This window comes from Chelonoidis abingdonii, chromosome 7 (genome assembly GCF_003597395.2).
Source record: "Chelonoidis abingdonii isolate Lonesome George chromosome 7, CheloAbing_2.0, whole genome shotgun sequence".
Lineage (NCBI taxonomy): Eukaryota > Metazoa > Chordata > Testudines > Testudinidae > Chelonoidis > Chelonoidis abingdonii.
Genome location: NC_133775.1, coordinates 90,671,051 through 90,743,139, shown reverse-complemented (window position 1 = coordinate 90,743,139; position 72,089 = coordinate 90,671,051).

Genomic DNA, 72,089 nt, shown 5'->3' with positions numbered 1-72,089 from the left:
AGACAGTTGTGCACGGTTGCTGTGATCTGTTAAAGGTCTGCTATGCTCCACCTCAGAGATGGCTGCATTTCTATAGGATGTGAACCAATGTATTCACAGAAAAAGATGCAATTCCTACCCCAAGGAGAGTACAATCTAAATAGTGTACAGCTTCATTAGTGGCTTTCTTAATGGTGTTCCTTTAGCTTGCTCCCTACATGACAGCCTTTCAACTGGCTAATGCAAACCAGTAAAATTGGTAAAGTGCATAGGTATCTTGCAGTGAAGGGTATTATTGAAATATAACACTGTAGTGCTCAGTATGGTGGAGCCTGGCTCTTTGATTTTGCAGTACCTAATACAGTACAGGTATCCGCTACCATAATACAACTATTACCAAGAATTAAATATATAAACGTCGGAAAATAGCTTTATAATTGTCTCTTTCTACCACCTACTGGACATAATGGGAAATTGCAGGACAGTGCTGTTAGATGCACTTTATTGCCCTCTGTAGACATTTCCTAGAAAAAAGCTCACTTTATGAGTAAGATTAAGATTTTGTCATGGTTCTTTTTAGTATAAGGAACATGAAAGGTTGCAGGCAATAAAGAAAAATTCACGGAATGAGGGTGGGCTGCTGATGAGAGGATAACTGAAGCCAAAGGGAGTGGGGAAGAGAGCCCAAGCCTCACTGTGGGAGTCCAGCACTCACCAGCCTCGGGCTCTGGGACTCCCCACTGCCCATGGCAGCTGAGAGCCCCAGTTCTTCTCCCACCCGTGGTGGCTGAGGGCTCCAGGCCTCCCTGCCACCTGTGGTGGCTGAGCACTCAGGGCTCCCCTGCCTCCTGTGGCAGCTCAGAGCTTCAGGGCCCCCCACTGGCTGGCAGCCCTGGCCCCATTGGCCCAGGGCTGAAGCAGAAAATATCACGGAGGTCTCTGAAAGTCATGGAATCTGAGTTCCATGACCTTTGTGACATAATTTTATCCATGTCATTTATTACTAACAAAGATCTATTTTTGCTGGAGGCTGGAAGTTTTCCTATTCTTTGAGGTTCAATGACCATCACTGTATTGAAAAAGACTCTAGTGACAATTAATTGCAAAGAGACACTCCTTGTAGGTAAAGGGATAACTGTCTCTGTTGTACCCAGGTCTCATCCCAGCTGGTGGCAGAGGAAATCTCAGGATCTGTGGCTGCATTCTGGCCCATATTGAAATCCTTCAGTGTGTTTCTGGTTCCTATAAGCATTTCTGGCATTGCAACAATATGAGAGAGAGCAAGGTCCCTAGGATGCCTGGTCTGGAGTAGCTCATTGTAGGACATGCCCTTTGTGCTGCAGCTGCTGGCTGGCTTGTTAGTAGCTTTGCACTTCCAGTTTGTTGTTCTTCACTCAACAATGGTGACCACTGAAATAAGAATGTGTGTGTGTGTGTGTGGGTGAGGTAATACTTTTTTTAGACTAACTTCTGCTGATGAGAGACAAACTTTGAAGCTTACATAGAGGTAGGGTGACCATACATCCCGTTTTGGCTGGGACAGTCCCTTTTTTAAGCCCTCTCCTGGCTGTCCTGACTTTTTTGACAAAAGTGGCATTTGTCCTCTTTGCTGTTGCCAACTTGATCAGGAATGTGTGTGTGATGCCAGCCCTGTGTACCAGGGGGAGGACGATGACAGGGGAATAGGCAGGGTTCATGTGAGCAGCGACACTAGCCCCAGCCTTTAGGAAATATGGTCACCCCATCTAGTATGTGCATTGCTGCTCACTCAAGCCCTGCCTGGCCCCTGTGCCAGACAAACCCCATGTAGTGTCATGTTTTTCCCTTTGGGAAATATGATCACCCTACATAGAGCTCTTCTTCAGGTCTTTGAAATGTGTCACAGCTAAATACATGGTGGAACAGATTGTTTAGGGTAAGTAGTTAACACGTATTTCAAGGGACCATTCAAGGTGAAGTGGCTAAATACACCTCTCCAGTCATAGGGCGGAAAGGAGAAAAGAAAGCAGCAGCGGGTGGGAGGGGAAGTGGGTTAGAACATAAGAACGGCCATACTGGGTCAGACCAAAGGTCCATGCAGGTGCCCCCAGAGGGAATGAACAGAACAGGTAATCATCAAGTGATCCATCTCCTGTTGCCCATTCCTAGCTTCTGGCAAACACAGGCTAGGGACAACATCCCTGCCGGTCCTGGCTAATAGCCATTGATGGACCTATCCTCCATGAATTTATCTAGTTCTTTTTTGAACTCTGTTATAGCCTTGGCCTTCACAATATCCTCTGGCAATGAGTTCCACAGGTTGACTGTGCATTGTGTGAAAAAATACTTCCTTTTGTTTTGTGGCACCTTATAGATTAACAGACATCTGCTAGTCTATAAGGTGACACAGGACTTTTTGCTGCTTTTACAGATCCAGACTAACACGGCTACCCCTCTGATACTTCCTTTTGGTTGTTTTAAACCTGCCACTTATTAGTTACATTTGGTGGCCCCTAGTTCTTCTGTTATGAGGAGTAAATAACACTTCCTTATTTACTTTCTCCACGTCAGTCATGATTTTATAGAACTCTATCATATCCCCCCTTTGTTGTCTCTTTTCCAAGCTGAAAAGTCCCAGTCTTATTAATCTCTCCTCATTCAGCAGCTGTTCCATATCCCTAATATTTTTTGTTGCCCTTTTCTGAACCTTTTTCAAGTCCAATATATCTTTTTTGAGATGAGACGACCACATCTGCACACAGTATTCAAGATGTGGGCCTACCATGGATTTACATAGAGGCAATATGATATTTTCTGTCTTATTATCTATCCCTTTCTTAATGATTCCCAACATTCTGTTAGTTTTTTTGACTGCTGCTGCAAACTGAGTGGATGTTTTCAGAGAACTATCCACAATGACTCCAGGTTCTCTTTTCTGAGTGGTAACAGCTAATTTAGACCCCATCATTTTATATGTCTAATTGGGATTATGTTTCCCAGTGTGCATTACTTTGCATTTATCAACACTGACTTTGACCCACAGGTGGCGACTTCCCCTCTTTCCTGTGGGTGCTTGATCTCCCATCTGTCCCCGCCCCCACTCCACCCCTTCCAGGAGGCCTCGCCCCTTCCCTGGCCCCATTCCAACCCCTTCCCCAAAGTCCCTGCCCCAACTCTGCCCCCTCCCTGCCAATATTCCAACTCCTTCCCCAAATCCCTGTCCCAGCCCCACTTCTTCCCTGCCTCCTCCCCTGAGCGCACCACATTTCCTCTTCTCCCACCCGCTCCTGGAGCGTTCTAACCCTGCCAAACAGCTGTTTGGTGGCGGCTGGGCAGGAAGCCCTGGGAGGTAGGCAGAGTAACAGAGATGCAGCATACTCAGGGGGGAAGGAGGTGGTGGGGCGGCAGGGGGTGAGGGGAGCTTGGCTGCCAGTGGGTGCAGAGCACCCACTAATTTTTCCCTGTGAGTGCTCCAGCCCCAGAGCACCCACGGAGTTGGCCCCTATGATTTCATCTGCCATTTTGTTGCCTGGTCACGCAGTTGTGAGAGATCCTTTTGCAGCTCTTCACAGTCTGCCTGGAATTTAACTATCATGAGTAGTTTTGTATCATCTGCAAATTTTGCCACCTCACTGTTTACCTCTTTTTCCAGATGATTTCTTAATACGCTATATAGGACTGGACTCAGTATAGACCCTGGGGGAGACCACTATTTACCTCTTTCCATTCTGAAAATTGACCATTTATTCCTACCCTTTGTTTCCTATCTTTTAACCAGTTATCAATCCATGAGAGAACCTTCTCTCTTACCCCATGACTACTTACTTTGCTTAAGATCTTTTGGTGAGGGACCTTGTCAAAGGTTTTCTGAAAATCTAAATGTATTATGCCCACTGGATCCTCCTGTCCATATGCTTGTTGATCCCCTCAGAAAATCCTAGTAGATTGGTGAGGCATGATTTCCCTTTACAAAAATCATGTTGACTCTTCCCCAACAAATTGTGTTCATATATGTGTCTGACAATTTTGATTTTTATTAGAAGTCAGACTTACCTGCCTGTAATTGCCGGGGTCTCCTCTGGAATACTTTTTAAAAATTGGTATCACATTAGCTATCCTCCAGTCATTTGGTACAGAAGCTGATTTAAATGATAGGTTACAGACGACAGTTAGTAGTCCTGTAATTTCACATTTGAGTTCCTTTAGAACTCTTGAGTGAATACCATCTGGTGCTGGTGACTTATTGCTGTTTATTTTATCAATTTGTTCCAATCCTCCTCTAATGAGACCTCAGTCTGGGACAGTTCCTCAGATTTGTCACCTAAAAAGAATGGCTCAGGTTTGGGAATCTCCCTCACATCCTCAACCATGAAGACAGATGAAAAGAATCCATTTAGTTTCTCCACAATGGCCTCATCATCCTTGAGTGCTCCTTTATCATCTCAGTCCTCTGGTGGCCCCACTGGTTGTTTAGCAGGCTTCCTGCTTCTGATGTACTTAAAAATTTTGTTGCTATTACTTTTTGAGTCTTTGGTTAGCTGTTCTTCAAATTCTTTTTTGGCCTTTCTGATTATATTTTTATACTTCATTTGCCAGAGTTTATGCTCCTTTCTATTTTCCTCATTAGGATTTAACTTCCAATTTTTAAAGGATGCCTTTTTGCCTCTCACTGCTTCTTTTACTTTGTTGTTTAGCCATGGTGGCTCTTTTTTGGTGCTCTTACTATGTTTTTTAATTTGGGGTATACTTTTAAGTTGAGCCTCTATTATGGTGTCGTTAAAAAGTTTCCATGCAGCCTGCAGAGATTTTACTTTTGGCGCTGTACTGTTTAATTTCTGTTTAACCAACCTCCTCATTTTTGTGTAAGTTCCCCTTTCTGAAATTAAGTGCTACAGTGTTAAATTTAATTATATTATGGGCACTATTACCAAGCGCTCCAGCTATATTCACCTCTGAGACCTGATCCTGTGCTCACTTAGGACTAAATGAAGAATTGCCTCTCCTTTTGTGGGTTCCCGGAATAGCTACTCCAAGAAGTAGTCATTTAAGATGTCAAGAAACTTTGGCGTGGTCTACACTGAGGGAGGGGAGGGGGAGATCAATCTAAGATACGCTACTTCATCTATGAGAATAGCTGAAGTCAATGTATCTTAGATTGACTTACCTCGCGTCCTCGCAGCGCTGGATCGACGGCCGCCGCTCCCCCTTTGACTCCACTTCCATCTCTTGCCCTGGTGGAGTTCCAGAGTCAACGGGGAGCACATTCAGGGATCGATATATCGTGTCTAAATGAGACGCAATACATCGATCCTCGACAGATAGATCACTACCCGCTGATCCGGGGGGTATGTAGGCATACCCTTTATCTCTGCATCCCTTCCTCAGGTGATATGTACCCAGTCAATATGGGGATAGTTGCAATCCCCCATTATAATTGAGTTTTTTATTTTAATAGCCTCTCTAATCTTCCTGAGCATTTCACAGTCACTATCACCATCCTGGTCAGGTGGTCTGTAATATATCCCTACTGCTATAGTCTTATTATTCAAGCATGGAATTAATATTCATAGAGATTCTGTGGTACAGTTTGGTTCATTTAAGATTTTTACTTCATTTGATTCTACACTTTCTTTCACATATATGCCACTCCCCCACCAGCACACTCTGTTCTGTCCTTTCGATATATTTTGTACCCTGGTATTACTGTGTCCCATTGATTATCCTTATTCCACCAAGTTTCTGTGATGCCTATTATATCAATATCCTCATTTAATACAAGGCACTCAAGTTCACCTATCTTATTATTTAGGGTTGTTCTGGGGGTTACAAATTGTTATAATAAATCATAAATCCAATGTGTCTCTTTTCAGTTCAGGAATTTTAGTGTCATGCAAAGTTATGAATTTAAGCTAGACCCAGGTTCATCTTTTGAAAGTGTGCAAGTTTCCTTTGAAGACAAGGATTGAGATGAGTGATGTTCTGGAGCAGCCTTGCAGGGGAGCAGTGGAGGCAAAAAAAAAAACCTAACTGGCTTCAAGACTGAACTTGTAAGTTTATGGAGGGGATGGTATGATAAGACTGCTTACACAGTGATATGTAGCTGATCTGTGCCTGCTAGCAGCAAATATCTCCAATGGCTGGTGATGGGACACTAGATGGGTGGGGGGCGGGAGTTCTGAGTTACTACAGAGAATTCTTTCTCAGGTGTTTAGCTGGTGGGTCTTGCACACTTGCTCAGGGTCTAATTTATCACCATATTTGGGGTTGGAATTTTCCGGAGTCAGATTGGCAGAGAGACCCTTTCCTCTGCAGCATGAGGCATGGGTCACTTGCAGGTTTAAACTAATGGGAATGGTGGATTCTCTGTAACTTGAAGTCTTTATGATTTGAGGACTTCAGTAATTCAGCCAGAGGTTGGATTCTATTCTAAGAGTGGGGGTGAGGTTCTGTGGCTTGCTAGATGATCATGATGGTCCCTTCTGACCTTAAAGTTTGTGAGAGGTCAAATATGGCATGATCACATTGTGAAAAGTATTTTCCCCTGGGTTTTTGTCTTTTATCATTTCCTGTGTGAGTTCATTCGAGAGCTTAATGATTGTCTAGTTTCACCGAGGCATTTGTTGCTCTAGATGAGGTACACCACGTGTTGTAATAGGCATGTGTAAGACCAATGGATCTTGAAAGTGTGTGTGTGTCTGTGTAAGAATACACCTTAAACCCTTTCTAAGAAACATAAACTACACCAAAAAAGGCCGTCTTATCCTAGAATAAGAATGTACACACACGGGGTTGAACCTCTATGTCTGTATCAATTTAAATTCACTTAGTTTATAATGAAAAAAGCTTTTCTGTGTGGACAATGCCTAATATGCTCAAGCTAAATGATTTGTGAGGTAAATCTTCCCTTCTAGTGGCTGTATGAATAATATTTTGTTATCATATTTGCCAAATGGAACCACTGAATAGTAATTAGAAAATATTGGTTTCTTAGCCAGACTGTAAGGGACTCAAGGCAAGGGCCATCTTTTCGTATGGATTTGTACAGCACCACTCACAATGAGTTCAATATCTGATTAGGGTCTTTAGGTACACTACTGTAACACAGACAATCCATAATAATACCAGGCTATCCAAGTACAATAATCATTAGCACTTCCATAGCACTTTTCATTTTTAAATATATTTTTCTCAGCGTTAAATGATTAATTAATCCTCACAACACACTTGTGAGGTAGGTATGTAACAGGGCAATGGGATCAGAAAATGTGGAGCTTTTGCAATGTTCTTTTGCTTGTGTGTGTGCGTAGCTACTAAGTGGCTGGAAATGCTTATGCAAGGGCAGGAGCTGAGCAGATCATGTGACAATACCCCCAGATACAGGTCCGGCCCCGCGCACCTGCTAGTGTAAGATGCTATTGAGGACATGACTCCTTCTGGCATGGAGACGGAGGACATTACTCTGTTGGCTTAGGGCAGGTATAGAGGTGTGCAACGGGCATGTTCCATCTCTCATTGAAGGCTGAAGGATCAACTGTGAGCACTATGGGTACTGAGTGACCCACCTGGTTTTCCCCTGACCTGCACCCCTTTGCTTCATGATAAAGATTGCCTGTTCCCAGACTGCTGCTCACTCTTTGAGACAGAGCCCATATCTTCTTCCTATGTGTGTTTGTGCAACAGTTAGGACAACAGAGTCCCAATCCTGACTAGCACTGCTGCAATAGAAACAATGATTAATATTAATCAAGCAGGGTCTGACTCAAAAGCTGTGCTGTGCCCACCTTCTAGCTGGCTCAGCTGGGAAAGTAGTGGGCTGCACAGTACAGCCCTCATAGCTGGCTGCCTGAATGCAGCAGATGTGGTGCCCCTTGAGCTGGGGTGTATTTGGTATGGGGATCTAGAAGCTTGTTATCTGAGGATGCTGGTTGCAGTCCAGCCTGAATAAATATGTACTGAAGTTATTATTGTTTAACAGCTATTTGGGGTGACACTAATAAACAGCACTTTGCATGTTCAAAATATTAGCTTATGCATCCTCACAGCACCTGTGTGCAGTAGGTCAGCATTTTCTGCATATTACAGATGGAGAAACGGAGGCACAAAGGGGCCAAAGGACCAGATCCTCAAAGATATTGAGGCTCCAAACTTTCATTGATTTCAGTGAAAGTGAAGAACCTCAATACCTTTGAGGACCTGGGCCAAAGTGACTTGACTAAGGTCACACAATGAATCACTGTCAAAACTGTAACTAGAACTCAGGTCTCCTGAGCCCTGGCCTCTGCTCTAATTACTGATCACACTGCACTCAAATAATGCTGTTCCCAGAGATACCAGCTGATGCTCAGCAAACATACTGACAGAGATCAGAGTGAGTGGAATGTGTTGCCTCCTGAGATGAACAGATGATTGAATCACCCTTTCTGTGTCACATTGTCTTCATTTCTATCACCTGCCCCTCTGAGCAGACATGATGTCAGGCTCCTTTCACCAAAGCACAGCCAAGACTGCTCCCATTGTCAGCGAATCGCCTGCTGAATGCACAGAGTGACACTGCTTGGCCTGGCTCTTGTTCTTTGCCCTCCTGGGGACAGGAGGGCAGCTACTCATGCAAAAACAAGAGACGATTTAGACAGAGGGATGCTGCTCTTATCTGATTAGAGTTCCTTGGTTGTGCGCCAGAGGTCTTATTCCTGGCTGAGTCTCACACAATGAGAGGTTTAAGTCATCACAAATACTGTGTATGCCAACCATGTGGCTCTAGGGCTATTTCCTTGGCTTTTGAGTTGATTTTTTATAGCAATCAGGTTCTAACTTGCTACCACTAAATACATGCAGTTATTCCACCTGCTTAGGCGGACCTAACTTGCCTGTTGTTAAAGGGAAGAGAAAACTTCTGTATCTATTACTCACCTGCCTCAAGACTGGCACTAACATACTCCAAATATCTGCTGAGAACCAACAGAGCATGCAAGCTCACTCCCTTTAAGAAAGCCTGTGAAGAGGGTGCCCTTTCAGAGAACAGTGACAGCCTGGTCTAGGCAGGTACTGAACACTCAGTTCAAATCCTGGCTCTAATACTAACTTGCTGCAGGGACTTTTGTGAGTCACTCAATTTCCCTAGCTATAAAATGGGATAAATGCCACCTACCTACCTCACGAGGGTTGTGAGGATTAATCAATTAACATTTGTATATTGCTTTGGAAATATGTAGTATTGGTTAAAAAAGTATAAAAAATATAAAAAAACCCTGCTACAATAATGGCCCCTAAATCCTGTGCTAAAATGATTATAAACTGCAGTGTCTGGGACCAGTACAATCAAATAATTCAGAATGCTTTACAAGGCCACTGGAGAAATGAGGCTTGTAGTATTGAACTCACCTAAAGGAGGAGATAAAAAGTGCATTAGCAGATAGATAAAGAGTACCCAGCTGTCACAGTCACTCCTCCGCTCACACTCACCCTATAGCTGGACATCATCCTTCCTCAGTCGGGCTCTCCACATGATGATGGGGATGTGTGAGTATCTCTGCAGTGGAACTTCTGTTACTGTCCCTGGGTACTTATGGATTTCCCTAGTTCTGAACAGTAACACCCTAGATTTGTACATCGTGTAACTTTTGTTGTTGTTGTACACTCTATGGGGCAAAAACAATGAGGAGTCTGCTGGCACCTTAAAGACTAACAGATTTATTTGCGGGTAAAAATCCCGCTTCTTTAGATGCGGGGAGGGGAGGAGCATGCTAGTATGGAGGTATCTCTAGATTCTTAATACTAAATAGCCAGACCAGATCTTTGGCATAATTGACTTCCACAGAGCAGAAATTCACATAGATTCTTTGCAAACCTTATTCAAGGAGCTCCGGTGAGTTCACAAGGGCTCACAACAGCTTTTAGAGCTTATGCACCTTCATGCTTCACAGCACAAGGCAACAATAAATTGTGGGATTTGGGAGAAATCCCCCCCCTAGTTGTTCAATAATTTCCTGTTGCAATTTTCTTGCACCTTCTTCTAAGCAGCTAGTTCTGGCCACAGTTGGAGACAGGATATCCCCTATATGGACTACTGGTCTGGACTAGTATGGCTGTTCTTTTGTTGAAGTCAATGGAATTACATACAGGAATGAATGATTTTACTAGAGGGTTTTTAAAGCCAACAGACCTCTGAGAGGTTCTCCCTGTTGTCCTCTGTGCAGAAGTTTGTTAATAGAGTCTGTAGGCCACAAACGGTGGCACTGCCCTGCGACTAAGCATAGATGCTAATAATTGGAAGAATATTAACAAGGCAAAAGAATGGTTTTTTTTTTAATGGGACTATGCCTTTTTAAAGCTTTATGATAGAGATGGAAGGTCTGAAGGCTATTTAAAATATTTTTTTACTTGATGTTTACACAGAGATATCAGTAATGTCCATACTAGCCTCACCTGGTGACTTTTTGGAGGTCTCAAAGCATGTGTATTTGAACACTCGCATTTTAATTGAAGAGGCAGGAGGAAGTGTTAAATCTTTAACAAATACTTTTTTCTTTAAAATGTTTATTGGTCATTGATATTAAATAGGTATTAATAAAAAAACAAAAGCCCTGGTTCTGGGCCAGTCCTGGCTCCCTATGGCATCTCAGCAGCTATAGAAGGGGTAAAGCTGGCCTTGGGGAATATCCTGGGTTTAGGAAGCTTCCCCCTGTGGCAGAACAGCCCTATACCACTCCTCTCTAGGGCTGTTCTGGGGGAGCCCAGGATTGAGTGCCCTAGTCTAGACTTCTAGGGAGTTTCTAGATCCAGGTACTTGCCCCCAATCCCAGACTGTGCTTCCCTAGCCGTTCTCCTTGAGAATCTGACTGCAAATCCAGCCTCCTTTCAATTGCTCTGCTTTCACTCTCTTGGTTTACGTGCTCCCATAATTTCTCTAGATCTCCAGGCACTGTGGCATCTGTCAGGGCGGCCAGGACCTAAATTTATAGTTCATGCAGGGCAAACAAAAAGCAGACCTTCACCCTCCTGCTTCTTTTAAACCTTCCAGGCCTCTTTGTCCATCAGAAAGAAGGAAGCAAACAGGAAGGGCAGGAGGCAGATATTACCCCTCTTTGCAGGTCACATTCAGCCAAGGGCCCTGGGAGAGCAGGGTCCCCACGGAGATGCATAGAAGCAGATGGACTTTTTGAGGAAGACAGAGTGCACGGAGGAGGGGTGAAGGTGGGGGAGTAGATACATGGCTGGAAATCTGCTAGCGCCCTTTCTGCCCAGGGTAATGAAGCTCCAGCCTGGCCGTGGGTAGCACTACTGCCTCCAGGCCAGGCTAGTACCCCCGTGTGAAGCCGGAGGCTCTCGCAGGGACAGCTGGATCCTAGGACACGCTGCGCTCCTCCTCCTCGGTGCCCTGGGGCATTTCGAAATCTGCAGGAGCTACAGCCTGGCCTCTCCCCGGGGTCCCACGCGCGGCCAGCCCGCAGAGCCCCCGGATTGGGGGCGGAGGAACAAGGAATGCTCCTGCCCCCCAGGCTCCCGAGCCAGCCGCGCTGCTCCCACCCCTACCCGCACTCGCGCCCGCGCAGCCTCCGCGGCCGGGCGTCACGCGTGGGCGGGCTGCGCGCCAACGGGGCTCTCCCTGCAGCCCTCCCGCTTGGCAGGTGCACTGCCTAGCCCGGCCTCGCCGATTGGTTTGTCCCGGAGCCAGGTGGGAGGCCGATCCCACGTGTGGGGCTGGCTGCGGGGTTTGAACGCGCGATCTGGCGGGAGAGCCCCAGGCTGCCAAGTGCCAGAGTCCCCGGAGCTCTGCGCCCTGCTTCGTCCAGCGCCTGCAGCCCCTGCGACTCCGAGGGCCGCGCCCCACGGAGGAGCCTGACCGAGAGGAGGGGAGCCGGAGCCATGGGGAACGCCGAGTCTGTCCCTGAAGGGTCCGCAAGCCGCCTCAGCGTCAGCCGGAGCCCGGGCATCAGCTTCCGTGAGTGCAGCGGCAGCGGGGAGCGCGGGTCTCCTCCCGAGTGCCCCGTACTGGCTCTGCGGGCAGCCCCCAGGGCGAGCCGTGCCGGGGTGTCGGTGCTGGGCCCCGGGTGACCGTGGGGTTCGTGCCCTGGGTAGTGAGTAGGGGTCGTGGGCTTTACAGTGTGGTTTGGAGAACGCGTGCATCCCACCCGCGGTGTCAGGGGGTCGCTGCTTTTGCCCAGCCTCTTTTATTAGTGAAATTGAACAAATACTGTTGCATTTGAATGTGGAAATCTGGGACATAGAAATATAGTTGCCCTACCCTCAGGCAGAGTGAAAGGAAAGAACAACAAATTCAGATCGCTCTTCCCATATATATTTCTTAGATTTTTAAAAAATGTTGCAGTGTTTTCCAAAGGATGTTTGTTGATTGACACTCGACAATCCACCACTGAAAGGCCAGTTATGAGACCTGATTCCCCCTCATTAATTACAAAATTCCAGACTTTCCTGTCAGGTTTAAGGGGAGGCTTTCAAGGTATAGTAGTAAATATGGAATGGGTAGGAATGCTTCTGATTTTATTTGGATGAATGTTTTATTTTAAAAATGAAATAAGCTATATAGGGAGTTCAAAACACGTTTTAAAAGGCTGGTATGCTAAAGTAGCTAGACTCTAAGGTGTCATGCACCTGTCAAACTTTATTTCGGCAGGCAGTGGGGGGTCATGTGGCTTGAGTTCCTGATCTATCTTCATGGAGTTGTGTGCATTGTGCTCTGCAGTTATTGCCCAGGAAACTAGAGTTCTGCCTGATCCACCCTCTGAAATTCAAAAGCTCTCTGCCAATCCAAGCTCACTCAGACTGGTAAAGCATAATCTAAGAAGACAAATCAGTTAACAGTGTCCTTGTCATCGGATGCCAGACGATCTCTTAGGATAATAAAAGCACCGCCTGCTTCCTTTTTGCATCCCCCTTGTTTCCATGGTTCTGATAAGTCCAATAGAGAGAAATCTGATTGGCTGGTTTTAAAGGATGCTGGTAATTGAGCTCAGCCAACCACTATAAAATACTAGTGCATCATAACATGAAAAATCCAGTGTGGTAATACAGCCCAGTTTTAGGTAATGCAAATTTAAAAAGTTTCAACAAGGCAGTACTTGTCTTTTATTAACCCATCCTGGGCCTCAGGCCTTGTGTATGCTCCTAGTGCATTTAGAATAACAGAGTTATATGCAGTGTTGCTGTAGCCATGTTGGTCCCAGGATATTAGAGAGACAAGGTGGGTGAGGTAATATCTTTTATTGATCAACTTCTTGCCAACAAAAGTTGGCCCAATAAAAGCTATTACGTCACTCACCTTGTGCCCAGTGTTAGACTGAGACACATGTATAACATCTAGTTTAGGTGAATTTTTAAATAATGCCCAGTTACCAACTTCCCTCTCTTGATATCTTCCCCCTCTCTTTCTCAGAAAAAATTATAACTGTTCTTTTGCTATCAGAAATATGACAACAATGTGATGTAAATAAAATGCATGAGATTCTCCTATGAATGGGCAACATGTGTAATGGCATTTTCTGATTCTGAACTGTAAGACTCCACGATCTGACCTTCCATGCAGGATTGTGCATGAGGGGGAGAAAAGGGCATTTGGATCTTGTAATGAGGAATGTGGTATAAACCACTCGAGAGAAGCTGTTCTGTTCACTTCCCAGATAAAAGGCAGAAATACTGCGCTGGTCTGCTCTCCCTCCCCACATTAGGCAGCACACTGCTAGTGCTGAGTGCCAGCTACTGTAACAGAAAAAGGGGCTTGATCGCAGGAAAAGAGGGAGTCTGGTCATCTCTGCCCCCTCCCTCAAGAAGTGTGCAATATAGCAGGAGATTGCCTCATCAGCCTGAAGCTGCAGTAAGTTGTACTCCATGAGAGAAGTAGTTTAGAGGCTGCGAATATAACCTCTCTGGCTGCCATTCCCCCGGACCAAAAAAAAAGGTGCCGGGGAGGGAAGGTACAAAGAACATGTGGGTTGGATCCCTCTGTCAGGCTGGTTATTGCTATCCCAAACTGTGCTGAGCAAGGTTGAGCATATGGGTGTATTTTATATATATCAAAGGAGGGGACCCACACAGGGTGTTGCTGGCAGTTTGAGGACTAAACGCTAATCAAGTTGCTAACCAGCTAACTGTCTGGACAAATGCTGGCTTTGTTTTTGTTTTCTGTTTTTTTCAGTGGGCTTATGTGTTTTTCTCCTGTGGGCTGATTAGTTACTATTAGGAGCATATGTGTAATTGAAGGTTATTTTACAATTAATGCATAACTGTGCTTCATAATCTCTGTTTTCAGTTAAAAATCCAAGTGTCTAGCCTTTCTGATTGTGAAAATATTATTCAAAACATTAACTGATGCTGTCAAGTCTTTAGACAGCCTAAAAGAAAAGCTCAGAGAGGTGTGACCTGCCCTATTCATCTTTATGGAGTATTAACGCTGATGCCAAACTCTGATAATTTAGATGTCAATGATAACTGCTTCATTCCTGATCATTTTGGCAGAAATAGGTTTGTCATTGTTGGATGTGGTAGCAGGTATTGAGATAGGATGCAGAGGGTTGTAAAAAGTTGGGGAACAAGGAATTCAAATCCCCTTCTCCCCTCAAATGTAAAATCATCTCTGCCTTACCCAGTAAGGGGAGTGGAAAGAAGAAATGAATCCCTTCCCCAAAAAGCCTCAGCTGCATCTTGAGTTTCACTAACCCAAACCAGCCACCACACCTTCCTGAGTGCCAAAAATTTCACTTGTCCCCTACTTCAGTGCTCAAACCACCAATTTTCCTTTTAACAACTTCTGTGGGGCAGTTATGCCTTGTCAGCACAATAATCTGCAACCTGCTGAAAATTTCAAGTTGGGACAGCGTGAAATAAATGGCCTTAACTAGAAAATAAGGAGCATTGTATGGCTCGGACTGGACTTGAGTGGCAGTGATGATTTGCGGGATCCCCGCCACGTAATTCCTGAGATGCTGCAGAATAACATAGGTCTAATGTGCTGCATAGGACATAGGGTCTTGTTTACCAAAGGATTCATGCCTGGGTAGCTGTTTGGCATCCTCATGCTAGGAGAGGTTGCTGTACTGTATTCCTTTGTAGTAGGTTCTGTTTTAGCCTTGTCACACGTGACTAGGTCCACATCTTTCTTTCTGTGCTTGGCGTGTTTGCTGCACATACCTCAGGGATGATCCTGGGCTCTCGTTCTGAGTGTGCACAGTTTGGGGCATGTGCTTTGCCACTGCGTGGGTGCATGCTCCCATGAGTTCCTGGCTTCCAGTCCTGTGCTCTGGCCAATAGATCATGCCAGTCTCTGCTTTAGTTCCTCTTTATAGTCAGTGTGTGTAAATTCTAAGACTGAAAAAGAGAGTTTGTGGATTGTCCACACTCAGAATCAGATCTTATAAACGCTCACGGGGACCACAGTGCTTGCTACAGTTCCATTGACTTCAGTGAGACCAGTTAGTGTTTGCAGGTTTGGGTTCTAAACCAGCCCCTGTGTTTTCTCAGACATGCTTCTGTGATTGTTATGATCTCTCTCTTTTGTTAAACACTATATATTATTGGCTGAACTTTACTGTAGTTGGATATAAGATTTTTTGCCTGCTTTTTTTTTTTTTTAATGCTAAACACAGATATACTAAACAAATCCATTTATTGTCCCCTGACACTTGGCTGGCTTTGAAGACTGATACTTTTTGATTTATGACAACTTTGCCTTTTATTTCAAAGAGAAGCTGCAGGTGGTTTTTGTCCTATGGTTTCTTTTTATTGGCCTGGCCTGGCAGCCCATGGCATCGGTCTGGCCAGCCAGTTGTCAGGGAGATAATATTAGCTGTTGTTTTTATCTCTTTTCATTTAGAAAGCCTTACCTGGTGAAATTGCCTGCTGAGTTTTTTCTTTGTTTTGAAATGAAAAATGTCAATGTTTTGAAGGCTTATGGTTTTTACTTTTTCAGCTCTTCTATGTATGATAATCCTCACTGTAAAGGCTAATCTCCTTCCAGGATATGAGAGAAAATATATAATTTCTTTTATAATAGCAAGTGTGTTGTTGTTACAGCTGCCAGTCACTCTGAGCTGTAAGCTTAAGTAAAATGGTTTGGGTAAAATGAGAACTGATGGAAACTTGTGGCCAAAGCTCAAACTGATCTCAAGCCACTTATGAAACTCGAAACAAGTTTGGGGAGCATTTGCTGGGCTATTTAATTTTCTTTTGCTCCTCTGAATTTTCAGGTTTCAGATGGAACGGGACATAATGACATCTCCGGTGGGGTGGGAAGACAGAGAGAGGGGCTACTTCTGTGGTGTTTCTAGTTTGGTAGAAAGCAGGACATACTGGGATCCTCCTGGAGGCCCCGAGAGTGTGACGTTATAAAATCATTGAGGTGATAGTGGGCAGGACTACTTTGCTACATAACAGAATTGAATTGTCACTGGCAATGTAGAATGATAAATGACAAAATGCAGACAATGCATACAAGTTACTGTCCCATAAATCTTTCTCATGTAAACACACCCAGGACCTGGGACTGGAACCCTAGTTCTTTCCTCCAACAACACAGGCTTCTGCCACTTACTTCTTGATAGGGTGATACAAGTAGAACCCTTACACTCTCCTTGGGCCTGGCCACTGGTGGGACACATCACACTCATTGTTATGCACTGCACCCAGCTGGTATGTTACAGTAGGCTATGTTCAGAAGAACACCAGGGGGCTATTTTTGTAAAATGGAAATGGTCCCAGATTCAACCCAAGGTCCAAAAACTCTCAAAGTCTAGGGAAGTTAGATCTGGATCCAGTCTGTGCAGCTTGGTCTGCTCTCTAGTGCTGTGTTTATTCACAGGCCCCTGTGTCAGTCAGGGCAGGACTGTTCCCCCAACTCCCCCAGTGCCTGGTCTATTGTTATGAGACTGTTAGCAGTGCAGCATTCTTTCCGTAACGTTCTTCAGCAATGAAAGTGCCTGGATGTGTGGTAAGGCAGCATGGGGGAAGCTTTCCTGTGCCTTGTCCCCACTGCCACTCTCCACCCACAGAGACAGCTCTTCTGGTGCCCCACCTCCCTCTATCTCCCCTTTACCACTGCCTTAAAGCCCCACGTCATGGAAAGGGGTAAAGCTAGCACTGAAGAGCTCGCCTGTTTCCTCCCAGTCACAGAATCTTACCAGGTAGGATTTGCAGGAAGGCCTTAACTGAGCTTTTCTCCAAGTCCTGGCTAAGAGAGGATTAGACCACCAGCAGCTTCAGTCACTTCCAAATGGCTTCACGAGCTGAGGCTCCCAACGCTTCCCATGAGTGACTCTTCCACAGTCTTATAAGGTTGCACGGTAGGAAACTTCCCTGTTGTTCAGCCTAATTTTTCTAACCTTCATCTTCTCCCATTATTCACCATCAAAGGCACAACAGCAAACTATCCCGATGTGAAGGAAAGATAGAAAGAATAGTGACAGGACAATTTGGCTACATCAGGAGCTCTTTAATGACATGAAAATCAAAAAAGAATCCTACAAAAAGTGGAAATGTCGATGGATTGCCAAGGAGATGTGCAAAAGAATAGGGACAAAATCAGAGAGGCTAAGATACACAATGAGTTACAGCTAGCAAGGGACATAAAAGGCAATAAGAAGAGGTTCTGTAAATATATGAGAAGCAAGAGAAAGGTGAATGAACGTGTAGACCTTCTACTTAGTGGGCAAGGAGAGCTTATAACTGATGACATCAAGAAGTCTGAGGTGTCAAATGCCTATTTTTCTCCAGTCTTTATTAAAAAGGTTAATGGTGACCGGATACTCAACATAGAAAGAATCGATTGAAGAATATTCAGATGTGTTCAAGTCTGCAAGGCCTTCTGAAATTCACCCTAGGGCAGGGGTTCTCACAGCAAGTTTTTTGGTGGCCTCAGTGCAACCACCAACTCTTGCTGGTGGCTGCGCTAACAATTTTTCCTAAAATACTCAATTACCTTTAGGAAAAACAAATAAATATGCACATATACATGTCCAATCATTGTAAATTATTTATGTAGGGTTTTTTTTTTTTTTTTTTCAGACTCAGTAATAAAAATAATTTACAGTTGTTTCTGTTCTTTACTGGACCTAAACAGAATAGAAACACAAATAAGGTGCTTTGGATGTTCTTGTTTTTTCGTTGTTTCTTTTGCTTTTTTGGTTGCACTTTTTTTTTTCTTCGGTTGCACTTTTTTTTTTTCTTCTAAGACTTGCTAGCTGGTAAGTCTTCTGCTGTGAAAAGTGATATTTGTATGTTTGTTCATATCACTTTTCACAGCAGACTTATTCAGCCTGGGCAAGCCCTGGGACAAATTTAAGTCCTGAATGGGGAGGTGGGCAGGGAGCAGGGCCTAGGGATGATGGCAGAGGTGGTGAGCCTGGGGCCGGAGCCTGGAACCTGAGCCTGCCACCGCGTGGACAGAGCCCAAAGCCCCATGGCCGAAGCCTGCCTGCCTCCCCTACCCCTGGGAAAGTGGGGAATTGACCAACTGCCTGCACCTCCAGAGGTTTTTCTGTCGGGAGGGGGGCAGGGTCCAACCGCCGCTTGTTGCCACCGCTTTGCACATACCCCCCCCTTACACACACACATCACAGCCCAGATGGCTGTGGCTGCAAGGGAAGGCCCTTGTGGACATTTGAGAAACCCTGGGGGGTACTTAAGGGATTAGCTGAAGCAATCTCAGAACCATTAGCAATTATCTTTGAGGTCCCAGAGGACTGGAGAAGGACAAACATTGTTTTCCTTTTTAAAGATAGTTACTAAGAGCACCTGGGGAATTATGGACCAGTCAGCCTAACATCATTACCTGAAAAGACACTGTATCAAATTATTAAACAATCAATTTGTAAGCACCCAGAAGATAATACGATTATAAGGAATAGCCAGCATGGATTTGTCAAGAACAAATCATGCCAAAGCAATCTAATTTTCTTCTTTGACAGGGATACTGGCATAGTTGATAGGGGAAGCGGTAGACATGATGTATCTTGGTTTTAGTAACACCTTTTGACACAGTCCCATATGACATTCTTATGACAAACTAGAGAAATGCAGTCTGGATGAAATTACTATAAGATGTGTGCACATCTGGTTGAAAGACTGTAGTCAGAGAGTAATTATCAATGGTTTGCTGACAGACTGAAATGGTGTATTTAGTCGGGTCCGGCGGGGATCAGTCTGAGGTCTGGTACTAGTTATTGAATGAAAATATTGATTTGGATAATGGAGTGGAGAGTATGGTTATAAAATGTGAGGAAGACACCAAGATGGGAGGGTTGCAAGCACTTTAGAGGACAGGATTGCAATTCAAAACCTTGACAAATTGCAGTATTGGTATGAAATCAATAAGATGAAATTCAGTAAAGGCAAGTGCAAAGTACTATGCTTAGAAAAGAAAAGTCAAATGCACAACTACAAAATGGGGAATAACTGGTAATACTGCAGAAAAGGATCTGGGTGTTATAATGGATTAATTAATGCCTTAGCTGGAGTACTGTGTTCAGTTCTGGGCATCACACTTTTGGAAAGATGTGGACAAATTGCTCTCCTCTGGACTCTCTCCAATAAAAATGATAAAAGGTTTAGAAAACCCGATTTATAAGGAAAAGTTAAGAAACAAAACAAAACTGGGCGTATTAGTCTTGAGAAAAGAAGACTTGAGAAGGGACCCAATAACAATCTTCAGATATGTTAAGGGCTGTTATGAAGAGGACGGTGATCAATTGATCTCCATAGCCACTGAAGGCAGGACAAGAAGTAATAGGCTTATTTTTCAGCAAGGGAGATTTGGGTTAAATATTAGGAGAATCTTTTTAACGGTAAGAGTAGTTAAACTCTGGAATAGGCTTCTCAAGGAGGTTGTGGAATCCCCATGATTGGAGATTTTTAAGAATAGGTTGAACAAACACTTGTCAAGGGAAATTTACTTGGTCCTACCTCAATGCAGAAGGCTGGACTTCATCATCCCTCAAGGTCCCTTGTGGCCCTACATTTCTCTGAGTCTAACCTATTCCTCCTTAACCATTCTACAAAATTCCCCGTGCCCGCCCCCCCCTCTCCCCTGGTACTGCCTACATCCTTCAGCTTCATTCCCATAACTGTAACTTCATTCCCATAACTGTAACTGTAACAATCACCACACTTCTACCTTCCAGAGCTTTCTATTGGAGTGAATGGGGAGGCCTGATCTAGTGTAGACAGACACTTTTTCCCCCTAGCCTGCAGGAGTGAACATTCGCCACTAGAGAGCAGCCTGCAGTTAGAAATTCAATTCTGCTCAGGCCTAACTGTAAAGATACACAGAAGAGTGAAGGCCAGGAAAAAGATGCTGTAAACCCAGTGCTTAAGGAAATGAGCATAATCAAACCTAAGGCAAATAACTACCCAGCAGAAAATCCTCTAATATCAAATTGTCCCTTGTATCTGAGTGGGATATAGTAAAAAGCAGCCACTAAGGACGGGTCATGGTCTAGCAATAAAGCTGAATTCTCATCCCTTGTCCATTTGCTGTGTGTGTGGGCGGGCTGGATATAGTGAAGGCTAGTGAGGGAAGTTGACAGTCTGAAACTGTTGAGCTGTGCAACTAATACAAACACACCATTTGGTTACCTGTTCCTGGACAGCTGAGACTGATATTTAATTGCTCCTTCTTGGCACCTCAGCACCAGACAGGCTGTTGTTTGACTTGTGCCATTGGGCGGAGTAGGAGTGAAGTTCTGGTGCAGGATGCTGACTGACAGAACAAAGAAGTTCAGAGTGAGAACTGGGTGCTTGTCTGTTATCTGTGGTGCCATCTGACTCTGATGGGAGTCCCAGTGTCCGCTTTAACTTCCAGAGCAGAACTTGCAGGAGGCCTCCAAGTCTTGAAGGGTTAATTTCCACTTTTCATTCCAAATCTTTCCTTCAAAGCAACTGAACTAACCCAGTATCTCACCTGCTCTGTGAGTAGCAGTGGACAAAAATCTTGCTGAAAGTCAAGGATGCTTTTGTGTCAGGACATTTCTGAATTACTTCATATTCTGAGTCAAATTCTGTTCGTCTTATGCAGTGGAAGTTTTGCGAGAGTAAGGCCTGGTCTACACTATGCGTTTAAACCGAATTTAGCAGCGTTAAACCGAATTAACCCTGCACCCGTCCACACTACGAAGCCCTTTATATCGATATAAAGGGCTCTTTAAACCAATTTCTGTACTCCTCCCTGACGAAGGGAGTAGCGCTGAAATCGGTATTGCCATGTCAGATTAGGGTTAGTGTGGCCGCAATTCGATGGTATTGGCCTCCGGGTGGTATCCCACAGTGCACCATTGTGACCGCTCTGGAAAGCAATCTGAACTCAGATGCACTGGCCAGGTTGACAGGAAAAGCCCTGCGAACTTTTGAATTTCATTTCCTGTTTCCCAGCATGGAGCTCTGATCAGCATGGGTGGCAGTGCAGTCCCAAATCCAAAAAGAGCTGCAGCATGGACCGTACGGGAGATACTGGATCAGATCGCTGTATGGAGAGACAAATCTGTTCTATCAGAGCTCCATTACAGAAGACAAAATGACAAAGCATTTGAAAAAATCTCCAAGCTATGATACAGAGTCCAAGCACAGTGCTGTGTGACAAGCATAACGGAAAGCCAAATAATCAAATGGATGCGGAGGGAGGGAGGGAGGGGGGACTGAGGACTCCAGCTATACCACAGTCCCCGCAGTCTCTGAAAAGCATTTGCATTCTTGGCTGAGCTACCAATGCCTGAAGGGTCAAAAACATTGTCCGTGGTGGTTCAGGGTATATCTCGTCAATTTAACCCCCCTCCCACCCCGTGAAAGAAAAAGAATTTCTTGCCTTTTTTCAATGTCACTGTATGTCTACTGCATGCTGCTGGTAGACACGGTGCTGCAGCGCTGAACAGCAGCATTCCCTCCCCTTCCTTTCCTGATGGCAGACGGTGCAAAATGGTGGAAAACCGTCCTCATCATCCCGTGAGTGCTCCTGGCTGGCCTCGGTGAGTTCGGCTGGGGGCGCCTGGGTAAAAATGGGAATGACTCCTGGTCATTCCCGGCAGATGGTACAAAATGCTTGGTAACCATCCTCATCATAGCAGCTGGAGGCTGAGCTCCATCAGTCCCTCCCCCCCTTCATTTCTAAAGAAAAGATTCTGTACTCCCTGGACTATCATAGCAGCGGGAGGCTGCCTCCCCCTCATTTTATCTCGCTGAAAAGTCAGTGTTTCTTATTCCTGCATTCTTTATTACTTCATCACACAAATGGGGGGACATTGCAATGGTAGCCCAGGAGGTTTGGGGGAGAACGGAAGCAATGGGTAGGGTTGTTGCAGGGGCAGCCCCTAGAATGGCATGCAGCTCATCATTTCTGCAGGATCTTTGGGGCTCTGACACGGAGCGGCTGTGCTTTTTGCTTCTCTAGTAAACTTGCCCCATATTCTAGGCAGGATTGACAGTATTTTTAGACAAAACATAAAGAAGGGAATGACCTGGGGAGTCATTCCCATTTTTGTCCATGTGCCCCTGGCCGACCTCAGCGAGGCCAGCCAGGAGCACCCATGACAGCAGCAGACGATACAAAAGGATTGCTAACCGTCATCGCCAATTTCCAATGCAAACAGTGCAAAATGACTGATAACCATCATCTCATCACCAATTTACAATGGCAGATGGTGCAGTAGGAATGGTAACCATTTCTGCTACCTTGCAAAGGCAAATGAATGCTGCTGTGTAGCACTGCAGTACTGCCTCTGTCAGCAGCATCCAGTACACATACGGTGATGGTGACAGTGAGAAAAGGCAAAACAGGCTCCATGGTTGCCGTGCTATGGCATCTGCCAGGGCAATTCAGGGGAAAAAGGGCGCGAAATGATTGTCTGCCATTGCTTTCACGGAGGAAGGATTGAGTGACGACATTTACCCAGAATCCCCCGTGACACTGTTTTTGCACCATCATGCACTGGGATCCCAACCCAGAATTCCAGTGGGTGGGGGAGACTGTGGGAACTATGGGATAGCTACAAGATAACTACCCACAGTGCAATGCTCCGGAAATCGACGCTAGCCTCAGTACATGGACGCACACCGCCGAATTAATGTGCTTAGTGTGTCCGCGTGAGCTCAACTTTATACAATCTGTTTTAAAAAAACGGTTTCTGTAAAATCAGAATAATCCCGTAGTGTAGACATACCCTAAGAGGGGCTGGATGTTCCTGCATTGAACCCCGTATGAGCTCTGGACAGGAGGAGTGGGGCTGCTTCTGTTTCACACATGTCCTTTAAATCCATTTCTCCTTTCCAAGAACCTGTGGCTCCTGTAGCCATCTTTATCCAGCTCACTGTTACGTTTTGACTGAACTGTGCAGCCTCTTTCTGATGCTGTCCTTCAACCCCTGGGTGATCTTCTCTGACTCCGCAAACCCTGGTATGTATCCACCCAATCTTCCCTCAGTCCCCTATCCCAATTTTGTCTCTTTTCCCCCTTCCCTTTACTAACCCTACAGACCCCTAATAAATCCTCTTTCCCCAGTATGTGTGGGGTCTTTACGTTGTGTGTGTTTGTCACTGAGGTGCACATGCTGCCAGTGAAGCACTGCAGAGTGAGCACCTTCTTAAATGGCATCTGCTGGCTTGTCCTGCCTCTGATGTGACTGGTTTCTGAGCACCCAGAGCAGCCTGTTTGCGTGTGTGAACGCTGCTTGGAAGCCAGTCCCCCTACCTTGTCATTGGGTGCTTGAGCAACTTTGGATCAGCCAAGTACCCAGCTTTGTGCCCAGCTCTCGTTTGGACCCAGAGACTATTTGTGAATGTCCAAGCTTCTGAAAATTCAGACGGAAGTAACTTAGTCACACAGCAATTCAGGGGCAGAGCCAGGGCTAGCTCTGGGGGAGTTCTTGGCTCTCAGTCCCACATTCCACTAGACCAGGCTACCTCTCAGTAGATGTAAAATGATTTAAAAGGCACTCCACAGTGTGTGCCAAATGGTGCTGAAGCGATCTTGCAGCTCCAAGAATACCAACTCCAAAGACACTGGGCTGAGCTATGGGGCACCAAAGGTACTGCAGAAGGCGACCTTCATGCTGACTCTGCTCTGACATTGACTTGGGAGATAAATCCATGAATGAACTAGCAGTGATTGTGGCGTCTCCTTCAGGGCCCTGGTGCTGTGGAAACAGGAGGATCACACTACCAAAAGATTAATGTTCCACTTTACTCTGTCCTGCGCTGCCCACCTCAAAGGTGGAAACGGATTCTGGGGCTTAGGTGGCACAAACCCCAGCAAAACAGCTGGCCAGGTTTTGCACTGAGAATGGGATTCTGCCAGTGAAGTGGAACCTTGGCTGTTAGTTTGGCTGATTTTTGCTGCTCTATTGCTTTGACTCTCTTTGCTGCCCAGAGATAGGGGACAACAGGCTCAAATTCTGCCCTGTCCTTACCTAGGTCATCTGTCCACATGGTGGCTGGTGCAATAATAACTGGCTGTTTCACGATGTTTAAAAATAATTTTGGCTGGTAACCTGCAACTCCTGACACATTCAGCCGAGGATGCTGAATGGGGTTATTCACCCATGTTGTGTCCTTAATGCCATATGTCTTGTTCCAAGCCAGTCAACCCCAATGCCAAAATGTTATATACAACAATCAGTTCCCACACACAGTGCATATCATGCTTTGTTGGTCTTGTGTGGATCAACACCAGCTCAGTTTGGAGCTAACCTGCCCACATTAGACTCCAGGGGACAATGTCAATAGAGATAAAAATAGATCAGCTCTATTCATGTAAAGCTTGAATAACCCAACCCTGCTTTGAGCCCAATCACTCATTTTATGATGTGTATGTGCTATTTGTTTCTTAAAAGGCTCCTTCACGCATGGAAGTACAATAGATCAGTCTTTAAACTTCCATTCTACTTAAAAGCACTGGGGGACTATAATTTAAACGGTAACACTGAGCATGTTTTTAGAGATGATTGAATGGCATGTTTGAAGAATATTGGGTGGAAAGGAATACTGCATGCGTTTAATGAGGTGAATTGCCTACATTTTGTATCCTTTCCAAATAGATGTGGGACAGCAGGTTTTTAAGTGTGTATGGACTAAGTTTTCTGAACCCTAGATGCTCCAGCTGAATTGTTTCCATATGGGACCTGCTGCATGCGCTTTGGAATATCCTATGCTAATAAGCTACTTATAGCTGCATGGTCAGTACCATTACTTTGTCATGCCCTGACAGTGAGCCTCAGGATACTCTTGGACAAACACTGTCCATCCTGTGAGCTGACACACTTTGTAAAGGGCATTAGGCTTGTGAGACAAAGCACATAATATGCTAACATTTCCTTCCATCACTAGTTCCAGCTTTTCCCCCAGAGGCCTCGCCGTTACTAATGTGTCTTATCCCTGGAGAGGCCATCTCTGTGGGTGTGAGAGCAGCTTGGTTTGATGCTGCCAACAAGAGGGCTTAGTGTGGTGGCTTCTCGGATGTGGACTTGGGGCCTAGTCCAATTCCTAGTCACCCAGTTAACCCATTTTACGTTGGCGAGATAACAAATTCCACTCCCTGATGATGTGGGCTGTGTTTGAAGTGGTCACTTAAGAGTGAAAAGGTGTTTCCTATTACTGACTCTGAGCCAGCTGGCCCCCAAATATTTCTAAACAAAAGATATTTTCAAACTCTTAAAAGTGGGCGTGGGAGGGGGTGGGGACAGAATGGGGTGGTGCTTTACAGTGAAGCAATGCTGAAATTCATCCCCCCCATTGTCTCTATTTCTGGGTCTCTGATCAAATTGAAGCTTGATGCTAAACATGTACAACAGTTCAGCAAGGAAAAGCAAGACAAAGAGGCTATTTAAAGTTGCCGTCTTTTCCAGGGCTTGGCTCAGAGGCTCTGCTACTGTTATGCCATTGTGTCTCTGGAAAACACATACAAGAGGCTAATGAAGTGTAATGTGCACTTGAAAGTACAAATTTAGGACCCATGCAAAGGTCAGATGTGATGTGAATCCAGCAGAGGGAGATGGGAGTTGGGTTTGTGTAAATCCTAGAATGTAAGGAGGATTACTATAATTAGACAATAGGGGAATGTAATATGCAGTTATAATGCCCAGATAGTTGGTTCCAGGGCATCGTATGTGAATCTGAAAATTGGGAGACCTAGGTTCTGTTCTTGACTCTGCCACTGACCTGCTGTCTGAACTTCGGTAAGTTCCTTAAGGTCTCAGTGCCTCAGTTTCCCCCCTCCATAAAACTTGGCTATTCATTCAACGGGCAACTCTGTCCTGGGACGCAGTGACTCTGAAAAAGATTTGGGGGTCATGGTGGCTAATCAGCTGAACATGAGCTCCCAGTATGATGCTGTGGTCAAAAGAACTAATGCAATTCTGAGATGTATGCACGGGGGAATCTTGAGTACAACTAGAGAAGTTATTTTACCTTTGTATTTGACATTGATGCAACCGCTGCTGGAACACTGTATCGGTTGAGGTGCCCACAATTCAAGAAGGATGTTGATAAATTTGTAGAGGGCTCAGAGAAGAGCCATGAGAATGACTAAAGGATTAGAAAACCTGCCTTATAGTGACAGACTCAAGAAACTCAATCTATTTAATTTAACAAAAAAGATTAAAGCTAACTAGTCTATATAGTCTATGTATACTAGTCTTATAGTCTGATTAGTCTATAAGTACTTACACGGGGAAACAAAAATTTCATAGTAGCCTCTTCAGTCTAGCAGAGAAAGGTGTAACTTGATCCAGTGGCTGGAAGTTGAAGCTAGACAAATTCAGATGGAAAATAAAATGTACGTTTTTAATGGTGAGAGTAAATAACCACTGGAGAATTTTTCATCATAGACCATTTTAAAATGAAGATTGGATGTTTTTCTAAAAGAGACATGCTCTGGGAATTATTTGGGGGAAGTTAAATGGCCTGTTATGCAGGAGGTCAGACTAGATGATCACAATGGTCCCTTATGCTTAACTAGCTATATAAAGTGCTTTGAGATTGTGTTTATGGAATGCTTGTATTCCTCAAAGTGTGTGGGTGTATCTCTATCTAATTTATCACATTCAAACAGGCCAAAATATAGCAAAGACACATATGACAGTTTAGGGAATAGGTCTAAGTACAATGTAGGAGTTCTGACAGATTTTATGAATTCTGTGTATAACTCTAACCCTCAGTGTGTATTCAAGTCAGCCATGTGCTGACAGGGATCATGTCACACATAGAACTGGCTAGAAAACAAGAATTCTCTTCTGTGAAAATTTAAGATTTTTGTTGTTTTTTATTCTATGTGGAACGAAAACAAGCCCTTAAAAAAAAATTGTGAAAAAGAGGGGAGATAGAGACTCTCCCACTCCAGCCAGTAGCCTGGTGGCCAGGTCTCTCCCCTGGGATGTGGGAGACATCTGCCAGGTGCGGAGCAGGGACTTGAACCATGTCTGTCACATTTCAGGTGAGAGTCCTAAGCATCCCTCTCTCTCTCTCTCTCTCTCTCTGACCAGAAATGCCATCCTGGACCTTAGAAATTTTCCCAACAAAATTTTATTGAAAGTGACACCTTTCTGTGAAAAGGTCTAGTTTTGACAAACTGGCATTTTCTGACCAAGTTTCATGGAAAAATTCCTGACTAAGCCTAATCATACACATTACATGCCTGATTTTTGCCCTGACAATATCATGGATATGCTAAAGAGATTGGCCAAAGTGAAGGAACTGGTTATTCCAGGTTGTCTTCAGGGAGGGTGGTTGGAGCAGTGAAAATTCAGCACCAGCAGAAAAGAAGAAGTCAGAGAGAGGTGTTAGAAGCTGCTGTTGAAAAGACACATGCTCTCTGAGGTTAGGGGGAACTACTGGATTACTGAACTTGAACAGGCAAGAGAGAGATTGTTGTGGGGCAGACAGAGACAATCTGAAGACTGTGCAGGAGAAGAGAAGTGTCCAGGGACCCTGAAAGGATTGACCAAAACCCAAAGGCTTCTTGGAGCAGTGAGGACGGTGTGAGAGATTTTGCATGCAGATTTTGTTGGTTTTGCATAGATCTGTAAATCTCTAGGATTTAAATGTGTGTTTAAGAAGTTACTTTGCAAGCTTCAGAGTGCCTTGCTTTTAACTGTTGCATGTCCCCAAAGGACCAAAGAGTAAATTAGAGAGAGTTTCCATGAGGGTGGAGGTCTGTGAAGGGATGTGCTTAAACTATTGGGAGGTTTGGAGGGTGGTGGATATTCAGCGCTGGTCTTGGGGACTAGGGACCTGGACTGTGGGGGCCCACTTCTGTGAAGGATCATCAGCCAGGAATTGTGCACTCTTGGAGGCCAGAGCCAGACCTTGGATGCTGCTCACTGGAAAGGCTTAGAAGAGTACAAGATCCAGAGTTGGCTTGGCTTGGGATCCAAATACAGCAGTCTGGGGAGTGTCCAAGTCTGTGACAACACAATGCAACACTCCTCTCCCATCTCCTTTTCAGCTTTATAGTAAAGGACAGTACAAGATTGCCCCACAGCTGCCCTCATAACTCCAAAAAACTTGCTAAGGAAGTGGGTGGGGAGCTTCATGTGTCTAACCTGCAAGTGTCGGGGCTGAGTGGTTTTATCTTCATAACATTCACTACACACTTCTACACAAATAAACAATCCACACCTTATGTTTGTGTCTTCCTCCTGCCCTTGGTGAAGTAGATGAAGGCGTGTGACGCATCTGCTGCCCATGCTGGCATATCTCCTCTGATCAGAGGCACTTGACACTGAACCGCTGCAGGGAGCTCTTCAGTGGCTTGAGCAGCCTTCAGCGGTGTGGCAAATCATGACTCTGATCCTTCTGCGCTGTGGAGCAATGCACCCTTGCTACACCCCAGGAACTAGCTTCAGTGCATGGGATCTCTTTGCTGATGTTTTTACTTCTGTGTAACCAAGGCCGGCTCCAGGCACCAGCGAAGGAAGCAGGTGCCTGGGGCGGCAAATAGAAAGGGGTGGTGCTCCATCCGTCATTGGGGTGGCACTCTGTAGTCTTTGGTGGCAATTTGGTGGTGGATCCTCCACTCAGTCTCTTCCACTTCGGCGGCAGCTCAGTCGGATTTTCCTCTCCCCCCCCGTTTTTTTTCCTTCACTGCTTGGGGTGGCAAAAAAGCGGACCTAGCCCTGCGTGTAACTCTCTCCTTGCTGTACAACCCAGAATATTCATTGCTCTTAAAGTAGGATGTACCAGCATGAGGCTGGTGTGAAGTCTTCATCATAACAATAGATGTACATAGCAACCTTTCCAACAGAGATCTCAAAGCACTTTACAAAGGTGGGTTATATGACCTCCATTCTACAATGGGGGCACTGTAGCATGGGGGTGGGGGACCTGAAGTGCCTTGCCCAAGGTAGTACATGGAATCTATGACAAGGTAGGGTCCAGCTCTGTGTCATGCTTTCACTGGTAGCATTGGAACAGAATGCAGGAGACCTGACCCAGGTCTCTCCTGAAACCTCTGATGTTTGGAGATTTAAAAGTATCCTATACATGGAAAGCTGTATCTGAAATCAGCTGGGGACTTGGCGGATTTGGGCCCCTTGTGTGTCATCAATATCACCAACCCTAAATGTTAAAAAATCACAAGAGAAGCTCACCAAAAATCATGAGATTGAGATTCTGCAAAAATAATAGATTTGGTATTCTTTTTATTTGACTTCTGCTTTTTGAGCCTTTAGGGTGCACTGGGATCATATTTTCTTTTTTAAGAACAAAGACTGAAATCATCACACATCCATTTGACTCCAGGAACTGGGGCTTTAAAGAAAACAATAATTATCATGAGACTCATGACAAAATCATGAGTTGGCCATACTGCATCTCTTATGCAAGGATTTGTCTAGGGGGAATTTTGTCATGTCGTCTAAGAATTGGACATTTCTTTTTCCTCTTGCTGAGTCAGTTTGTATGTCTGCACCCTGTGGGCATGTGAATTTGACTCCAAACCATGGTTTCTCAAACAGGGGTCACCGCTTGTGTAGGAAAAGTCTCGGTGGGCTGGGCCGGTGTGTTTACCTGCTGTGTCCGCAGGTCCACCCAATCGCGGCTCCCACTGGCTGCGGATCGCTGCTCCGGGCCAATGGGAACCGCTGGAAGCAGCGCGGGCACTGGCTGCCACTTCCAGCAGCTCCCATTGGCCCGGAGCAGCGATCCACGACCAGTGGGGCCACGACTGACCAGACCTGCGGACACACACGGGTCCGGCCCACCAAGCGGTGACTCCTGTTTGAGAAACCCTGCTCCAAACAATCCACATGTTTCTCTCTTCTTCCTCCTGTATGAGTCATGCGTGTGCAGTTGTAAACTGCGAAGTCCTCTGCTGAGAACATCCATCTTCCAACTCTCGAACACTTTTTGTCCCAGGGACCACATCTGGGTATGAAATTGTATGATGGGCTATGAATGCTCACAAAATTGGGGATTGTGGTGTGGGAGGAGGTGAGGGCTCCAGCTGGGGGTGCTGGCTCTGTGATGGGGCTGGGCATGAGGCGTTGGGGGTGCAGGAGGGTGCTCCAGGCTGGAACCGAAGGGTTTGGAGAGTGGGAAGTGGATCAGGACTGGGGCAGGGGGTTGGGGCATGGGAGAGGGTTGGGGCACAGGATCCGGGCGGCGCTTAGTTCAAGCAGCTCCTGGAAGCACTGGCATGTCACTCCTACGGCTTCTATGCATAGGCATGACCAGGTGCTTCTGCACGCTGCCTCTTCCACAGGCATGGTCCCTGGAGCTCCCATTGGCCTCGGTTTCCAGCCAATGGGAGCTGTGGGGCTGGCGCTTGGGGCAGGGGCAGGAGCAGTGTGCAGAACCCCCTGGATGCTGCTATGTGTAGGAGCTGGAGAGGGGTTATGCTGCTATTTCCAGGAGCTGCACTGAGCCACGGCAAATGCAGAGCGGGGCAAGCCGCCAACCCTGCTCCCTGGCTGGAGCACTAGAGAGGGGCAAGCCCCACTCCCCGAGGGCCACATTAACATTTCAGAAGGACCAGATGTGGCCCCCAGGCTGTAGTTTGACCACCCCGTTCTAAGGGAAAATGAACTGGAAATGTGAATTGGTGGAGCTGATTGCCTGGAATCTGCAAGCTGCTTCTTTATCCAAATTTTCGTAGTGTTTAATAGACCAATTGCATTTAATAGAAATTGTATTTGTAAGACAATAGCAACAATCAAAGCATTTCCTGCCCTGGGCTGTGACCCTGGGGCTGGCTTGTTGTTCAGCCTCTTGGGAATGATTTGTGTTGTGTTGCAGATGCTACTGGCCTTGTCAATTTTCTGGATTCACTTATCCCTCTTTAGGTGGCATATCGATACACCCCACCCTGGACTGGATCCAGATGAAATGGGCCTTTAATTCAGACACTGATTCTTTCTGCATAGCATTTAGATCATCTTCTTTGAAGAAAGCTAGGTGTTACAGATAGAACAGCAAAATGGTGCTTTACGATGCCTTATGTAGGGCTTGATTCTTCTTACAATTGATTGGTATAACTAGGGAATAATTCCACTGAAATTGACATTCATACTGGTGGTAGGGTTGCCAGCTTTCTAATCGCACAAAATTGAACACACCTGCCCCGTCCTTTCCCCGAGACCTCACCCTCCACTCGCTCTCCCCACCTTCACTCACTTTCACTGGGCTGCGGCAGGGGATTGCGGTGTGGGAAGCGGTGTGGTCTCTGGGAGGGAGTTATCTCGAGCAGCTCCCAGAAGCGGCCAGCATGTCCAGCTCCTAGGTGGAAGGGCCAGGGGCCTCTGTGTGCTGGCCTTCAGCTCCCAATGACTGTGATTCCCGGTCAATGGGAGCTGCAGAGCCTGAGCTGGGGGCAGGGGCAATGTGTGGAGAACATGCTGTCTGAGCTGCGCAGAGCCAGGGCAGGCAAGGAGTCTGCCTTAGCGCCACCGACTAGACTTTGACTGGAACCATCAGAGTCCCTTTTTGACTGGGCATTCCGGTAGAAAACCGGACGCCTGGCAACCCTAACTGATGTAAATACTGCACAAGAGAGAGGAGAATCTGGCCCTCAGATCTAGTGAAGGACTGGGCAGAGATGCTGGCATTCCTTAAAGCCGGTGGAGGTGGCATCTGTGGAAGGAATGAGAGATTGGGACAGCTCCTCTGATAGAGAAACCTATGCAAACTGGCATCTCTAGACTTCTCAGGTGGGTAGGGTGACCAGATGTCCCGATATTTAGGCGTTTGTCCCATGTCCTGACCGATGTTTGGTCGGGACACAGTTTGTCCTGATATTTCGCACTCTGGGTTTTTTTGTTTCTCCCTTGGTGACCCATCCATGTGTTCCGATATTTTCTTCCTCTCATTTGGTCACCCTACAAGTGGAGTATGGTGTGCGAGCCTCTTTAAGGACTTTGAGTGGCGTGTACTTGCAGATAGTGCGTGTTGAGTGGAAATCACTCCTGGGAAGAGGCTGGTAGTAGTTCTCTGCTCCATCCTGTTCTTTGAGCTGCAGAGTTTTTCAGGACCCCGTTGCTCCTCTCTAGTGTTGTCTTGCTACAGATATCTTTTCAGTTGCAAAAGTGGCAGACAGCAGGTAAGACGGAGATGGCGCAGAGCATGTTCGGGGTGAGGGGAGGGAGGAGAAAACAGGGCAGGAAGTTGGGAGGATCAGGGAGAAAGGCAGTAGATGGTGGAAGCAGGGATATAATTCAGTAGATAAGGAGGAGTGGTTTTATAAAAATGCGTCATTATCTTGATATTTCTGGGACTAACCGTTTCTTTTAATGACAGTAAAAAAACTGAAATGGTCCAGACTTGGTCACTCTATGTAAATTATTGGCCTCTGCGTCGATACAGCTGTTAAAGATGGATTAGTTGCCTTTGCTAACACTCTGTCTCCCCTCTCCCCATTACATTTTTACGGTATGTCTAAATATAGAATCAACGTTGAGAAAGTTTGGGAGAAACTGGTTCCAAAAGCTCCCGCTCCCCACCTCTTCTCTCTGAGTGACCCCGGAGCATTCCTCTCAGGTCCCAGCGTCCCTGAGGGAGGGGGCTGCTCAGGCCCTGAGCCAACTTGTTGCTGAATGTCTGTGTCTTAATGATCATCAGATCCAGCCATGGGAAAATCAAATCAACTCTAAAAAATCCCAGACTGAGCTATGAGCTGGCCAAGGATCCAAGGGGGAAAGGGAAAAATCCCCTTGGGTTGCATCTTCAGGGAAAGTACATTCTCAGGCCTAAAAATATGCAGCTATACATGGTGGTGTTGGCTGTCTTCTGCCTGGGTCCCAAGACGGGGCTCACAGCAACAGCAAAAAAAAACAGCATTCAAATAACCAGTTACTGTCTCTCCCTCCTCCTCAATCTCTATGCAGAGTCTACTTGCTAAATCCTGCATCTGCCTGAGATAAAGGGGCTTTCTCTGTTACCTTCCACAGGCCACTGCCATGACTTCGGGGACATTTTTCAGATAAATGAACAAATGTTCCTTGTCCTGTGACGGCTTAGATAAGGCCGAGGCTCCAGACCCTGCACAATAACAGGCCTTTGTTTGTTCTATAAAATAACTCATAATCTTTATTATGGGGTGGGAAAAATTCAGTTAAGGTGCCAGAGCTGTAACTGGTGCCAGTGGAGACGGGGAATGACCTTTTCCTCCCTCTTCTCCCCATCCCCCTTTAACAAATCCCTTAGAGCTCTTCTTAGGAGCATAGGAACTGCCAGACTGGATCAGAGCCATGGTCCATCTAATCCCATAGTATCCAGTGGCATCACCAGATTCTTCAGAGGAAGGTGCAGGAAACCCTGCAGTAGACACACATGAGGTAATCTGTCGCCCTGTCCCCTGAAGATCTCTGTCTAATCCCCAGTACCCGGTGATTGGCTTAACTCCTGAACCATGATATCTTATATCTCTTGAAAAAATTTTGCTAGCATTAACTATGATTACTGGGTATTCCTGTAATCCATATAAATGTCTAATCCATTCTCTTTAAATCTTGAAAAATTCTTGTTCTCAGTGACCTCCTGTGGCAATGAGTTCCACTGTCTAATTATACATTCTATTGAAAAAGTATTTCCTAGTATTACTTTTGAATTTGCTACCTTTCAGTTTGACTGTCTTGTGCTATGAGATAGGAAGCAACTGTTCTCCCTATTGACTTTTCTCTCTACTGTGTTTGTTATAGACTGGGAGCTGGTTTTATTGAGCTATAAACAGTTGAAAATTGCCATTTCCTGTCTCTCGCATACATTGCTCAGGAAAACTTTGTTAGCCTGCCAAGATAACCGAATATGAACATTTTAGTTTAGGGTTAGGCTCACACTGTTGCTGCCACAAACACTGTACAGGGAAGGCCTGGAGCTGCCAGAGCAGCTGTAACAGTGGGTGGGGGTTTGAGGAACCAGATGGGTTTCCCTGGTCATCTTCCAGATCTAGCCCATGGCTCTAGTGGCCCGTCCCCATCCTTTGGGGGACATCACAAGGGTCAGAGATCCTTGATTCCTGAAACTTGGGGGAGAGAGAGGTCTCAGCCTCCTTCCCACTTGCACTACCAGTACCTGGCTTCTGCAGCTCATCCTCCCTTCTGGGATAACAGCTTTCTCCTGCTACCAGCTAACACAGTTAGTCCAGTAGCTCAAGTAGTAGAAGTCTGTGCTGAAGGTTTAAGATCTGAACCCTGATAAAGATGATTGGGGGAGGTTGTGATATTTGCATATGATAGCATTAACTTTTTCCAGTTTAAAACAAAAAACAGACCAAAAAACCCCCTTTTTTCTTTTCTTTTTGTGTTTTAAAACTACCCCATGTTAAAAAAACATAATTAAGATTGTAACGTGAAGCACTCAAAATTAGGAAATAAGAATTAATGTTGCCTGTGAAACCTCAGTTCAGCCCCTCTGTGTGTATGTGTTATGAGAGTCTTTATTTATGTGATCACATACTAGTTTTTTTTTCGCAGGGCCTCTATATCATACAGAGCACAGGATGAGTGCCTAAGGGGGCCAAAGTAAGGTTGTACAGTCAATTTAAACTCTGCCATTTCCTGACTTGCAAGTGCTTGATGTTGCAACCCAAATGTTCTTTTAACCTAGTTTCTTTCTTTTTTTTAATACCATTATCATGTCCCCTCTGATTCATCTCATTTTTAAGGTAAACAATCCAAATATTATCAATCTTTCTTCATATGAGATTTTTTCCCATTCTCAGCACCATTCTCTGAACCCCTTCTAATTCTGTAACATCCTTGTAGAGATGGAGTGACCAGTACTGCAAACAGTATTCCAGCTGAGAACACATTCCTAATTGTATATAGTGGCATAATAGTTTCAATTTTCTCCATCCTATTCCTTATGGATTTTTAACACCTTGTTGGCTTTCTGGACTACATCTGCATAATGTGGAGAGGTCTTAATTGAGCTGTCCACAGTGACATCCAGAGCCCTTTCCTGATTTGATGCTGTTAATTTAGAATCTTGTAAAATGTATGAGTAGGTCAATAGTTTTCTCTGTGTGCCCATTACTTTGCATTTATCCACAGTGAACTTCATCTGTCATGTTTTCTGTGTACATACCTTCCTTGGTTAGAACCCTCTTAAGTTCCTCACAGTCCCCTCTGAGCAATAACATTATCTACACATTTTACCACCTCACTGCTCAACCCGTTTTTCAAATTGTTGTTGTTAAATATATTGAACAACACAAAACTTAGTTTGGAACCCGGAAGGCCACTCCACTGTCAACCTTTGTCCATGATGTAAGTTTCCATTTATCTCTAGTCCTTGTTTCCTTCCTCTTAGCTAGAGTTTTTTTTATGCATGACAATACTTTGCCCCTTAACACATGGCTATTTACCATATATACTTGGTCATAAGCCAACCCCCCAAGATGGATAAGAAAAAATGGAAATTTTTTATAACTCGTTCATAAGCTGACCCTATAATTCAGGGGCTGGCAAACTTTGGCACCTGGGCCATCAGGATAAGCTGCTGATGGGCCAGGATGGTTTGTTTACCTCGAGTATCCGCAGGCACAGAGGTAAACCTAAGTAAACAAAGTGTCCCGGCGCGCTGGCTGCTTACCCTGATGGGCCAGGACAGCAACTGGTGGCGAAATTTTGGGGGAGGGAGAAGCTGGGAGTCAGGGGAGTAATCCCTGTGACCACCCCCCCACATGACCCCACCCCTAGCCTGAGATCCCCACACTCTCCCCATCCTATCTCTTCCCATCTTATCTGGGGAGGATGTCTCTGACTTGGCTGGAGCTGCTCTGGCAGACCAGGCAGCATGGCCGCAGCCTGCTCCGGTGGGCCAGACTGGGTGGCGCAGCCCCAGCATGTTCCAGCGGGCTGGGCCGGGTGGCATGGCTGAAGCCTGCCAGCCCCAGAGCTGCAGCTGCTTCGGAGGCTGAGGGGAGAGCAGCATGACCAGAAGCGGAGAGACTCTGACCCTGCCTCTTTCCTTCTGGCTCTGCTGGCTGTGCTGCCTCTCCTTGCTCCCTCTGTTGGGGGGAGGGGCTGTGTCCAACCTCTCCCTCTATACCCATTCATAAGCCGACCCCCTTCTTTGGTGGTTCTCTTTTTTACTAAAAAAATTCAGCTTATCAATGAGTATATATGGTAGTTCCTTTAGCAGCCTTCTCTGAGGGTGTCTTGTGAAAGGCTGTTTGAAAGTCTGAATAAATAAGTGAATGTAGGAGAGTTGATTGACATGCTCTATTTACACATCAAAGAATTCTAATAGATTGGTGGGACACAATTTTCCTTTGCAGATTCTGTGCTGGTTAGAACTTTGCCTATCATCTGTTGATAGGAGTTTTATTATTCCATTAATTATCACTTCAACCAGTTTACCAGGTATGGATGTCTGGTTTATGGATCTGGAATTCTCTGGATCATCCCTATAGAATTTTTAAAATATAGTCACGACATTTGCCTCCCTCTAGTGCTCTGGCACTGAGCCCTGGCCTACACTACGAGTTTAGGGTCGAATTTAGCAGGGTTAGATTGATTTAACCCTGCACCTGTCCACACGACGAAGCCGTTTTTGTCAACTTAAAGGACTCCCAAAATCGATTTCTGTACTCCTCCCCGACGAGGGAATTAGTGCTGAAATCGACATCGCCAGGTCAAATTTGGGGTAGTGTGGACGCAATTCGAAGGTATTGGCCTCTGGGTGTTATCCCAGAGTGCTCCATTGTGACCGCTCTGCACAGCACTCTCAACTCAGATGCACTGGCCAGGTAGATAGGAAAAGCCCCGCGAACTTTTGAATTTCATTTCCTGTTTGGGCAGTGTGGCAAGCTGATCAGCACAGGTGACCATGCAGATCTCATCAGTAGAGGTGACCATGGAGTCCCAGAATCGCAAAAGAGCTCCAGCATGGACCGAAGGGGAGGTACTGGATCTGATTGCTGTATGGGGAGGCGAATCTGTGATATCAGAACTCTGTTCCAAAAGATGAAATGCAAAAATATTTGAAAAAATCACCATATAGAGGACCTGCAAGGTGGATTCATGGCACTAGAAAGGCAGAGTTGCAGCGGAAGTGGTCGTTTGATGATGACGGTTAAAGTCCTACTGCATCATCTACTGAAAGCAGTATGATGTCTGCATGGAAAAAAGGCGTGAAACAATTGTTTGCTGTTGCTTTCACGGAGAAAGGGGTGACTGACAACTTGTACCCAAAACCACCCATGAAAATGTTTTTGCCACATCAGGCATTGAGAGCTTAACCCAGAATTCCAATGAGCGGCAGAGACTGCGGGAACTGTGGGATAGCTACCCACAGTGCAATGCTCCGAAAGTCGACGCTAGCCACGGTACTGTGGACGCATACCACTGATTTAATGCGCTTAGTGGGGGACACACACAATCGACCGTATAAAATCGCTTCCTAAAAAATCGACTTCTATAAATTTGACCTAATTTCATAGTGTAGACATACCCTGAGAGGGTGCATACTTTCACCAGCAGCTCACCCACTTCATACGTTAGCTCCTTCAGAACTCTTAGATATCCTGTCTGGGCCTGGTGACATTGCTTGTTAAATGATATATTTATTCTAGCACCTCTTCTTCTGATGCCTCAGTTTTTGGTAGCACCTCTTTTTGTTACCAGAAATGAGCTGGTCTGGGGTAAATATTTCCCCAACATCCCCTGCAGCCAGTGCTGATGCAGATAAATCATTTAGCTTTTCAGCAATGGTCTTATCTTCCTTTATTGCTCATTGTAACCTCTGGTGATCCAGCAGACCCACAAAGACTTTAGCAGGTTTCCTGCTGCTCATATAATTAAAGAATTTCTTGTTTGTTATACTTTCAGCTCTTTGAAATCCATTGGAGTTCTCCTTATTTCCTTCCTATGTATTGCCTTGTGTAATTTATGCTCATGTGTATTGCCTTTGCTAGGATCAAATTTCCATATTCTTATAACCTTTGCCACTAGACTAAATTAAGGAAAATCAGAAAAGGGAGAAATGCCAGAGACTCAATGAAGTCTATACGGGACTTCACGATTACTATTGATTTTTACCTGAAAGATGCTGAGATACTACAGAGCAGGGCAGCAGCATAAAACCCTAAAATAGATAGGATGTCTGTATGCCACATTAGCTTTGTGATATGGATGGAGTGACAAATTACAGCAGCTGTAACAAGACCTAAAACTTCCCATGGTGACGCATCTCTGTAGGGTATTTTAGTTTTTGAATATGTGCTGAATTATCGGGTACATGGACTCAATTGGAAACTGGCCCCAGAATCCCTGGGGCGACAGCTCAGATCTAGCACCATCTTGTGTGATGCAGCTCTATGTTCTCTCTTATCCTGAATTCCCCAGAGTGCCTGCTTAGATCCATTATCCCAGTCCCTATCCGACTGGTAACTTTCTCAAAGAAATGAGATGGGCCAATGAGGGTTGTGTGTTGGCATCTGGATTAGGATATAGGCTTGTCTTCAGGATCTGACTTTATGATCAGGATTCAGGGTTGTCTCTGAAATGAAATTTCTCAAATTACTGTTGTGAGCTTTGAGAAAGATCCTGAGAACTCGGGAGACTTCAGCCCCATTCAAATGGGGAAACATGTCCCTTCCAGATCTGGAACCAAAACTCATGAAGACTGATTTGGATCCAGAAAATCAAAGCTGACACTCTCCTCCCTTCAAAGTGGGTTGGATTTGAACCTCTGAGCCTCTAACTGTCTAGGTGATGATCATACAGTCAAACAGTGCACAGATCAGCATGGCCGTTGTAGCTGAATCCTTCTGACAGTGGTTTGCATTAATCTGATGGAAGCAGGACTTGTGTGTCGCATGTTGGGAGCTGGAGAAAGAACTACTTGGCCGTTTAGGAAATCAGCTGACATGGGATGGATTACTTGATGATTGCCTGTTCTGATGGGATACTGCCTGGGTTAGATGGATCTTTGCTGTGATCCAGTATGGCTGTTCTTATTTTGGCTGGTGCCCTGTTCTTATAAAGTACTCTGGTAAGATGCAGATCTTTATTTTAAACATAAAGGAGGTTATTGTGTATTTCAATGGAGCCAGTTACTTCTGTCAACAAAGAGACTCCCCTTAGGCTAGGGGGGTCCTTTAGAAGTGGGCGGGCAAAGCCCGCCCACCCCTGGGATGCCAATAGGACCAGATTCCTGTACCCCACTGGCCTGGGTCTGTCACAAAGGGCACAGACTATTACATATACCATCTGTAAACTGGGGATAATAATACTGACCTCATTGGCATATTCAGAGGCATAATCAATAGTTTGAAAAGAGTGTTTTGAGAGCAGGTGGAAAAAAAGCATATTCATAGATTTTTAAAGCCCAGAAGAGACCAGTTTGATCATCTAGTCTGACCTCCTGCATAACACAAACCATAGAACCTCACTCATTAATTACTTGCATTAAATCCATATTATGAAATGGAAAGTTGTGTGTGTCATTAAAAAATGATCTTGGGGCCTGATTCTGCAAGGAGCAGATTTTTAAAGCCATTTAGGCACCTAAAATTTCAGATAGATGTCGAGAGGGGTTTTCAAAAGCACCTATGCACTTAATTCCTGTGCCTGACTTCAGTGGGAGTTGGACATGTAGGTGCTTTTGAAAATCCCAGTAGGCATCTTTCCGCATCTTTAGGTGTCTAAATGCCTTTTAAAAATCTGGCCCCAAATATCTTATATTCCTGTTGAAGTCAGCAAGACTATTGGGTTGCATATTGAGCTCACCATCTGATTGAACCCTGAATTAATTATCATTCTTGCTGCATGTTTTTCATAATCACCTTTGCTCATTCTCGGGCGTATTTGCATCTGCTCACTGCTCATCAACCCTCCATGAGCCAGCAAGCAGTAATTATGAGTTGTCGACCTTGTGCTCATTTCCCTGGCAATGCTCTGTGGAGTCATAAGTGCAAGGGGCAGATCCGTGGCTGGTGAAAATTGTCACAGCCCCATAGAAATCAATAGAGCTATGACAGTTTATACACCAGCTGATGATCTGCCCAAAGGGCTATGCCATCTCTGCTGCCTGAAACCAGCTTCTTTCTCCTGTGAGGGGAATGGCCTCATTCAAGCACACACCTCGACATCAGACATGCTGGAGCTGAACATGCTGATATTATTATCTGCCATTTGTTGTGGGGTTCTCCAAAATCAAACTTTGGGGCAGCCCCTCATCACTTTTTTGTAGAAATCCATTTACAAACCCTATTCTCCTAGTTGTGTGAACAGCAGTCAGTGACGAAAGTCGAGAAAAATGGTTTTAGCAGGAAATGATGCTGTATAAATGGAAATACTGGAGGTTCAGGGGACTATCAGGTGAAATGGAGATCAAATGTTTTAGAGATAAAAATCCCCTCATTCCTAATCAGGAAACTGGTTATTATAATTTTTTGTATATTTTATATTACCTTTTCATCATTAGTGCTGTGTTTACACTTGGTTTGGATGATGATGAAAATAGCCTAGTCAGTTTCATTCTGGTTCTAATGTGCTCATAGACTCATAGGTCAGAAGGGACCAATATGATCATCTAGTCTGACCTCCTGCACAAAGCAGGCCACAGAACCCTACCCATCTACTTCTGTAACAACCCCTAACCTATGTCCGAGTTATTGAAGTCTTCAAATTGTGGTTTAAAGACCTCAAGCTGCAGAGAGTCCCCACCAGCAAGCGAACCCATGCCCCACACTGCAGAGGAAGGCGAAAAACCTCCAGGGCCTCTGCCAATTTGCCCTGGAGGAAAATTCCTTCCCGACCCCAAATATGGCGATCAGCTAAACCCTGAGCATGTGAGCAAGACTCACCAGCCAGCTCTCAGGAAAGAACTCTGTGCAGTAACTCAGATCCCATCCCATCTAACATCCCATCACAGACCATTGAGCAGACTTATCTGCTGATAATCCAAGATCAGTTGCCAAAATTAAACTATCCTATTATACCATCCCTTCCATAAACTTATCAAGCTTAGTCTTAAAGCCAGATATGTCTTTTGCTCCGACTACTCCCCTTGGAAGGCTGTTCCAGAACTTCACTCCTCTAATGGTTAGAAACCTTCATCTAGAATGGCAAATGCTGCAGGAGAAATGTATAAATTCAGCCAAAACAAAGAGTTTACCTAAAAATTTAAAAAGGAAAAGCATTTTTTTAATCTTTGGTTTTGGTTTGCAGCCCCTTGCCATTCTCTCTCCAAAACTTGCTAATTTGGCACCAAATCTCTCTATATAAACAACTCTAGTTTTTAATACAGCTCTAGAGGGAATGTAAAAGGGCCCGGGATCAGGAAAGTTTACCAAATGGAAAAGGATGAGATCGTACAGGAAGAAGAATGCTCCTTTCCAGCTTCTCGGAAGGAAGTGCAAACAATGGAGGAGAACTTGAAGTCCAAGATGGTAAATTGTCTCTTGCAATTAACTCTCAGCCTGAGACTGTAAATTCCATATAATCCCGGCCTTCTGACCTTCTGCCGGTTAGCAGCATACATACTCATCATTTCCCCTTTGTCCCGTGTGGCTGCGTGTTTGTGTGTTTCTTTCATTCAGGACAGGAGAAATATTGCCAGCAGGCGAACACTAATCCATCCTGACAGCCCTGCCCATCTCCCTCCTTTACGTTGGCATCCGCTGAACAGCTTGATTAGGGTCCCTTGGGCTTTATTAGTGCCGCTTATTGCCTGCAAATTAATCTACAAGTTGGATGCATTTAACTCTTTGCTGGGGCTGGCTGGGGAATGTTCTGTTTGTTGTGGGCACTTACAGGCAGCTTTGGTGGACCTCGTGTGTTAAGTATCACGTCAAGGAGCTGAGATGGTAACACCACCTCTGATCTGTTTCCTGGGGAATGGTGTCCTCTGTGTGTCTGATTTTCAGGCATGCTGAGTATCCACAGTGCCAGCTGAAGTCAGTGGGATCTGCGGGTGCTCAGCCCCTGGCCCTGTACCTCTAATGAAGTCTGTTATTGCTGCCCCCACTCACCCTGCAACCCCAACGCAGCAACTGTATTGGTGAAGGAGAATTGGATGGGACCTAAACTGCACCAATACTGCTCCCTAATTACCTATAGGAGGTCACTGCTGAACAATTGGTGACATCAGGTATCCGAGGGATGTGTCTGGTAGAAATGGGCCTGTGTTGTGTGTGTATAGATATGATTCTGTTCAGTGTATTGTACTTTTAAAAGTAGAGTCTATGTATATATGTGCTGAAGGGGCAGGGCTGTGAGGGGACGGAGAGTTATACAGAGTAAGACACCTCACTACTGTGTATGCTCTTGCTCTCTGACTCTCTATTCATTCTTTCATTGTTGTTTGGCTTGATCTGAAATAAAAAGCTATCTGGGCTGAAAGTGCATATGCATGAGTGATGGATGGAGATCAGTTTTGGAACCTCTTATTGGAGCACCTCGACCTGTTGGGGATGTGAGAATAAAATGGTACCCATGCAATCACCAGGCCCGTTGCTGGTGCTGGGGTTCCATTTCAGTGGCAGTGGCTGAGAATTCAGGGGACGGAGCCAGTGTATATGCAGAAAGCATTGAAATGCCACAGAAGAGGTGGCCAAACTGTTCCTTTTCACATGCTCTTATTGTTTTAAATGTCACATGAATTCTGGGCACTTGCATGCATAAATGTTAACACTCTGGGCTTCTTATCTCTATTTTCCATTTCAGTGCATGATCTGGCATCTCCCAGTTGATACAATGTACTGATCCGGCCATCGACAATGTGTACATTCATGTCCATTAGCTCTATGTGCCTCAGATAGAAAGCCCAGATATCAAACTGCTGCCATGGCAGATAAAGCACAGTGGAGTTGGGTGCAAGGAATTCCACTTGATCTGATCTGGATTTCACTATACAATGAACAATTGTGAGAACGGCTTAGGTCTTCAGAGCTTTTATTGATTTTTAGAAACAATTGCAGGTAAAATAAAGCAATTCTCTCCTGTCTCTAGAGTGATTGAGAGCAGCCAGCAGAGGGAGCATTGGTCAGTTCTAATGTACAATGCACGTGCCCCAGAGCAGGATGTACGGTACCTTCTGTATTTCTGTTCTTTGCTAGTCTTCAGTCAGAGAACAGCAGGCGTGGGGGTGCAAAAGTTGCCAAGCCTCATGCCTCAGCAGCTGTACCACATCTTAACAACACAGTCCAAACCAAAATCCAGAATTGTCAAGGTGGGAGAGGGAATATCTTTTATTGGACAAACTTCTGTTGATGAGAGACAAGATTTCGAGCTTACACAGAGCTCTTCTTCAGGTCCAGGAAAAATGAATTGGAGGCCAAAGCTGAACAGATTGTAGGACGTGTCTTGATTCAGTAACAATGATTGTGTCTTCTGTTTCATCGCAGGGTTATAGTGTCTTACCTGTCGTTAATTTAGCCTTGCTGCAGGCATGTGAGATCGGTTTCATTGTCGCCAATATACAGATGGGGACTGTGAGGCACAGAAGGGGGAAGAGAAGTGCCCAAGGAAATCTTCATCCTAGAACTTCCATAGATGGTGACCATCAGTGTGTATCTCCCGAGAACTCCTTTCTGTTGTAGAGTGAAGCATCTAAGCATGAGCCTGGCGGCTGGGAGCTGTCACCTGTCTAGGACATAGGTTCAGCAATTTGGTCACTGGACTTGTGGATGGGTGGGTCTGTGCACATCTGCTGTAAGGTTTTCCACCTATTCCGTGCTCTCTGGGCCTTTATAAACCCACTCTGGACCCTCCTTCAAGATTCACTGTGCTGCAGAAGGAACAGTTGGCCAGAGCTTGGCTCTACCTTTGTATCTATGAGGATCATCCCCAGGCAGCCAGAGGGTGCGAGAGCAATGGTGCGCCACTTCTGCCAGTGCTCCCCAGCCAGTCTGGGAAGAGAGGATGCCAAGGCTTATGCCTTTGAGGGTGTGTGATGCAACCTCAGCCCGCTTACCCATTCATATTCCATCATTGCTAGCAAAGCTCATGGTGACAACAGGAAGTCTAAAGTTTAAACACTGACACGAGGGGTTAATTGTCAATTTTTCTGTGGCCTTGAGTAGCCAAGTAAACTATGCGAAAGCAGGAGTAAAATGCTGCCAGGTTGGAATAGCAGAGTTTTCCATACACTCTGCATTGGTGCAGAAGGCTCCATAAGGCACTGGGGTGTTGTTCCACTGGAGTCTTGATATCTAGGCAGCAAGAGGTGAAGCAGCATGTGTAGAGGGAGCTGTTGGCAGAGTCTTGTCCATCCCCCATTTGAGTCTGCAGGGCCAAGGGCTGCTCTGTGCCATGTTCTCCTGAATCCATCTTAGGGGCTCTGTGGCTGCTGCCAGAGAAATGAGCAGGTGGGGGAGGAGGCTGCCTTGGGCCAAGGACTAGACTGTGGGGAATAACACAAGGCCAGTGTTAGTTGAAATTCAGGGACCGCCTTGGCAGCAATGTGGGGGCTCTAGCAAACCCTGTGCATGTAGCAGGATGTGAGGGCAGGGCTGAGGGAGGATGGCACTGTCTGGGTTATGTGCAGGGAGCCCTCGTTAGGGGCATTAGCAGAGTAGTATGCTAACCTCTAAGGGGGTGTCTACACAGCAGCTGGGGTGTGTGATGCCCAGCTCAGGTAGACAGACACATGCTAGCTCTGCTTGAGCTAGTGCCTGAAAATAGTAGGGTAGCCATGATGGCACCGGTTTAGCTGCCTGAGTACAGCTCTCCCCTACCCCCAGGTACATACTTGCTCAGCCAGCCTGAGCTGCCACTTGTGCCGCCGCAGCAACGCTGCTGTTTTTAACATGCAAGCTCAAGCAGAGCTACCGTGTCTGTCTCCCCACATTGGGAATCGCCCCACCCCCCAGCCGCTGTATAGACATACCCATAGAGAAATGTAACCCAACTTTGTTCTGATGGGTCCCGAAGAACCTACAGAGATTGCTGTGTCCACCACTGAAATGAAGTCTCTTCTGGGGTGGGATGTGACAACTTTCAAAAGGACAAATCAATCCTAAATGACTGTTTAAGACAGGAAGTTTAAATGAACACTGGAAATGCTGGGAGAAGCTTGGGGAAGCTGAATGGCTCAGTTAGATTTTGCAGAAAGTGCCACAGAATCTTTAATGCACACAAGTGGTTAGAACCTGAATTTTATGTTTGATCTGAAGGACAACACCTTTTCCAGCAGTACGGGGCCTGCTACCACCATGCTGAGGTCCTCAGGGAGTGCAGACACAGTGGGAAGAGCACCATGATCTGCACTTCTTTCTGTAGGAGTAGAGGTTATATTACACAGTGACACCTAGTGAGGTGGTTGGGGAGTCTCGCAGTGTGGAGAATGCCCATGAGGATGTTGTGCCTTGGAGAAGGGAGTGGCTATGTGTCTCGTAGAGTTCACTGAAGGATGGTGTGGTTTTCCTGGAGGCTGTATGCATTGGGTTGACTCACATAGGGCACAAGCATTTTGGAGCAGTGTCTCTGGGGAGCACAATGGGCAAATGAGCACACATGGTGAGGTGTGTGTGTGTCTCTCTCTCTGTCTCTCTCTCTCTCTCTCTCTCTCTCTCTCTCACAGGGAAAGGCTATTGGAATGCCATTGCTATTGGAAGGGGCCACAAGAGGGAGTTGGGTCTATGGGGGCAAAGTAGCCCACCACGATCTGAGAGCTTCTTGGGGGAGGGATTAGGAGGAGCCAGGCCTCAGCAGGGCAGAGCTAGTGGATCTTGCTTTGTGCAGAGGCCTAGCAGGGTTCATACAATCTCATCATTGCTGAGTTTGGTCAGAGACAAAGCAGCTGATCCAAATTCCTTGCTGTCACTGGTGACTCTTTGCCTTTAAGACAGAGATGAGATTTCAGCTATTTACATTTTAGCCTTCAGAGTATCCACATGATTCCGCCTTCATCAAAGACCCACTCTTATTCCCTCTCCCCATCCTTCCGAAGAGGAATAACAAGGAGTGTTACAGATCTTGGAGAATAGCAGTGGAATGGGAGGGGAGGGCAGGGATGCATACCTGTGGTTGAGTTAACCTAGGAACATCAAAGCCCACAGATACATTAAGTGAGTCTGAGATCTGTCACATTCATAACCAGTCATGCTCTGGTAACCTTTGGCCCTCTCACAACAACATGACAGCGGCACTACAGTTGTGACGCATCAATCAGCAATGCCTGCTGCTGTGGCATTTGTTCTGGTTGCCAGGCAAAGAACAGCCAAATCATTAGAAGAGACAGGACTGATCAGGGAGGATGTGTAGATGGGATTCAGTCGGATCCTTAGTGGTGCCCAGCACTGATGTTTCCTGGAGGACACTGGCTGAATCTGGGAATTTCTATGCATGAACACAAAGCAGATTTCAGCAGTGGCCCCCAGCTTAAATTCAAAAGTGCAGCCCATGCAGACTCTGGGTCCCTGCATGCAACACGACCAGCTTGCTTGGATCAAAATGAAGCATTGCGTGCTGGGACCTGTCACTCCTTGGGCTGCAACCGTCAAATTAATGTTCGAGGGATATTATTAATATCATGCAGTTTAGGGGCTGCTCTTGGTTTTCTGATAATATTGCCCTTGAGGTTGGCAGACATACCCTGCCCTGTTCAGGATCCCATCACCTAGCCAATGGCTGTCAGTAGCAATGAATGGCATGTCCAAAGTGATCTCCTTAAATCAAGACACTGTGACTCTCCTATACAATGAGAGTTGCTGATCACATCCATGCCACCGCATGGACATTCACACAGCACAGACTAACTCGCAACATCCAAACCTGGGATGAATTCTCTGGAAGGGAGTCTCTTTAAAGGTGTTAGGAGGTCAACATGGACAACGAGGTAGTTATGAATTTGAGGCTGGACTGGACCTAGAGACCTAGAAGTGAAAGGCATCCACTGAGCCAGATTGCTTTTGTAGAGGGTGGGAGGTGAGGGGAAGAGTACCAGGTGTGACCTCAAATAACTTCTCCAACTGTAGTTTTGAGTGGTTTTTAATTTGATTTCCTCTGAGGCTTCATAGACTTCATCACCCAATGTGGAGCCAAGATCCATGTGAGTGCATGTGTTAGGATTGTTTTTAAATTTTAGTTTAAATACAGATGTCTGGAATAATGGTGTGGGTGTTTTTTCGTCCCCGCCCCACATGCTGTAGGAGTGTAAAGGTTCCTAAGCAACCTCATTTCATGCTGTTTGCATTAGGGAATGTAAAACAGGGCTCCTTTCTGAAAACTCTCTGCAGTATAGGAATAATTATAGGATTCTATTATGCAGCGTTACTTTTACAGTGAAGCCTGGTTTAATGGAATAGTCTGCCTGGTGCTAAAGTCTTACTTGCGTTTTACTGACTCGGAAGGACTTTTAAGACTCTTTAAGGACTTAATGAATGTCATTATAGAATGCCACCCTCTTCCTCAGCCCTGTGCAGGAAGGGATAATGATCTGTCCAAGTTTGTGAGTTTGCTTTCCATGGCTAGCAGCATCATGTGAAGGGAATGTTTCAAAGTTAATTGCTGCTGGTGTCATGAGATGAACACTGGGAAATAAAAATGGTTTGAAAGCCTCTCCCAGCAGCAATAAATATGTGCTGTGTTTGCTTGGCCCGATCTTAGACGTAATCCAAACAAGTTGTGATGGTATTTGTAGCTGGGAGGCCTTGTGCACTCTTGTAAGGCTGAAAACTTGCTGAGTTGGACAAGATGGTTATTTGTATTACAGTATTGCTTATTATTTGTATTGCGGTAGCACTCAGAGGCTCCAGACAGGGGTTGGGCACCATTGTGCCAGGCTCTGTACAAATGTGTAATGAAATTACAGTCCCTGCCCCCATAAAGGTACAATATGCTACGTACCATATAGATGCATTGGACAGCGCAGATTCTGCTCAGAAGGGTTATCTGTCTTTCCAGCCAGGTGTCATCTTTCTGATCTCCCATGGCTGTAGTGTCAGAGTGTGTACAACATACAAGCTACTTTTTCTTTTGTTGATTATGCATATAGCAGATTCCCAACTATCCTTCTCAGCGGCCGTTAACATTTGACTCCTTACTTGTAGGTGTCACGTTGACGGTGGGCCTTAATGAAGGATTTGAATGACAAACGGGTAGTAGCCTTGAAGACCGGCAAAAGCCAGTGTTCTCTGTGTACAGACCACCATGGAATTAGGCGGCTGCAGGCTATATGGAAATATTGTTGGATAGGGCAACTGACGTGAACTGAAATATGCTTCCTCAGTTAGCCATGTACTGTGACAGATGCAGCTTTCAGCCACATTGGAAATGCAGCATCACAGCCGCATACAACCACACACTGCATTGCTCAAAGGGTGTTTTACAAACCATTTTCCCCCTGTTTTTTTACGGGACTAGGATTAATGGCTTTTGCACCTGAAATGAGAAGAGAGGAGTGTTGGGGGGTGGGGGGGGATGAATGAATGTGACTCTATAATCCAGTGGTTAGAGCACTCACCAGGGAGGTGGGAGACCCCAGGCCCAGGCCCAGGCCCCTGCTCCAGTCACTCGTTTATTACTAATCTACCACTGAACAGCCGCACTGGCAGAGACTGAGGAAGTCTCATGTCAATATATCCCATAGGTCAGTGGTTAGAGCACTTTCCTGAAAGCTGGGAGACCCCCGCTCAAATCCTGTGTCCTTCTCTGGGTGATGGGGGGGAATTGAACCTGGGTGTCCCACATTCCAAGTGAGCACTCTAACTTCTGGGCTAGTCTTTATAAGGTGGGAACCTCCTCCATCCGTGTTGTTTGGAGCAAGACAGGTGCCTAACTCATTCTCTCAAGAGACGCCTAAGCTATCTGACTCCAGGTGGCACATGCCCATTTGTGGACTGCTAGTAGAGAGAGCACCTCCTCTATCCCAGACTTAGGTGCCTGTGTCCAAGAGAGGAGCAGCAGGCTTAGCACACACTCCTGGTCAGCATTTCCCATTGGCTGGCTTAGGTGGCTCCATACCTAGCATGCTGGCTTTTGTGAATCACATTTTCAGGCATGTCTCCACCCAGCACCTCACTCGAGTTTGTGGATCACAGTGTTGTCCCTTTGATTTTCTAGGTGCCTAAAAGTTAGGTGCTGTGACACTCAGCGTTGCAACGTCTATGTCCTTTTGTGGATCCCACCCTTCCCTTCTCTTCCTGTAGGGTTGCGTTACAGCTACTAGTTAACATGCCCACTCTTGCACTCCAGAGGTGGCTGGACCTCAGCAGCGGCTAAGGTGATACTTAAAGTGTGGAGAGGACAATGCATCCATCACATGCAAGACCAATGGTTTGACTAGTTTGACTAAAATAATTATGTCTTCATTTCTGTGCCTTTGCGCTGCTCAGCTTCAGCTGGAAGTTGAAGCATCGGTGTAGCGATGAGAGAAGCTGGTCTTGTGGGATTTCTGCTCCAGATGTTGCTGGGACTCTTCACTTGATCCAAAGCCCTGACCCCTCCATTGCTCAGCAGCAGACAGGTGGGCCCCCAAAGGCCTGCACTGCTGTGTGCACCGTCCATCATGAAACCACAGGAAGCCACCACGGAGCCAGCATTAGAGAACGAGAGATGCTCAGGACTCCTTCTCCACTTCTTCCATCCTTCAGCTGACAGGGGGCTGTGTGGGGGCTCCCTTTGGAGCCTTCCAATGCTGTTCTTTAGCCAGGTGTCAGTACTAGTAGAGACATCCAGGGATGGAGAAACCCTCTTTGGTCAGCTTGTCTGTTGCTAGGGCAGGATGGCTCTCTGTGCTACATTGTCCAGTCTTAATGTTGGAGGACTAAAGTACTGGAGTGCCTATTATTTTCTTAGGGAGCAACCAAGCTTCCTCCTCACCCCCTCCAGTCTCTGCCATTAGGGGCTGTGTATGATGCCTCCACAACCCTTACCTGCCCAGGTAGCAAGACACTAGGAGAGGAAACCTATCCAGGTCTCCCACATGACAGCACAGGTATTTACATGAGACAACAGAATCCAGAGTGTTCTTACCCCGTGGAATGAGAACCTGGCTGGAAGCTTGGCAATATGGAGCACTAGTATAGCCTAGTGTAAAAGCCTTGGGGAGCTTTTAAAAACCCTTCCCAAGGGGAGGGCGACTTTCTTGCTTCCCATCAAGGCGGCCAGAGGTTCTGGGCAACGTACATCTCTCTGTCTGCTGTCATCCTGCTTCACAAACATTTGCTGCAAGTGACGTTGCATAGATTTTTATAGGATCACATCATCTGCCTTATACTCTGGGTAATTTAAACAAACTCTTAGGGGGCCTGTGTTGGATCCGTGTTTGTTCTTGAGGGAGTGATACAGCCTGCAGTCTTCATCCATCCAGCTTCCATATGGAGATCAAGTTTTGGCTGAACATTGCTGAATGCACTGTCATCTATCATGGCTGAGGCGGGATTATGTCAAGGGAGGGAAAAATCCAGCATCATCAAGCATACACCCCCGCCAAATCCCAGTGAAACTCATTGCTTTTAAAAATGAGTTCATTCTCTACCAAGTGATTTGTTTTGTTTTTTTTTACTTGTTTCACTTAATCTTTACAATAATGCTATCTAGCTCTTATATAGTGCTTTTCATCAGTAGATCTCAAAGCATTTTCAAAGGCAGTTGCTATGGTTATCCCCATTTTACAGATGGGGAAAGTAAGGCAGAGGGAGGTGAAGTGACTTGCCTAAGGTTACACAGGAGGCCAGTGACTGAGACACAAACAGTACCCAGATCTCCTGAGCCCCAGCCCAGTGCTTTATCCACTGTGCCACACTGACTCTTATTCCTTTAGAATGAACTTTGGAAATGTCCCCCTTCTCCGTGATATGACACAAGGTTTGTGGTGTGGGGATGGGATTCCATGTGCAGCTGATCCTGCTCCTTTTGGAATGAATGGCAAAACTTCCTTTGACTATGCCAGGAGCAGGCACGGGCCCCTGATCATCAGTTTTTAAAGCAACTTCTTCCAGTGCTAGTGGAAATTGCACATGCGACTGCATGTGTATGTATGAGCCTCTCTGCTGAATCATGGAGTGCATGATCAGACCTGCCCACTAGGTGGGCAGTTTTTGAAAAGAACTCAGCGAGCTGCGTGCTGAACTCTTTGGAGAATGCAGCAGAAAGTGTTCCAGTGGGAACTGCTGGGTGGGTGCTGAGCACTCCTGAAAATCTGGCCCAAACTGTGAGTGCTGAACAGTTGAAAATCTGGCCCGGTTTCCTATCCAGGATGAGTAAATGAAGCTGTTCTGTTAGCTCCCTTGGCAGAGCTTCAGATTTTGGAGCCCCAGATTGTGAATTCTATCCTTTCCGTTGCCTGAATGGACTGGGATGGTGACCATGTGTCGGTGGTGGTGGTGATGATTGATGATGTTGAGATTATTGGAGCCTTTAATGAGAGGAGAGTATCCCATTCAGATTAAAAGGGCACATGCAGTAGGGGGGCTGGTAGAGAGACTGCTTCTCATGTAAGTAGCATGGCAGGGATGCAGTACAGGCTCAGTGTGATGCGAATCCAGATGCTGTTTGCACAAGGCATCACTGGCATCTTACATAGCAGGCCCCAGACTCTCTTCAACTGGCTTAGTCACATGCACTAAAAGGTTAAAGCGACAAGAAAAATAGTAGTGGAGTCTGTGTCTAACCTAGCCTAATCGCTGGGAATCTGAGAACTAGACTCCTACTCCTTATGCCTTAACTACAAGGTGATCCTTCCTATCCAAGAAGCTCTGTATGAGCAGGTGGAGGGAGAGCACTTGAGGCACACTGCATGGCTGGAAAACCTTTCTTTCAAATTTGTTCCTTTTTGGTCAGAGACCTGCTTCTCTCTCCCATGCTGTTCCCAACTGTTGTGCTTTTAAAATCCTTTTCACTCTTCTGATGCATGTCGTGCAAGTGAGGCATTCAGGGGAGCCTGTTTTATGCAGGGAGCAGGCAGCCCTCAAAACAGGAGGGGGAGGTAAATGAACAGATAAATCCTCCTAAACGCTGATCTTGTGGAAGGCAAACTAGACCTACAAAGAGCAGGCACACAGCTTAGACCTGTTCTGCTCAGTCAACACTCGCATTGTGCAGAAGTAGTAACATGACGCACTGAGCAGCAGCTTGGCGTAAAGGAGCCCCGTGGAGATGCCAATGATCTAAGCCAAGGCCTGACAAAGCACAGTGCACAGAATTCTACAAAATATTTACTCTCCTCTTTAGTGTGGACTTGTAGTCTATTTATGGAGACTACACATCCCACCATGTAGTGGTTCATCTTGAGCTATGCAGCCTGGCCACATAGCATGCTGGGATATGCAGTCTCCATGGGCTGTCCCTCTGAACTGAGGGCACCCGCAAACAGCTCAGTGCTTGACAAGAATTCTAAGCCCTGAAGTGAAAATATTAATGATGGCTGAGACGGAAAGCAGTAATACGACTGTGCTACTTGTATAGGAATGTCTCAGCTGTAGACCCTGAAATGGTTTGGAAGGGTGAGCAGGAGCCCTATTCCCATTCTTCATGGAACAGATACCAAAGTGTAGAGAAGTTCAAGGCTTGCTTGAAGTGACACAGTGAGTTAGTGGTAGTAGGGAGTAGAACTCCAGGTCTCTTGATTTCCAGCCTCCTACTAGACAATAGCTGCCTCTACATGTGGATGTGGCTGGATGTGCTGTCATTTCTTGCGATTGCATGGCTGGGTATTACAGAGTACAGGCATGGGTGGAGTTTGCAGGGGCAGCAGCAAGGGCATTGCCCCCACAAACTGCAAGCCTTGGCAGACACAGAACTTACCCCCACCCTGTGTGTCCCCATTGACCTAACTGGAGTTGTCCCCCCAAATACAGATGTCAAATGATGCCTGTGAATGTAGGTGAGGCTGCCATCTTCAGAACTCTTGTGCTGGGACCAGAATCCTCCTGTTGCAGCTTCACTATATGATGATGAAGCCTTTTGAGGTGATGAGGCAGCAGCCTCACAGGGATCCTCACTCAATCTGGTATCTGAATTAAGGGTGCCCTCCTCCTCTGCGGTTTTCACTGCAGCCCTGACTGCCAGCCTTTGTCTTTAGGCGTGTTATGGACTTGTCCCACCTATTTTTTTACCGTGTGATGTAGATTTTTAAATCCTCCTAAATGCTGATCTTGTGGGAGGCAGACTAGATCTACAAAGAGCAGGGCACGTGGCTTAGATCTGTTCTGCTCTGTCAACACCTGCACTATGCAGAAGGAGGAGGCAGGTGGTTTTTCAGCCCTCACTTCCTCACCTCCTTCAGAACACTCTCCCCCATAACATTGCTGCATAAAGGAACATGACGACTGCCTTGAGCTTTGCAACTACCACATAGTCGCTAATGGATCTTGACTCTGAAAAGCATGTGGGTGAGACTGGGTAAATTAAGCCCTTCTCACACTTCCTTGTTCCCTGATGGACACCTACATGCTAATCCAAAGGGAAACTGCTTTGGACTGTGTTTGTTGTGCTAATGGGTTGCCCCAGGCTAGCAGGCACATGGAACAAATCCCATTATTAGCAAACTGACAACAGGATAATGGAGAGAAACAAAAAGGAAAGTGTCTTACAGAGATGTTGTCCAGGTGAAAATTAAAACTGAAACTGGCATGTTTTGTGCTCTTTTGTGTGGATAGAGGTGTGTGTGAGAGACCAAGATGGGGGCCTAAACCCTTGATCTGCCTCTTATGCGCTGACTGGTCAGTTTCAGGCAGTGGAATCATTATTGCTGTCTTTGGTATTCCCAGGTCACCAGTGCTATAAACGAGCATCCTACTGTAATGATTCTGCAGTGGAGTTGCTTTCTCTTTAAAGATCAGGATGGCAATTTTTCTTTCCTACGACTCGTTTTGGTTTTTTTGACAGCTTGCAGGCCCATGGAGCTAGGTGCTGTACATACACTGTCCTCCTCCTGAAGAATTTCCAATCTAAATAGAAAAGACAGGGTGGGAGGGGAAGCAGATACACGGAGGAGGGATGTAACTTACCTAAAGTGGCAAAGCTGGTCATAGAACTCAGGTCACATGAGTCCCATTCTGGTTCTGTACCCACTATGTCCGGCTGCTCCCCTTATAAAAGCTAGAATAGACTCGGAGGCAGGGGTTACATACAGGCCCATTGCCCTATGCTTGAATTATGGGGAAACCAATAGAGGGGGCCCCCCATCCAAGGGGGCCAAATGCTTCCACCACAGGGAGCCACTGTGCAATGCAGCCACCGCACTGCCAGGGCTGAGCTGGGGTCCATGGGAAGAGTCAGGACAGTGCGGGGAAGTTTGGGTGTCAGGGCTAGGAGGGGAAGTTGAAGGGGTGCTCTGCAAGAGGAGCAGGAGACGATTTCAGGGATAGGAGGGAGAATGGGGTGAGTGCTTTGCCTGGAGAGTGAGGGGCGCTCCTGAGGCTTGGGTGGGAGAAGCAGATGACTTCAGGCTGGGAATGGGGGGTCCTGGTGGTTTGGGTCTCCCTGGCTGGGGATAGTTGCTCCCCTACCTCAATCCCACATGCCATGGTGGCCGTTCCAGCCCCTCTGGCTCCTGCTCTAATTTTGGTTGTTGGGTTTAATGTGTGGACGCTAGGTGGTAGTGGACTGTGCTGTACGAGTGATCAGACTAGATGATCTGGCAGTCCCTTTTAGTTCTCTGACCAGGCCTGCTGTATTATGTTGCTTGGGTGGGTTTTGGGGGTGCTCCACAGTCCGATAGTGGGGTCACTCAGGAGTGGTTTGAGCATTGGCCTGCTAAGCCCAGGGTTGTGAGCTCAGTCCTTGAGGGGGCCATTTAGGGATCTGGGGCAAGGCAAAAAAACCCAACAAAAAAATCAAAACCTGTCAGGGACAATACTTGGTTCTGCTAGTGAAGGCAAGGGACTGGACTCGATGACCTTTCAAGGTCCCTTCCAGTTCTATGAGATAGGTATATCACCCTATCAAACAGGATGTGGTGACTTTAATGGAGGCTGCTCTTCTTTACAAGGAAGAGCAATGAGCTCATTAGGGGGCTCTGAAAAATTCTTAATAAGGGTTGAGGATGTTTTGGGTTATTTTCTATAGGAAAAAAAGCATCAATAGGTCCCTGGAGACAGCAGGCGGATGGAGTGTAAGTTTCCTGTGGGAAAGTGAAGACTTGTTCCATTTTTAACCCTTGCTAATTGAGTCCAGAGTGCAACGTGACCTGAGGTTACATGGTTCTAATGCTTTCCCTGGGCATTGGGCTGGGGTGGAAGGGAGCACACAGCCGAGGAGAAAGGAACAGTAGTTTGATGTTTTTGGCTGGGGTCCAAGGAGAAGCGAGTTTTTTAGCAGCTATGGCTGAGAGAAATCGAGAGGACGGAAATTGAGGTCACAATAACATACACCAGAGCTGTAAGCCCACGTATGGGTCCTGGAGCTGCTGGCTCACCAGAGGGGATTAAGGCAAAGAGGCCCCTGGGGGGCATGATTCCCAACACTGCTGTTCTTGCAAAGCAAGTGGCCACTGTGCAGGAATGAGACCGTGCCTGCATGGGAGCCTTCGTCCTGGGAAACAACTGACCAGGCCTCAGGAGACTCAGGGCAGGAAAGAAGACACCCCAAATAGGCAGTCAGTTTTGGCAGGGGTCTCCCCTCTCGGTTAAAAATATGTACAATAATAATCTACTTTCCATGCATGGATCTCCAAGCCCTTTGCAGATGTTAATGAGTGAAGCCTTCCAGCAGCAGCCCAGAGTTAGGGAAGTAGCATTAACTGCCTGCTACCATTGGAGACGATGCATAGCTCATGTCAGAGGCTTGCTAAAGATCACATGGGTGCAGTTTGCATCAACCAGGAACCTCTAATTGGTCTCTTCCCCTTCTGAACATCTCTACCCCAACAGTCCCTGCCCCAGACTGGCACCGCAGCTTGGCACCATTACTAGTTATCGTCACCAACACTCGCACTCTTCCCTGCCTGCTCTCAGTCCCTCAAGTTAATTTCATATGCCCTCCTACTCTAATAGTTCACTAAAAGGACAGCCATAAATTGTTTATCAAAGTATGGCCATGAAAAAGAAATCCATTTACCTTAAAGATGACCAGCAGAAATGGGCAGGAAATGGGTTTATGCCTTTTTTTTTTTTTTTATAATGAAGGCTTGACGTTTATGTTGTTTTTAAGATATTTTTCTTTTGTTCTCATTGTGGGGTTTTCTTTGGTCTCTTTACTGTACCGATGTCAAAAATGCCAAGTCAGGCCCTCGCAGGTTGACTTGGATGTGAACTAGGCATTTTCTCTGCCCTTTGCATGGCATAAAAGACTTTTTTTTTTCTTCTAAATGGCTGATGGGCATTCGAATTAAATCAGTGTTTAAGAAAAGCAGGGAGTTTTCAGTTGTCAGCTGTTGTTCTGGTTTCACTGCCTTGATACCTAGGATATTGTAATTATTGTTGCTGCCCAGTATCCCTAGTTCCTGGGGTGCCAGATGTACTGTGACGTGAAGGCAAGCAGTGCAGGTGCCTCAGCAGCTAGGCTTTGTAGGCGATAGCACTGGTGGGTCCGAAGTAACCACACGGACATGGCTACGGGAAGGGTATATTAGTAGTGCTGTCAGGAGAGGGGAAGGGTGTGGATACCCTAAGCACAGAGGATTAAATAGTCCCAGTTCACACTGAGCGATAGTGGTTCTTGTCTGGGCCCCTCAGGGGCAGTACAATCGAAAGTCAGGACTCTTTGGACTTACAGCCTGGGGTGCCCCCTCCAGTCCAGTCTCTGTTTCCTCAAATGGGCATTTGCAAGGTTCCAGGCCAGGCTCAGTTAGTGTGTCTCATTGGGGCTCCTCTGCACTGGCTCTCTGCACATTCACTTCTGCTCCCCCGTAAGTCCCACACAGACCTGCATCCAGCTGTACTGTTGGCCGTCACAATTTGTTCTGCATGCAGCTCTGCCCACAGTTCCTGGGGCATCTTTCCAGCTCCCTGCAGCCATGCAGCTCCCACACCCAGAGCCTGGCCACTTTCTGGTTTAGGGCTTTCCCCTTTCCCGGGCCAGGGGGAAGGGGAGTATGGTGGGTGGGGGATAATGGGAGTTGTAGTCTCCTGCTTTGCAGGTCCATCACGATATCCTAGTTGTGCTAGTCTTCCAGATGTCCACCAAGTCTTCTGGGAGAGCCGGGTAGACAGGACCTGACTTTCTAATGTTAAAAGTCCTTCCAGACCTTCTCTGTACATTAGAGGGGAAGGCTAGTTTCTTTCTTGCCTCCAGATTCTAGTTTGCCTTTGTGCATGTGGACTCCCAAGGAAGCAGGCAAGTTGTGAGGTGCTTTTGTGGTTCCCCTTTGTGTGGTGATGGCTGCTTGTTCACTCATCACTGACGTCTCCCCAGAACTGCACCAGGAGCATGTTTCAGTTTCTGCAGCTTGCGGATGAGGTAGGGTGACCAGACGTCCTGATATTTAGGTGTTTGTCCCGTGTCCCGACCGATTACGCAACTTGTCCCGATGTTTTGCTCCGCTGGCAGCACTTGGCTTTTTTTTTTGTTTGTTTTGCTCTGCGGCGGACCGCCCCCCCTGCCATGTATCCCGATGTTTTCTTCCTCTCATCTGGTCACCCTAGGACAAGGTGAGTGGTAAAATGGTAAAGGGGCAGAGAATTCCCCTTCCCCACCAGTCTGATTGATTTACCCCATATGGTGTGAGGGCCTAGCTCAGGGTGGGGAGAGGCTTGTGCCCTAGTGAGGGAATGTGCAGGCTCAGCTGCTTCCCCTGATGGTTTCTCTGAGCAGCTGAATAGGATCCTATTATTTTTACTTCACTTCAGAATGGTACCACGGTTTGCAGAGCTGAGACCAGACAGGTTTAGGAGCTGGATTGAGTCTCTTCTGGCAGCTCTTAGTAGACTTCAGAATAGCACGGGCTGCGTGGGAGCATTGGCTGCCTCTCAAGCTGTCAGGGCTGCTCTGAGGCACAGTGGTGTCAAGCTTCTGATTATAATGGCGTGGGCTTTGTTTACCTGGAGTTAGACAGAGGGCTCGTGAAATGACCTGCGGAGTGTGTGGAAGGGGGGGAGAGTGCATTGCAGGGGGACCAGTGGCGCATCGTAGAGAGGACACAGGGCATGACTGAGGAGGGGATACTGCAAAACCAATCAGGGCATCTTGCCAGAGCATGTCACAAAGGGATGCCAAAAGCAAGGACGTGCCCTGAGAAGAGGGCACAGAGAGTGGTAGAGTAGGCTGTGTGGAGGGGGGTATTGCTTAGAGTGGGGAGAGAGGTGGGGTTCCTTGTATCTGGGCGTGTGGTGCCTGGGCAATTTCATGGCACTAAATGCTGGTGCTGTTTGCACGAATAACACTATAGGGTGTGGCATGTCCCAAAAAGAGAGCAGCCTCTCGTGTTCTTCAGGACAAAGGACACGTTTCTGGACATGTTCCAGAATGTGCTGACTCTGGGTTGGAGCCAGAAGGGTTTTGTTAACCCTATCCCTTTCTTTGCTCCTAACAAACACTAAACAGGAGGCTGTGAGCGACCTACTCAATCTCCTCTTCCACTTCTCGGAAATCCTGGGGGAAAAAAACATTTGCTGTTAATCAAAACAATTAGAAATGGGGATAATGACTTCTTGCTGCATGTGCGTTTCCCTCTTCATGATTAATCTTGGATGCTGGTGCTAGTCATTAGCTTTGTGACTCAGGATTTGCCGCTGCATGCCACTGGGGACTCAACCTGTGCTCCTTGTAGCAACAAAAGCAGCTGAAACATCTGGAAGAAAAAAGAAGCCTACGGCTTCCTGTCAGGCTATGTGGGAAGAAGGGGTGCTGGCAAACAAGGCTGCATGCAGAGTGGGGAAAAATACAAGCTGGATTCACCATAACTAGGGCCCTACCAAATTCATGACCATGAAAAACACATCACAGACCATGAAATCTGGTCTTTTGTGTACTTCTGCCCTATAGTATAGAGTAGAAGTATCCAAAAGTACACAGCGTTTCTCATACTGGAGGTCCTGAACCAAAAGAGGGGGCCTCAAGGCTATTTTAGGGGGGCCATGATATTGCCATCCTTACTTCTGTGCAGCTGCTGGCGGCAGCTCTGCTTTCAGAGCTAAGCATCTGGCCAGCAGCCGCTGCTCTCCAACTCCCAGCTCTGAAGGCAGCACAGAAATAAGGGTGGCAATACTGTGACCCCCACCTACAGTAGCGTTGTGACCCCCTTTATAGATCAAGACCCCAGTTTGAGAAACACTGAGACTTAAGGACTTTACGTGTTTATATTTTGCCATTTTTAATTACAAATTCATGTTTTGTTACCACACTGTGAAATTTGAGATTTAAATATCTGAAACTATGAAATTCAAGATTTTTTTTTTTTTAAATGCTATGATCATGCAATTTACAAAAATGGACCATGAATTTGGTAGGGCACTAACCAGCTCTCCGCATCCGTTCACCTAGAGGTTTCATGGCTATAGTGAATGGGAATTTTGCAGAAGCTGGCATGTCTCAGCCCTCTTCTCTGATGATGATGATGATGATGATGATGATCCACAAGCTGTGGTCAGGGCATAGGTGGCTGGGAACATACTTCCCAATTTCTTCTCTAGAGAAGCTTTTTGACTGTGTTAAGGTTGGAGGAAAATTTTCTGTTTGGAAACGGACTTTATTTTTTTTAACTGAATATTGGTTGTTTGCCTGAAGTGATCACCATGGAAGACGAGGGAGCCCGGCCTATTGCAGAGAATGGGAGCATGAGACACCTGGCCTGCAACTCCAACGAGGCACCAAGACAGCATTTCCAAATTGAAAATATTCAGGTTTTGATTCCCCTTCTCCCTCAATAAAAGTAAAAAAATTCTGCAGAAAAAAGCCTGTTTTCTGACCATCTATCGCTCAAAGCACTGGAGAATAACACCCAATGGCAGCCCTACATCGTTGCAGCTGATGGGCCAAACACTGATCTGGGTTATGCTGGTGTCAGTCTGGAATAACTTCACTGACTTTCTAATGGAATTTTTCTGTCCTGACAGCCGTGTAAATGAGATCAGAATCTGTCCTGATGCGGTCAGACATCGGAGTAGATTTGATGTGGCTGAGCAGTGTCCTCTGTCCAGTGATGTGGCTTGCAAGTCCAGCATGTAAATGCAGCCAAGTTCAAACTGGGATGATCATATTCATGCGGATGAGGACTGAGGTGGGGTTCTTAGCTACCAGCTGTACAACGTGAGCTGAAAGGGGAGCTTCTCATACACAAGAATTTCTCTTTGCATTGTCCAGCCTTCAGAGGCTGAAGTGATCTCACCCTGGAGAGTGGAACATGTTTATGATAGAGCAACGGTTTTCAAACTGTGGGTGAGGACCTCAAAGTGGGTTGTGACCCCCCTTTAATGGGGTCACCAGAGCTAGCTTAGGCTTGCTGGGGTCAGGGTGCAAAGCCAAAGCCTGAGCTCCACTGTCTGAGGCCGAAGCCTGAGAGCTTCAGCCTTGGGCAGTGAGGCTGAGCTTACAGGCCTCCTGCCTGGGGCTGAAGTCCTTGGGCTTCAGCTTTGCCCTCCTCCTCCAGAGGCAGTGGGGCTTTGGCCCCCTAACCTGGGGTGGCAGGATTGGGAAGCTTCAGTCCCTCCTCCTGGGGTTGTGTAGTAATTTTTTTTGTCTGAAGTGGGTCGTGGTGCAATAAAGTTTCAGAACCCCTGTACTAGAGGTCAGAAAATGAAACACATTGGTGATATTACAGGGTTCTGCAATAGCCCAGGGAACTAACTACAGACTAAACACTGCAATAAAAAGAGAGTAAGCCCAGGTCTAGGCTGAAAAATTAGATGACCTGGCTGCGTCGCTAAGGGGAGATGAACTGTTTATACCTCTGAGTGCCATAGTATAATCTAACCCCTGGTGCAGGTGCTGCTAAGTGGACTGAAGAATTTTTCCGTTGACCTAGCTACTGCCTCTCAGAGGGGTGGATTAACGACAGCGTTGGAAGTGCCCTTCTGTCGATGTAGGAAGCATCTACAGTGTGGCGCTGTGGTGCTGTAGCTGTGCCACTATAGAGTCTGTAGTGTAGATAGGTCTTTACTGATGATAAAAACGAGAAAAAGTCTCCGGTAACGGGGCCTCATCAGAGTGCCCCTAGCCCACTGAGCCCCTGTGCAGAAATGAGGGGATAGCTGTTGAGTCATTGGCCAGGCTCTACTGCTAAAACCCTGCAGTGGGAAGCAGAGTAACTGCTGTTGAGCCAGGTGAGTCCAATTAGCTCCAGTTGGGATATAAAGGGGGTGAGAGCCTCTTTCTTGGGTCAGAGAAGGGAAACCCAACCTCACAGGAATAGCTTAGGCTGGTTGCTCTTTCTGAGTACAAAGACATGCCGGAAGGGGGCAAGTTTGGACACTGATTCAGGGTCTATGTCCTGGGCACAGGGTGGGGGCTCTGCCTGTTGAAAGAAAGGCTCATGCTTGTGCTTGTGGTGTAATCTTTGCATGAACAAATCCAGGACGTCAGCCTCTAAGGATGTTTGCCTGGTGCTTCCTCAGCAGTGCTGAAAAATGACTTTACAAATATTTTAACTCAGGAGTATTCCAGCCTCAGTTGGTGCTTGAGCCCTGTAAGATCTCTGCTCGCAGATGAAACTCTTTGACAGTAGCAGGGACGTGTTGCTAACTCACCGATTCTCATTGCTCATCCTCTGGAGGAGCCGCATCTATGCTACAGCAGCCCTGGAGGAGCCCCTCTGAAAGATGGAACAGAAAAGTCTGGGAGCTGGTGGTGTTTTTCCTGCCTGCCTTTTGGAACATGGAGTGAGTTGCCTGAGAGTGGAGAGGTGCCCGAAGACCCCAAATTCAGTGCGTCTCACATTTTGTGATATGATCCAACCCAAGTCCACTTGAGCAGAAAAGCTATGTGAGGGAGGCGCATTATTCCAGAGAAAGTGGGCCAGTTCTCAAGTTAGAAAGGTTCTGTTTGAGTGAACTATCTCTCTCTCGTCCCAGGGCTGGTGGCAGTTGTGTTGGGGGAAGCATGAATGCTCATGTTACCGTGTGTCTCAGTGGGGAAAATATTTATTGTTTGTGTTGCTGTACTGCCTAGGAGCCCTAGTCACAGACGAGCCCCCGTTGTGCTAGGTGCTGTACAAACAGAACAAAAAGAGCACTTTGTTGAAACTGCAAAGACAGAAGGGGGTGCAAAATAGTTGTAAAAACCTGCCCATTGAAAATTGACTCTTTCAGATCTCGGGGTCTGGGTGGGCATATTCCGTGTGACCAGTGTCCTGTAGGCAGAAGAACGTGTAGGGGCCATGGGTGGACTTGGGCTTTGGCTCAGACCCCATTGAAATGTCCGTTAACTTCATTGGGCTTTGGGGTCAGCTTATGTGTTCAAATGGCCTAGAAACAAATTTCCTAGCAAACCCCAATTTTCAGTAATTTCTCTTTTTAAGGATGCTGGGGAGTTTTTTTCTGCATTACTTGAACGTTTTCCTTATCTGAGAGGAATGATCAGTTACTGAAGAAGTCATGAACATTCTAATTGATTAATTGGGTGCACAGGATAATTGTTGCAGCTGTTTGACCGAGAAATCTTCTTTCTTGCCCCACTTGAGTCAGAGAGAGGTCCCTGATCCCTCTATCTAAAGAGGACATCCTGTCTCTGCTGCACATTCCCTTCCCAGAACAGCTCAACTCTTCAAATATTGCACTCGTCAGCAATTTCCCCCCCTCCTTCTGACATCTGAGACTGACCAGTAAGTCCTCTGGAGTGAATAGCCCAGGAGCAGTATGCTGTCACATGAGCTTATCTAAAGATAGCCAAAAGGTTCCTGTGCAAGTTTCTGCATCAGCTATTCACAGCAGGTGTTACACCTTCCAGTCTGGTTAGGTTGATGGGAATGAGGTTTACAAGAGAAGGAGAGGAGGGAAGGGGAGGAGAAATGCTGCCTGTATCTTGGGTTTTATGCACCGGGTTAGCATTTTAGAGGCATGAGCTCCTGTCTCTTTATCAAAACTTCTGCTGTGTTGTGATGTGATGTGCTGTGAATATATACGCTTTCTTTCACTTACGGAACTGGAATGTGGGAGGGACTGAGGTCCATCAGTGCCTGCATCTAGGACACACTGGCTGCATGGGATACACCCACGTGATCCTGTAATCTTATAGGGTCCAATCCTGCCCACCTTGCTTGTGCTGCATACTTCGCCACTCTGTAAAACCCACTGAAATCAATGTGATCGCTTTCAGATGAAGATACTGTTCATCATGAGCAAGGGTGACAGAATCGAGCCCATATTTAATTTATCTATAGATCTCAAATGTAAGTATATCACCTCTATTTTACAGAAAGGTAAACTGTGGCACAGAAGAGTTAAGTAACTTGCCAGCAGACAGAGAGCAAGTCAGTGGCAGATCCAGAAACAGAGCTTGAGTTTCCTTCCTGGCATTTCCATGCTCTGGTCACTGGATCTCTCTGCCTTCCTAATGGATGAACTGCTCAGTGCTCCAGAGGATGTTGGCGGAATGACCATTTCTGCCCATGCATCCTGGTGAAAAATTCTTCTTGAATTCTTTCATACGTGACAATCACTTAAGATTCTGCTGTGTGTATCAGACTCACTAGGCTACACAGCTAATCTCATAGACTATGACTATGACTTTCTCCTGGTAATTAATAAGAGTGTTATCTAGATTGAGCAAATTAACAGCAAATAGTCACGTGAAACATAATTGATTGCTAATTATTTTTAATTTTTACTAATTCATCAGTCTGGCTGATCCACTGATGTTCTCATTTAATGAGGATACCACTTTACACGTATATATATTACTGCCTTTCACCAAAGAATTTCAAAGCATTTCCAAATCATGTTCTATTATGAATTTATAATAAGCTAATATTTTATTTAAAGTCACTTATTTTGGACTGTAAGTTTTTCCATGGTGCTATGTAAACACAGAGTAAGATAAATTTCCTACTCTTTTTATTGACAATCTGTTAGACAAAGAAATGGAAGGCAAGACACAAGCTGATTGTCTGATGAAGGGGCGGGTGAATGAATTAGAGCCCCATAACCTACTCTCTGGGGCAGGGAAGTATCATTACCCCCATTTTACAGATGGGGAAGCTGAGGCATAGAGCGACATTAAGTGACTTGCCCAAAGTCTCACAGTGAGTCAGTTACATTGCTGGGAATATTACTTAGGAATTCTGAGTCTGAACTTCCTATTTTAGTCTCTAGAGTTGCTCTCTCCCATGTTAGAGCGATTTCTTATGATGCCTGCAGTTATGCACAAGAAAGCTTGCATGGACCTGGAGCAATTTAGGATATGTCTACACTTGAATAAAAAACCCATCGCACAGGCGTGGCTGGCCCAGTTCAGATGGTCCAGGTCAGTTGACTCAGGCTTGCGGGACTAAAAAACTTTCTGTGTAGATGCTTGGGCTGGAGCCTGGGCTGTAGGACCCTCCCACCTCGCAGCTTCCCAGAGTTCAGGCTTCAGCCTGAGCCCAAATGTCTATATGACAGTTTTATAGCCCTGCAGCCTGAGCCCCATAAGTCTGAGTCAACTGACCCGGGCCAGCCACAGGTGTTTAATTGCTGTGTAGACCTACCCTTAGGGCCTGGATATGGGAGAGAATCTTTCAGTTTGGGGCTTTTTATATTTTCTTTGTTTTTCACTAATAGCTGCACGGGGGAGAGAATAGAGATTCTGTTGCAAAGTGGTGGGCGTAAATATCAATAGCAGAGTGCAATGAGAAGTGCCTGCTGTGGAGTCCCCAGCCACCAGTTCACCACACAGGTGTGCAAGTGGGAGCTGTTTTCTGAGCAATTGCACTACATTGTTCTGCAGTTGTCGGAGGTGCCCCTTGCAACAATCGTCACGGTTAATCAGACTTGTATGAGCACAGCCCACAAAGGGCTAGATTTAAAAATGGATTGCTGACGTCAGGCAATCTGGATAATTTCAACGTGTTCAGCCAGCCTACGTGCATAATTCACCATGTTTACCCGTGTTAACAAAACATTCTGCCCATATACAGAATGTTTGTTTGTTTTTTGATGTGGCATTGTAATCTAGGTATATCTATAGATGAATTACTCCCTCCCCTTTTTTTAAAATGTGGTGCAATTTTCACATGTAAAATTAACCGCAAGCAATCTGTGGTCTGAACATAGGACTAGGAGCCAGGATCTTCACTCCTGTCTTTGACACTGGCTCCCAATGTGATCTTGGCCAGCAATTAACCCCTCTGCTTCAGTCTCCACTTCTGTTCAATGGGGATAACAATACTTAGCTATATCGCAGCAGGTCCATGCCTGGGGTGCTTGGGCGCTATGATAATGTATACAAAAAATGAGTCCCATGTGGGAGTTTAGCTTGTGTAGGGACTGCTTAAAAAGGCCTAGAGTTTTTTAAAGTGCCTTGAGGGTGCGAAGTGCTTTATTGGTAATGATTGTTTTACTTATTTTCAGCATAACAGTATAGCTGGGTGGGGTTAATAAATACATTAATACTAATAAACACAACAATAGTAATAATAGCAGCAGTCACATAGTGCTTTTCATCAGTAGATCTCAAAACCCCTTACAAGAGAAGTCTTGTATCATCTCCAGTTTTTGTTACAGATAGGGAAACTGAGGCATAGAGAAATGATGTGAGTCGCCCAGAGTCACCAACGGACCAGTCGCAGAACCGTGAATAGAACTCAGGTCTCCTGAGTTCAGTCCAGTGCTTCATCCACTAGGGCACACTGCCTATAGTAAACAGAACAAATAAAGCAAATGTAAAGGTCGTTGTACTCTAGTCTCTCAAATGACCCCCTGTCATAATGAACTTTCCATCTTGCTGTGAGAGGAGAACAGCTGGAACAGATCCTCTGTAGGGCCCAGTACCACAAGTGATGACTATCCCTGCTACCACGAAAAGCTCTTTTGGCCTCAGAGGGACTCTGAGTAAAAAGCACAGCACCCGGCAGTAAGTATTTGAAGGGTTCAGCTTTCAGACAGTAAGCTCTGTGAGGCAGGTGTCTTGTGTGCGTGTTGTAAAGTTGATACAAGTAGTAATAATATTTGTATTGACAAAAATATGGCCTGACATATCTTTAATTTGACAGTAAGATACGTGTGTGTTTTCACTAATTTCTGCACTAGCATCTCTCGTTTTCAGAGTTGTATGTGACTCTGGGGGGGACTGTAAACCAGATGCATCAATTCTAAGTTTCTTTATCTTTTAAGTGTGCTTTTCTCTATTCAAAAATGGGTGAGGTGAGGAAGGATAGCTCAGCAGTTAGGGTGCTTGCCTAGGACTTGGGAGACCTGGATTCTAGTCCCTGCTCTGCCACAAGCTTTCTGTGTGACTCTGGGCAAGTTACTTAGCTTCTCTGTGTCTCAGTCCTGGGTCTGTATAATGGGAATAATGGTGCTCCCCTACCTCACAGGGGAGTTGGGAGGATTAATACATTAAGGACTGAGAGGTGCTCAGATACTATGGTAATGGATGCTGTATAATATAGCTAGATAGATAAAAGCAAGAGGTAGGTTAAAAAGTGTTGTCTGCTCTATCTTACCCCAGAGCAGAACTGTTTCCTCCTAGGGCCCCAAATTGAACAGCCTAAATATGGTGTGGCTTGGTCAGATCAGAGAATCGAGGCCAAGATGTTTGAATTGAGGGGGATTGTGGGGTAGAACTAAGCTTGGGTGAGTGGCTCCTACAAATTACACAACAAGTATGTTTTGAAAGGGGGAAGTCCTCCAGCATTCCAGCCCCATACCACATGATACTCCTGCCAACCCAGTCCACGTCCCGGTTACCCTGACTGGGACCATGGGCAATGGAGGGTTTGGTGTGTTGAGTTGGGAGTACAAGGTGCAAGACAGCAGCACCCATAGACTCTAGTGGGCGTTTGGCCAACACAAATGATGATGTTTGTGTAGAAGAGGCCAAATGCTGGTTCTGGGTGATCATTGAAGCAAATGGGACTTTGCACACAGGTCTGAGGGCAGAGTTTGGCCCTGACAGTGTAGTATGTGAGAACAGGGTCAGATTCGGATCTTGCTGCACCACAGTGAATCATAGAATATCAGGGTTGGAAGAGACCTCAGAGGTTCATGTAGTCCAACCCCCTGCTCAAAGCAGGACCAATCCCCAGACAGATTTTTGCCCCAGATCCCTAAATGGCCTGCTTAGGATTAGGGCTTTGGAGCAGAGCCCGGAGCTGCAGCGTAGAGCAGCTCCAGAGCAGTGGAGCTGCAGGTTTTTGCCTGGAGCTGGAAGGGAACCGGAGCACAGCTCCAAAACCCTGCTTAGGATTGAACTCACACCCCTGGGTTTAGCAGGCCAATGCTCAAACTACTGAGCTATCCCTCCCCCTCTGAATCCAGAGCATTAAGGCCTCATCCTACACCAGTATTTCACATGCCACATTGAGCACTAACCCTACAAATGATACTGACAGCAGCTTGGATTTGTGACTGAAATGACACTGTCTCATGGTCCCTGTGGGCTTCTCCACATTAGGGTTGGCCTTCAAATGCAGCTGACAAGGGTGGTTCTAGACATTTCGCCGCCCTAAGCAGCCCCCCGCGGCATGCCGCCCCAAGCACGTGCTTGGCGTGCTGGGGCCTGGAGCCATCCCTGCCAGCTGACATAATGCTGGCTGTTTACATGCTATATTTATAGGAAGCTTAGCAAAACATCAGTTAAGGAAATAAAGACAAACTAATGAGATCTCTGTAAATGGAAAATTGGAGCTAGGCAAGGTTATCACTCACAATTGATTAAAGCTCTTGTCGGGCTAGTCCTGTCTCAGCGGGACAGCCGTGCTAGGGCGGCTAACAGAGGATCTGAGCCAGAATACGGCCTCATTCACCATATCTCTTTGCTATCACCTGACTTTCCAGTCAGTTCTCACGTTCTCTGCGAAACTTGTGTTTTAAAAGGGAAGAAATTTTCAAGAAGGAGGCGGACTTGAGGGCGTTTTCCCTTTGTTTGTAATTAGCACATTGGACAGATGCTGCTAATTAATTCTTGTGAGTCAACACTTCCTTGCTAAAGCATGGCCTATTTGGGGGTGTTATCCCATGCCTGGTGTTTGTAGTTATTTGTGTTTTCTGCCTTGGGGAACGATCTCTTCCAGTGCTGAGCACCCGTGGAAGGAGACCCTGAATTCCTGTCAAATAAATGGGAGTTGAGGATGCTCAGGGTCAGCCCCTGGGGTTGTTAAACTGACTTGAGGGGTGTTGTGGGGTAGAGCTAAGTTTTGGGTGGGTATTAATAGGGACTAATTATATTTTTGAAGAGTGATCCAGTGGATATAGCGTGCTTCAACTTTCAGAAAGCTTTTGACAAGATCCCTTACGAAAGACTCTTAACCAAAGGAAGGAGTCATGAGATAAGAGGGAAAGTCCTCTCATGGATCAGTAACTGGTTAAGAGAGAGAAAATAAAGGGTAAGAATAAATGGTCAGTTTTCATAGTGGAGTGAGGTAGATAGTGGGGTCTCCCATGGATCTATACTGGGATTAGTACTGTTCAATACATTCATAAATGATCTGGAAAAAGGGGTAAACAGTGCGGTGGCAGAGTTTGCAGATGATACAAAATTACTCAAGATAGTTATGTCCAAAGCTGACTGTGAAGAGTTACAAAAGGATCTCACAAAACTGGGTGATTGGGCAAGCAAATGACAAATGAAATTCAGTACTGATAAATACAAAGTAATGCACTTTGGAAAACATTAATCCCAACTATATACACACAATGATGGGGTCTAAATTAGCTCTTAACATTCAAGAAAGAGGTCTTGGAGTCGTTGTGTGTGGTTCTCTGAAAACTTCTGTTCTGTGTTCAGCGGCTGTTGAAAAAGCTTATGAAGTTAGCTTCTGGCACAGACTGTGTAAGAAGACAGGATACTGTGCTTAAATGGACCATTGGTCTGACCCAGTCTGGCTGTTCTTAAGATCTTTGGGGCAGGGAGTGAGTCGTCCTCCCTATTTTTAGCATTGGCATAGCCCTTTATAGAAATAGCTTTTGTATAATTGCTGTTTGTGCGGGGGGGGAGGGTTGTGGTGGTTGTTTGTTTGTTTTTTTCTTTTTTCTCTAACAGTGCCAGTGAGAGATTTTTGATGCTGTCTTCTCAAATGGAGTCCCATGGCCATCTGCTTTTGGGACCCACTGAGGTAGATCAGTCCTGACTAAAGGCTTCTTTGACAGTAGAGCGTTGTCTTGTGTTTTACGTTGCCCCCTCCTAGACTCTCCCCATTTGCCCTGTTTCCAAACAGGTTTGTGTTTACAGCACTGCACTTCTGCAGAAGCCGAGCAACCCTATAAAACCTGGTCTGTCAGACTCCATAGCATGCTGCCTGGGGCTGAAAACTGAGAGGGCGGGAGGAGGCCAAGTGCTGAACTGCGAGAATTTAGTTGGCACCATTAAAAAACCGAAAACATGACCTCAAGTAATGGACAACAGAACGTGGGAGCTGTGAGGGGCCGAGGCTTTGTGTGAGGAAACAAAGAAAAGAAAACAGCAACTGGGAAAGTATTGGTTCATTGCTGTTTTCCCCTGGCCCGGCTACGTGTTTCAGCTGGAGCAGAAGTCATGATGACTGGCTCTGCTTTATTTGCTTCTTTACTCGTCTAACAGGCTCATTGAAGATGTCTGTTCTGGGATTGGCGCCCCTTACTAGTTAGATGTAGCATCAAGGCACAGAAGCACTTTGGTTCCTCAGTCACCAGGTTGGCCTTGTGACCATTTTTGAAACTGACATTTAAATAGCACCATAGCTAAAACCCATATGAAGCCAGTGTTGGCAACATGGCCAGTGGGAGATGGTCAGCAGGATGCTCACGTACAGTCAGCACATCCATCCTGCCTCAACATTAGCCAAGGCAAAAATATACACAGATCTGGCTCCAGGTGTTCTTCTGTCCATCCCTCCTGCCCTCCCCGTTACTGTGATGTCTAGGCAAACCACACTATGTTCATAAGCTTGAGGTCATCTCCTCAAACAGGGACTCAAGATCCATCCTGGACAGAAGAACCAGCCCTGAAAGTATACAGAGGTCTCACTGTCACCTTTGGGAGTAGAGGAGTAAGGGGAACCATGTGATGGGCGAGCAGAAGTGGGGAAGAACTTCAGAGCTTGATCTCCCTCTGTTTTATTTTCTGTCCTGACAATCTGAGTCTAAAGTTTATCCCCTATTCCCAAGCAGTACCCCACAGTAGCCATGCAGATTGTAATGGGTTCCTTAAAGCAGCAGCTAGCTAGAAGGGAGGCTTTTTTAAAGTTGCTTTGGGTATGTCTACGCTGCAATTAGAAACCTGTGGTAGTGTGTGCCAGCTGACTTGGACTTGGGGGAGCTGTTTAATGGTGGCGCAGACATTTGGGCTTAGGCTGCAGCCCAGAATCTGAGACCTTCCCACCTCGCAGTTTCCTAGAGCCCAGGCTTCAGCCTGAACCTGAACGTCTACACCACAATTAAACAGCCCGTGAGCCGGAATCAGGTGGCACAGGCCAGCTGTGGATGTCTAACTGCAGCGTAGAAATACCCTTTGTGAAAGATGAGCGGGCACAGCTAGCACTGTGTCCTTATGGGCTGGAGAGGGGTAAATAAAATCACTTCCTGCTGACCTGTCATCTTTCTGCCTTTTTATTTTCTGTCCTAGCATCTTCTCTCCCAGGCTCCCTCTTTTATTTTCGCCTTCGGCTGCCTTGATCTGTGCAAATCAAACAACACATTTCCCTCCTTGCAAGTCGGTGAATCACAAGAACCATAATGGTTGTGTCTTAAAAATAAACTAAAAGCCCTGCTGCAGTTGCTCTGAAGGCTTGGATGTATTCTTCGTTCCCTGGGGTAAGTCAGAGGCAGGCTGAGAAATAGACCTAAGAAGAGACATAGTCACTGTTCCAAATAGGCTTTGATAGCTTCTGATATCTGTTTTTTGTCCTCTTTGCAGCTTTGACCTCTGCACTGATGTGAGTTATAGAAAATGTGCGTTTCCTCTCAACGCTACCCATTTCCTTTCCCACCAGTCTGACTTGAATCTCCCTCTCCCCTACACTCCTGGGTTTAGAAAGGTCTCAGCTGTTAAAAGAAATGTGACCATTCCAGTGATTTTTGGCTTTCCCTAACCCTTGGAGTAAAACTTTTAAACATCTAAATAACAGCAACCCACTTATCTTTTGGGTGCAGATTTCCCCCTTGATGAAACTCTATTGCCATTAACTGACATGCACCAGGGTTGAATTTGGCCTATTGATGTTGAATATGCATTCTAAATCAGTTTTTGGGGGAAATGGAGCCTTTCACTTCAAAATTTTTTGTGTTTCTGACCCACAGCAGGCAAAATATTCATGCTCTGCATTTGGGAGCTCTGAGCGAGATGGGCAGTATATGATGTGGAGGAGACCTCGGTTCCTATTGCTGCTACAGGACTACTGAAATTCAAGTAGGCATCGCAATGTAATGGAATCTAGCAACTGCCTGGGTTCTGAGCCCATCTCTATGGCTCAGGGTGAATCATTTACCCTCCTTTGATCTCAGGTTCCCTACTTGTAAAATAGGAAATAATGATAATGCCCTTCTAAGTGAATCACTCAATTTTTCCTTTTTCTGCATGCACCGAAAAATTGTTCAGAGGTCTCTTCTGTTCACACGGAGTACATTGTCCAGAGTGACAGTTTTGCATCTATTGCAATAGGGCAGCTACTCTACATTTCTGTTTATCTTCAGTCTGTTGGGAAGGAGTGCAATATAGAGATTCAGGACAGGGAGACAGCACTCATCATCCCAAAGTTAATGAGGTCTGGTGTTTAGTGGGGGTCAGGACTTCTGGGGTCAGTGTCCCCATCACCGTCACTGACTTGGTGCATGA